Source organism: Spermophilus citellus (assembly GCF_964194105.1).
Source record: "Spermophilus citellus genome assembly, chromosome: 15".
Classification (NCBI taxonomy): domain Eukaryota; kingdom Metazoa; phylum Chordata; class Mammalia; order Rodentia; family Sciuridae; genus Spermophilus; species Spermophilus citellus.
Window position 1 is genome coordinate 51,133,390 of NC_138195.1, and position 70,867 is coordinate 51,204,256.

The 70,867-nt window shown below is 44.2% G+C and overlaps 2 protein-coding genes across 6 annotated transcripts; one reads left to right on the forward strand and one right to left on the reverse strand.

Moving 5' to 3' along the window:
* Nucleotides 1-483: 483 nt before the first annotated feature.
* On the reverse strand, nt 484-42,376 carry POLR3A (RNA polymerase III subunit A). 3 transcript variants are annotated; one of them, XM_081267172.1, is made up of 33 exons: nt 42,201-42,376; nt 39,824-39,959; nt 39,421-39,558; nt 38,787-38,958; nt 38,366-38,520; nt 35,494-35,733; nt 35,214-35,376; nt 34,899-35,035; nt 33,508-33,611; nt 32,717-32,858; nt 31,670-31,810; nt 29,300-29,369; nt 28,552-28,679; nt 28,023-28,161; nt 26,391-26,555; nt 24,473-24,645; nt 22,953-23,064; nt 21,597-21,715; nt 20,795-20,932; nt 18,451-18,621; nt 17,412-17,525; nt 16,444-16,479; nt 15,555-15,623; nt 13,084-13,170; nt 12,923-13,005; nt 11,736-11,906; nt 10,174-10,267; nt 9,921-10,013; nt 8,121-8,285; nt 7,381-7,545; nt 6,995-7,126; nt 5,507-5,639; nt 484-2,536 (listed from the first exon to the last, which is right to left on the reverse strand). In XM_081267172.1, exons 1-33 carry the CDS (start codon nt 42,242-42,244, stop codon nt 2,388-2,390), a joined length of 4,278 nt encoding a protein of 1,425 aa, XP_081123298.1. In that variant the 5' UTR covers nt 42,245-42,376; the 3' UTR covers nt 484-2,387. The 3 variants fall into 3 exon arrangements, with proteins under 3 accessions (XP_081123298.1, XP_081123299.1, XP_081123300.1); XM_081267173.1 differs by lacking the exon at nt 15,555-15,623; XM_081267174.1 differs by lacking the exons at nt 15,555-15,623; nt 16,444-16,479.
* Nucleotides 42,377-45,204: 2,828 nt separating this feature from the next.
* On the forward strand, nt 45,205-51,454 carry RPS24 (ribosomal protein S24). Of its 3 annotated transcripts, XM_081267525.1 has the most exons (7): nt 45,205-45,300; nt 46,786-46,851; nt 46,938-47,147; nt 48,189-48,299; nt 48,917-48,934; nt 50,995-51,016; nt 51,371-51,454. In XM_081267525.1, exons 1-5 carry the CDS (start codon nt 45,298-45,300, stop codon nt 48,920-48,922), a joined length of 396 nt encoding a protein of 131 aa, XP_081123651.1. In that variant the 5' UTR covers nt 45,205-45,297; the 3' UTR covers nt 48,923-48,934; nt 50,995-51,016; nt 51,371-51,454. The 3 variants fall into 3 exon arrangements, with proteins under 3 accessions (XP_081123651.1, XP_081123652.1, XP_081123653.1); XM_081267526.1 differs by lacking the exon at nt 50,995-51,016 and having other exon boundaries at nt 48,917-48,956; XM_081267527.1 differs by lacking the exon at nt 48,917-48,934.
* The last annotated feature ends 19,413 nt before the right edge of the window (nt 51,455-70,867 follow it).

Genomic DNA, 70,867 nt, shown 5'->3' on the forward strand with positions numbered 1-70,867 from the left:
AAGGATGATCACAAGGGCAAATTTTAACACTGTCACAGAACAGTGGGGAGCAGAGAATGCTGCCCATGTTGATGCTGTGGTGGTACCAGGAGGGGGCAGTGTCCTCTGGGCATGTGGCTTCTCACTGGGTGACTGCCCCACACCTGGCTGGATCCCAGGGTGATGTGGGTCGATCTGCACCCATAGGTCACTTATGTCTCCCACCAACCTGTCAGCGTACACTGGAGTGCTCCCCCAGTCAGGCCCCGTAGTAATACGTTATGCTGCAGGACAGCAGGCCTGGCTTTCCCTCCCTGGCCATGCGGTGTCCTCCAGGGCTCTTGGACTAGATCAGGCCTGTGGCTTACTTCCAAGGCAAGTTTTCAAGAAGGCACTTGCATGTACACGTGGGGTCCCTGTGGCCCTCCCTGGGTTACGTGAGGAGCAGTGCCTCAGTGAGGTGCTGAGTGGAAACCCTGAGTCAGCAACTGTTCACAGCCTTAATTGTTGTGAAGGGAGGGATGGGGGCGAATATTAAGAAAAAAGGCATTTCCCCCATCATTTGATACCTTGATGCAGACAAAACATAAGGCCAAGCTACAAATTTTAATGGAATTCTAAAAACAACTCGGGTCAAGAATTGCTAACTTAGGAACCTCATCAGTATGGGAAAGAAATCATGGATTCTACCTTCGATCCAAAAACTAACAGCAACACTGAATCCCTTAGCAGCATTAACTCAGAACTTGGGAAATCAACAAAGGGACATCCAAAGCATTAAGCACAGTTCTAGAAAATACTGCTTCAATTCTTTTGGTGTCCTCTTTTACCACATCCATCTCTTTAATCACTCAAGCAATAACCTCCTGTCCCTTCAGTTTGGGCTGTTGTCTATTGGAGAGCGGAGACAGTTGAACCTGCTGTCACTGCAGCAGCAGACCTTTAGGAGTGACTGGAGCAAGAAAATAGTGTCAAATCCCTGCTTTCTGGTCATCTCACTCCCTGGGCAGAGAAGAGCCAGAACAATGTGACTCATGTGGGCAGGGAAGTGGGGGGACAAGCCCCACAAAACGCTCTTCAGGGGTAGGGGAACTGCAGCCATTGCCACTTATCCCTGGCTCTGAGCCAGTCGGACTGAGCAAATTCAGCACAAAGAACACATTGTCCCCAGGAGCAAACCCCCTCTTAGAAGATGAGCTACTTGCATTTCTTTCCTATGTTGCGTGAAACCTCTTCCAAATCCCTGACAGACCTCCAGCAATGGTGCTGGCACCAGGCAGCAGCCTGAGTAAGCCCAGGACACCAGGCTGGTTTTCTTCTGACAGCCTCAGTGTCTGCTTTCTATTGTCCCAGGAGATTTATACTCTTCAAGGGAACTATGTTGCCAGCTGGGGCACATCCCCAGCTCCAGCTGCTCACCCCCTACAAGGGCCGCCTCCTATCCTGTCTTGGCTGGTGCCTGCCTATGACCAAGAGCACTCCTCTCCCACCACTGCCCCTGGGATACTTTATAGGCCATTGGTTCTGCACCAGCCCTGCACCCTTCAGTTCTGGGAGGTGGGACAGACAGGGAGACATCTCAGGAGGGGTGTGGATGTCAGCAGAAGGCAGCGCTGGCAGCCTAGCCAGCTGTGTATCATCTCTGTGGGTACTGCCAGGTTCTAAGATACCTTGTCCCCACCTCAAGAGGCTCTTAGCTTTATGGAGGCTTCTATAGGACATGGAGAATAGCTTTGGCTTTTGAAACAAGGTAGGGCCCCACTATGGGTCAGAGGTAGAGGAAAACAACAGGATAGACACAGCATTTTAAAGACAATAATTCAGAGGTGCTTGGGCCTCTCAACAGTCTCCGCTCAGTTACCAATTCTAGATGGTCCTATTTGCTTAACCAGCTTTTCCAGTTTCACTTTAATGCTTCCTTGGTTTCTATAGCTTCTTGGTTTCAAAAAGAAAACAAAACAAAAACAAAAATTCCAAATCCCTCAAATGGAGCAAATAAATAATAGTAAGTAATAATATTTACACGTGTATGCCACATTGAGAGGTTCCAGAATGACCAAGTAGAAGAAACAGGAACGTGCCCTGGCCTGCATGGGACCTCAGACCTGGCTCACAGTCAGGCGTGAAGACACCTGGGAGCTGGTAGAGGCTATGCAGTGAGGAGGATGGGCAGTGACTCCTGGCTGTGCCTCTTCTTAAGTCCAGGGAGGGAGGGTGGTAGGAGGTGCTGATAACCAACAATCCAGCTCTCAGTGCCCCAGAGCAGTCAGGTATGGGCTGTCCTGTATTAGAGGGTGAGCTGCTCCTGGAGATGTCAGGGCCCCCTCTGACCACTGGCACAGGTCTCTTTAGGCCACCTGCAGACGGCACAAGGAGCTGAGATGTGAGAAGCTCCCCTCTTTCCCAGACTATGTGACAAGAGGGATATGGAATTCATTTGTGTCGAAGATCAGAGGCCTCCTAGGAGGGTTTGGGTCCCTGTTGGCTTTGTGGAGCAGCTTGAAGAGCCCAGTTCCAATGTTCATTGGGATTCCCATGATGATGCACTCGGACACCCCTGGAACCAAGCAGAATTGAGATCAGAAAACTCTCAACACATAGGTGGGTTTTCAGGAGGAACAGTCTATTGAATTAGGCACTAGAAAACTAGAATCTGAGTTCTAGCTCCATAGCACATCAATTGGTTGAACTTGGAAAATCACTTTCCTTCTCATCTATAAAGGAGGATGGCTCTGAAGCAGTGGCCTGGTACTGTGCGCCTGGGAAGGTGGAGGGACTTTTGTACCCTCAGGGAGGGACACTGTCTGCTCAGGGCCCAGCAGACTGTTTGGAAACTAAAATATATTCAGCTAGTTCTCTTCCAGATGAGCCAAGGCATTCTGTAGCCTCTGCCATTGAGAACATAACCTAGACAGCTAGGGTACTGAGTTTGCCACCCACAGCATCTGTAGCTTAGGTCCTGGAAAGAAGCAAACAACTGGGATGGCAGTGAGCAGATGTCAATGCCCTTGGAAACCGTAGCAGGCAGCTGTCAGTTATGCTCAGAGGAAGGGGCTGGGCGAAGCTTACCAGCTGCCCAAGCCTGGAAGAGAGACCCTCAGAAGGAAGGCTCCTGCAGAATTCCACAAGTGAGGGGTGGTGCAGAGTCTCTGTATAAGCTCTAGTTTGGCTTTTAGAAGTCTCTGTATAAGCTCTAGTTTGGCTTTTTAGAAAGCAAATTCTGGCTTTGCATCAGGCTTCTAAAGCATGAGAGTGGCTACTCTGCTCCGTGCTTCATGCAACAAGGAACCAGACAAGCAAATAACCAAACAAAAACACGTACTGAAGGCTAACCTGGCTTTCAGTGTGCTAAAGGACCAGGAGGAGAGAAAATTTTTCAAAGTGGGGTGGGGTGGCTGTGCTGGATTACAAAGGGTTGGGCGGTGGTGGAGAGGCAGCAGAAGGAGGTAGGGCAGTCAAGCCCAGCTTCCTGGGGTCAGGGGTGGGTTGCTGGGTTGCAGTCCATGTCAGCAGACTTGCTCTCCTTTTGCTTACAGCCTTGGCCTCCTGTTCTCCTCTGCCTTCCTCTCACCCCACATCAATCAGTGCTTCTTTTTTCTTTCCTCTCACCCTTCTTTAACTTGAAGAACTGTGTAATTTCTTTTCCTCTTCCTCTCCAATTTGTGCCTCCCCCCACCTTTATTTGTGATGGGGATCAAACCCAGGGCTTCTTGAACATTAGGCAAATGCTTTACCTCTGAGATATACCCCAGACCCCATGTAGCTTTTAAAAGGAGAAAAGGGTAAAAAATAAGTGACTGTTCTGAATGAAGCCCCACCTAGCCATTCTCTATTTAACAAATCCACACAAGAGTAGGAATTGTGACAGGAAATGGCTACCAGGAAGCAGAGCTCTGGCTTGGGCATGGCAATCAGGCTTGCAACCTGCTTGGATCTAACTGGGGGGGAACTTGGGGCAGGTTGCTGAACATTCCAAGCCTAGCCCTGCACCAATGCCCCCCTTGGGCCCACAGAGTCTTCCTGTGGACTAAGGAAGGGTACAGAAAGGCCCAGGACTCAGTGCTGACTCAGGGACAGAGGTGGTCTTAAAAACACTGTTGAGCACTCCCTTGTTCCTAGGCCAGGACACCTGCAGGGACACTTTGTGGTGTGGGGAGCACAAAGCTTAGTGTAGTGCAGGGCGAGCTGGCAAGCAAGTTTGGTTGCCCTCGGTCTCATTGTTAAAGGTGACCTCCCAGGTGGGCTGAGAGCCTCAGCACACTTGGTGCCTGGTACAAGGGCTTCACAATGGAAATGGAACACCAGCTGCTTCCCAAGGAGACAGGACAGTGGGACCACCCCGCTGGCGCTGAGGGGGCCGTGCTATTGCCTTGTTGACACACTGGGTGCAGGATCAACACAGCAGACTACTTCAATAGCTAAAAGAAATTCCATTCCAAAACACTTAGGGTTGATCTTTTCTTCCTGGTCATAAAACTACCTGTATCTATAGAGGATAGCCTTCTTAGAGAGGGCGTGGGAGAGAACAGGGTGCTATAGTCAGGCTTTGGAGACAAGAGATTGACTATTTCTAATTCTGTAATCTCTGCCTTTATTCTTGAAAATAAAAGCTCTAGGGATAGAATTGTAGCTCAGTGATAGAGCACTTGTCTAGCATGTATAAGGAGCTGGGTTTAATTCTCAGAACTGTATATAAATAAAAAAAAATAAAGGTCCATCGACAACTACAAACAAAACAAAACAAAACAAAAAAAAAAACATAAAAAATAAAGGCACTGCCTGCTTAGTGTGTTCAATTCAACCCTTAAGAAGCCCTAACCATGGGCTAACCTGTAAATAATAAATGCCCCCACCTTCTTTTTGTTTTGATAGTACTGGGGTTGGAACCCAGGGTCTTGTGCATGCTAGGCAAGCACGCTTCCCCTGCCCTTTTAATTTTACTTGGGGACAAGGTCTTGCTAAGTTGCCCAAGCTAGCATCAAAGATGTGATCCTCACTGGGCATAGTGGTGTATACCTACAATCTCAGTGACTCAGGAGGCTAAAGCAGAAAATTGCAAGTTTGAGGCCAGCCTCAGAAACTTAGTGAGACCCCAAGCAACTTAATGAGAACCTGTCTCAAAATAAAAAAGCAAAGGGGCTGGGGATGTGGCTCAAGCGGTAGGGCGCTCGCCTGGCATGCGTGTGGCCCGGGTTTGATTCTTAGCACCACATAAAAATAAAATAAAGATGTTGTGTCTGCCGAAAACTAAAAAATAAATATTAAAATTCTCTCTCTCTTTAAAAAAGAAAAATTAAAAATCATCCTGTTTAAAAAAAAATAAAAATAAAAAAGCAAAAAGGACTGGGGATGCAGCTCAGTGGTAAAGTGTCCCAGAGTTAAATCTCCAGCTCCCCCTACCTCCAAAAATAGGGTTCTCTAGCCTCAACCTCCCTTGGCCTCTTGAGTTGCTGGGATCACAGGCTTGAGCTCCTGAGCCTGCCTCAATAAAACCCTTTGATTCTGCTTCTAGAAACACCAAACCTACCGCACACAGAATCCTTCTGTCCAAAGTAGGCAGCGTCAAAGAGATGGTCAGCTGTCTTCTCAAAAGAGGCCAGCATCAGCACACTCTCCTTCATCTTGGCCAGGCCAAACCTGGTGATACCCAGAACTTCACCCTGTATTGTGGATACATTCAGAGGGCTCTCAAGCTACTCACAAAAGCACCAAACCAAAGCACTGTGCATCCCCTCAATAGTTTTGACAAAAATCAGCCCAACAGCTGTTCATGTCATAACTGCAGGCCTGAGGTTGTCAGTCTAGCCTTACTATCACAGGAGGCAACTGGTCACTGGTGACATGGAGCCTTACACTCCACCTAGATAATGAATTGAGACTCTAACTTAAAAAAAAAAAGGGGGGGGGGAGTCTTGCTTCTTTATTATGGCCCAAAGAACTAAAAACAGAATGAATTTAAAAGCTTAAGTAGGAAAAATGTTAATTCCATTTAGTTAGTTCCATCAAAGAAATGGTGTGCCATCATTAAAAAAGAATATTTAGAAATATTATTTAACAATACAGAAAACGTTTCAGTTAAAAGTCAGAATAAAAGCGGTGCACATTGTCTACTTGAACTTATACAGTAAAATCAAATAAAGTAAGACTAGAAAAGAAGACTTAAAACTGATGGTTGCTGGGCCTGGTGGTGGCACACGCCTATAATCCCAGCGGCTAGGGAGACTGAGGCAGGAGCACCGCAAGTTCAAAGCCAGCCTCAGCAACAGTGAGGCAGTTAGAAACTCAGTGAAACCCTGTCTCTAAAAAAACAAAACAAAACAAAATAGGGCTGGGGATGTGGCTTAGTGGTCAAGTGCTCTTGAGTTCAATCCCTGGTACCCCGCCCACCCCCCAAGAACAAAACAAAACTGATGATCTTTCCTTCGTGGTGGCCCTGTTTCTCACTGGGTTTCAGAGGGTCTGCAATACAGACAGGAGTGTTTGGGGAGGTCACAAACTTAATTCCATTTACTGCTGCCCTATAGCATTGCTAGTGGAATACATTTTGTGGGGGAAAAGAAAAAACAAAAAAAACCCAACCAACCAACCTTAGCATGCCACTCCCAGTGTTCCACTTCAGATCACCTACACTTATCCTCTGCCTGGAAGTGGCTGTAGAAGTGTGGTGAACAGGCATAATAGAGTGCAAATACCCCAGCTTACATGGGAATCTCAGGGCTTTGGGCAATAGATAGTTTTGCTTTAAGATAAAACTTAAGACAAAAACTATGCTCTGGCTCTTTTCTACTAACTGGGAGTGTTTGCCATGAGACTGCAATTCTCATGTTGGGACTTTACCAGTACACCTGGTCCTATCACCAAGCCTTGGTTTTTGAGTGACAGCTGCATCTTACTTTCTTTCTAGCATGGTCCTCATAGTAGTATATCTACATGCCTCGCAAGCACCGAAGCTCTGTTCTCCTATGAGTGGGTTTCCAGACGCCCTGGCAGCCCTGCAGCTTCCCCTCCCACAAACCTTGTAGGTCATAAGGTCGCTGAGCAGCATCACGTGCCTCCTGTCGATGCTCATGCCATGGTTAACCATCGTGTACTGGATTTCGTTGATGATGGTTGTGCGGGCAGCCTCAATGCCTAGAGTTTTCTCCACCTAGGGATGGCAAGGGGTGAGTGGAGAAGGCCCCTTCTGGACGCTACTGAATCTTCTGTCTACTTCCTCCTCTGCCCAGAAAATTCAAAGCAAACCCTGCTGTTACCCAAAAATGGATTGCTGGGTAATTCTTAGTGGTAGGCCCAGAGTAAATTTCGAGGGCCTGGGGAAGTGTGCTGGGAATTGGCTGAGGGCCTATAGGAAGCACAGGGAGATAGCTTGACCCTGAGGAGATGGGGTGGGCTGAGTGGTACCTCATAGGTGTTATTGGAGGTGGTCCGGGTGCCTTTCACACCATGGGTGGCCATGACTGCCCGCAGGTTGTCACCTTCCACCAGAAGCTTGTACTTCTCCTTTCCGCTCTGCTCGTCAATGTGGATGACAGCTCTGGATACCTCTGGGATGCCCTGAACTACCACCTGGATTCAGAGACACAGAGGCTCTAGATCCCACAGCTCCCATGGTCTGGCCAACCTGAGAGCCTCAGAATCCAGGAGGCTGTAAGGGTAAGCTCGTCATGCCCTGGTTTCCTAGATTGTCCCCAGTTCTCAGCAGCTATCATCAGTAACTCTAAACCCAAGAGTGTCTATGGGCTGTCTGGGGTCAGGCAGAAAAACACAAATTCAGGTGGACTGGGGTTGTGGCTCAGTGGTAGAGCATTTGCATAGCATATGTGAGGCACTGGGTTCAATCCTCAGCTCTGCATGTGAATAAATAAATAAAGGTGCATCAACAACTAATAAATAAATGTGTATATATATAAAATATATATAAAAATATATATAAAAAACATATTTATATATATACCCCAACAAATTCAGAGAACTATGTCCCTTTCCATAATCAGTTTTATGACAGAACAAAAGGAATCTGATGGGCAGCATTGGTGTGGCAATGTTAAGGAGAAAACGGAGCACTGTCCTGTCTGGGGTTCCACCCCTGGGCATTTACACTGGAGCCAACTGTCTCCCCATAAGCAGCGACCTAGCCTCACCTTGGGGAGGTCCTCCTTAAGGAACTGCAGCACATAGTACATGGAGCTCTTGCTGTTCTCTCTAGGGGTGACACACACCACAGCCTCACCGTGAACAGCCACGTCGCCAGGCTTCACACGGAGCTTGGAAGTGCAAATGGAATACCGCACCGTCTCAGCGTTCACCTGCAAGGCCCAGGTGTGGGCATTACTAATGGAACTTAAGACCTTCCGTTCCAGTAATTCCACCCCTAGTTCACTACTGCCTCTCAAGAAGCTTTTAGTCATTTTCCCCCATTAACATTTTTTTTTTGGTACCAGGGATTGAACTTGGGGGCACTCTACCACTGAGCCACATCCCCAGTCCTATTTTGTTTTATTTAGAGACAGGGTCTCACTGAGTTGCTTAGTGCCTTGCTTTTGCTGAGGCTGGCTCTGAACTCATGATCCTCCTGCCTCAGCCTCCTGAGCTACTGAGATTACAAGCCTGCGCCACCATGTATGGCTCCCTTATTACTTTTTAATACCACAGATATACTGCATATCTGATATGTACATGTGTCTATCTGCTCTACTCAGTTTTTCTTTTTTCTTTTGCAGTGCTGGGGATCGAATCCAGGGCCCTGTGCATGCAAGGCAAGCAGTCTACCAACTGAGCTATATCCCTAGCCCCGCTTTACTCATAAAAAACAAATCTTTTTCACATCGAGAACCAATATTTGGGCTGGGGATGTGGCTCAAGCAGTAGCACGCTCGCCTGCCATGCATGTGGCCCGGGTTCGATCCTCAGCACCACATACAAAGATGTTGTGTCCGCCGAAAAACTAAAATAAATAAATAAATATTAAAAACAAAGAAAGGAAAAAAAAAAAGAACCAATATTGGTTCAGTTCATGGCAATACACGCAGCCCCTGTGGGATGCTCTGGGGAGGTTGCAGGTCAGCAGAGGCCAGGAGACTTCAAAGCTTCAGCGGAACCTCCCATGTATCTCCTATCATCACAGTTGTTCCTGTGCTACACTCCTAGAAGTAACTTGGCTTTTCTGGTTCAAGAGACACAAGGCAGGCAACAATAGATGAGCAAGAGAAGTCTCTAAATTGGAGACTGAGTGCTAAATTTCATACCTAACTGTCATATGGGCAACACATGAATCTGACACTTGACACTGGACTGAAAGAATGTTTTAAACGCTTTACCACTTGAGGGAAAGAGGAAGGTGCCAGGGAGTTACTAAGTTTGCTGTAGGCTCCCTGTCTTCATATATCCCTGAAGAAGGCTGATAATCGTTGTATTATTTACATGCAAATGCCAGTATGAGACCTCAGGTTAAACCAGCCATTTAAAGACATCTACCAAAGCAGCCAGGTGCTGTGCTGGGTAATGGAGATAACAGATGAGCAAGGCACACCGGCCCAAGAGTCCTTCTAGACACTGGGAAGACACAGAGACCAGTTATCATAATGCCACATGCTATCCAAAACCAGGAGCCAAAATACACCTTTTCTCCTTATGAGTTGATTAGCTCAAGTATTTGTTACAGTAACAGAAGGCTGACTAACACAGTATGTCATGGTGAACTGGCACTGGGGCCTACACAAAGCCTCAACTAGTTTTCTTTTCATCTTCAAATGGCCATGTCTGTGTCAGGGTCAGCTTAGAAAGACTGAAAATGGGATGGTACAACGGGGTCTCCAACAATAGAAGCCAAACTGAAGCCCCTGCACTGCCTCCTGTCTTGCGTGGCCCTTGCCCTGGTTTGTCAGCACCTGTGTTGGGGCTGACAGCATGACTTCCTCCACGCATTTAATTAGGTGACTCACTTCCAGTCTCAGAAGTCTAATCCGTTCCAGGGAGAGCTTGACAAGGATAAAGCAGTCATCAGGAAGAAACACTTCTTCGATATACTCGGAAATCTGTGGTGTTGAGACAGCAGAACTTTCATCAATCACTCCCCTCCTCCCAGAGCACACACGCCCAGCTTTTTAGGCAGAGCTAGAACAGCTTGGCCTGCAGCTGGCGTTCCCTCTCAGTGCTGCCTGGCTCCTTTTCTTGTTATCCAGAGGCATCTCTTACCTCCCCCAAGAGGGTTTTCTCAATCCTGCCCTTCACTAGGCGGGCGTAATCCGCGTCATCATCCTGGTCCAGCTGTGCTGTGATGATGGGAGTGCTGTGAGAAGGAAAAACGATCACTGCACGAGGACTGGGCCCGCCTGAGGAGCACTGCTCTGCTCTATCTGAGTGCTATTCACAGTCTCCTGTGACCGTACTTGCCATTTATTGAGCATTTTCTGGGTGTCAGACATGCTACAAAAGCTGAATGAACTCTCATTTGGGTTTACTATTTTTGGAGTGCCTCAGGCAACCCACTCCATCAGTGAATGACAACACTGAAAAATTTTCCAGACAGAGAGAGCCCTGCCCCTTCCTCTTTGGTCCTGAGAAGTGGTCATTTCAGTTCTTCCGTGAGTACATTGACCCTTCAGGTACTTCATTTTCCTCCATCCCTCTCCAGGACCACCTCTTGCTTCTCTGACTGCTGACTATCATTTCCTGTCCTCACTGTTTTCTTTCTTTTTTTTTAATTGATTATTTAAAGCATTACATAGCTCATGATATATCATCTTTCATACATTTGACTCAAATTGTGTTTTGAACTCCCATTTTCACCCCAAATACAGATTGCAGAATCATATCTATTACATATTCACATTTTTACATAATGCCATATTAGTGACTGTTGTATTCTGCTACCTTTCCTATCCCCTACTATCCCCCCTGTCCTCACTGTTTTCCATGGTGTTCTCCTGAACACACAATCCTAGGACTAATCTGACCAGCCACAAGGGGCAGGTAGAGCTCTTACCACCCTGGACATCCACGATCACTGTTCTAGAACCAGGAACAGCTATTTTTCACTTACTGCTATTGCTGTTTTGTTAGATTTAGATTATAGATGAAATTGTGATTTTGGTCATCGAATGCAATGTAATGTATTTCAATTTCTTCTAGTTTCAGACTACCTATGATTCCATCGTAAAATCATGAGGGGCATCTCAGAATATGGCATCAGCTTTATTTAGGCAGTGAATGGCATCAAAGGGATGAAATCTCCAATTTGTCTGGTCATTTTTATCATTTTCTCTTTCTTGTGACTTATGGCTATTTAAAAAAAAATACAAAACTGCTTCCACTTGACTGCATCCAGGATTTTTTTTTTTTTAATTACTGGGGATTGAAACCAGGGGCATTCTAGTACTGAACTAAATTCCCAGCCCTTTTTAATTTTTTGATAGCTTTGCTAAAGTTGCCCAGGCAGGTCTTGAATTAGCAATCCACCTGCCTCAGCCCCCCAAGCAGCCGGGAATACAGTTGTGTGCTATTGCATCTGGAGTGATTTTTTAAAACACCAGAATAGGGGGCTGGCGACATAGCTCAGTTGGCGGCATGCTTGCCTTGCATGCACAAGGCCCTAGGTTCAATCCCCACCACCACACACAAAAAAAAATCACACCAAAATACGATCAACACAGTAAACATGCTACAGAGTGTGAGACACTGTCTCATTAGAGCATCATAGGTATGCGTGGGACACAAGGATCACTGTTCCTCAAGACACAGGGCAGGGAGCCGGGTACCTGATGGCCTTGGAAGCGTTGATGATCTCTTTGATGCGGGGCACGCCCAGAGTGATGTTCATGGAGGCCACACCTGCAAAGTGGAAAGTCTTCAGAGTCATCTGGGTGCCTGGCTCACCAATGCTCTGGGCACAGAGTGCACCCACTGCAGAGCCTGGCTCCATCTGTGCCCTAGAAGGAAAAGGCATGAATGAAAACATAATGTAATAAAGAGAAGTCCAGCAAAAGTACTAGGTAAAGGCTTCTAGTTATTGCTTTTTGTGTGTGTGTGTGTTTGTGGGGTGGGGGGGGGGGAGTATTGGGGTTTGAACCCAGGCCCCTTAACCACTGAGCCACATCCCCAGCCTTTTTAAAAGATATTTTAGAGACAAGGTCTTGCTGAGTTGTTTAGGACCTCGCCAAGATGCTGAGGCTGGCTTTGATCTCACGATTCTCCTGCCCCAGCCTCCAGAGTTGATGGAATTACAGGCCTGAGCCACCATGCCCATAGTTATTGCTTTTCAAGAAAACAAAGATGCCACTGAGGTGAGCGAGGAACTGGTAAAGGGCCAGGCTGTTTGTGACAGAGGAGAAACCCAGCATAGACCAGAAACAGCAATGAAATTCTTTTGGTGCTCAGCATGGGATGAACGGGTCCAACATCCACTGCTTAGAGAAGATCTCAGTGGTCTCCTCTGTAAAGAGTGCACACCCCTGTAATCCCAGCGGCTTGGGAGGCTGAGACAGGAGGATCATGAGTTCAAAGCCATTTGAAGCCAGTTTCAGCAAAAGAGAGGCGCTAAGCAACTCACTGAGACCCTGTCTCTAAATAAAATATAAAATGGAGCTGGGGATGTGGCTTAGTAAGTGGTGGAGTGCCCCTGAGTTCAATCCCCAGAGCCACCCCCTCCCAAAAAAAAAGGCTAACTGAGGGCACTGACAGTGGACAGAGCAGCTAGCACATGCCATATCTCTTGGAGTTTATCCATGGGGAGAAGACACTTGGGAAATTTCTTTGTAATTACTTCCAGGTCAGAGAGTTTCCAGCCTAGTGACTCACTGGAATTCCTAGATCATAGGTGACAAATCTGCTCTAACCCTGGTAGGAAGGAAGTGGTGTTGGTACAGGATTTTGTGCCCAAGGGGAACATAAGGGACAAAAGAGATGTCAGTGGATGCCTGCGGCCTAAGACAATTAGTCTCCCTACCTCATATACTTGTCCCTACAGGTCTCCAGAAACTTTTCTATCTGGGTGGGGGTGATCCGGTCCAACTGGTATAGTACACGGGGCTGGAAGAATAAAAACCACAGTTAGGGTCAGCGCACCTGCAAAAACCTGTGCCGTAACTCGTCAGGGAAGGCCATTACCTCTGTTGTTCCGTTATCATTGATGCCATATTTATCTCTGGTTTTCTTGATCCTCTCAGAAACCCCTTTAATGAATTTTTTTATTTCCTGAAAAATTACACAGCAAACATCAGTTGTATGTTTCTCAATAATCTGGAGATTACTCATTTCATAAATTTCACATATGAATTACCCTGTTTTAGCAGTAGCTAGATATATGGTATAAAGGCTACAGTATGGATACTGGTTGGTTCTACTGCAAAGTGTTTTCCCAAGGATCACCCCATGCCATCGACACCCTGGACACGCTCCACCTTAACTTAGGTCTCTTTACTTCAACTGCCATCTGTGGCCTTTGGCTCACTCACACGGCATGTGGGAGCTCACACTTGCACTCTTCCAGAATCCCACAGGGTCTACATCCACACCCTCAGAACAGGCATAACTGTACTGTTTATAGCTTTCTTTTCTACACTCTTGGTTCTTGAGAGTTTCTTCTGAAGCTCCGATGATCAATTTAAATACCACCAGCTAAAGCACAGTTTTATAGTCAGCACGTGCATTTCAAACACACACCAACAGGCTCACCTTCATTTCACACAAAACTGTTGCCAATCCCCACTTCTCTCTCCCTCTGACCCTCACTTCCGCATCACAACCGTGCTGCCTGCCCCCAGTCCCATGCTCCTTTCCCACTCACAATCAGAACTCCACAAGAACCCCTGGGAGCGGCTCTTGGCCAGACATGACACCCAAGTGCTGTCTGCGCTGCTCTGCACCAGCACTCAAGGCCTCAGGATGACAACACAGGGCAAGGAGGAAGATGAAGAGTTCCTCATGGCGGGTGGCTAACAGAGCAGGGCTGGAGACCACAGACCTCACTCTCTGTTTTTTTTAGCAATTACTCAAAGGGGAAAACCTATCTGTTTTGTTTGTTTATCTGTCTGTCTGTCTATCTATCTATCTATCTATCTATTTATTTATTTATTTTTGCGGTACTGGGGATGGAACCCAGGGCCTCATGTATGCGAGGCAATCCCTGTAGCACTGAGCAATATCTCCAGCTCACCTATCTGTTTAATGATTCCCAGTCCATTATTTCTCCTAAAAACCAAGGTGGCCAGCATTTCTCTTGGATCACCAGAGGAGCAGTTAGCATCCTGTTCACTGTGGGCCACCAAGTTTAGGGGACCAGCTCTTAGAGCATTTCCAGGCTGAGCAGAAGGCACACATCATGCATTAGCAATAATCCTTTAGGTCATTAAGTCTCAGCCCTGACAGCTGGCAATGGCTATCCTGTTTTGATTGAGGGATGTTCATCCATAACTACAAAAAAATTAAAAAAAAAAAAAAAAGAACAGAAAAAAGCTTCATGAGGTCTTATTTCTTGACCTTGGGGAGAAGGCCAGCCCTCCCTGCCCAAAGTCTATTCAGTCTACCTGATAAGTTAAGACTAAAACAAATGTTCTCAAGCACACTGAATCAGAAGCCTGCTTTTGCAAAAATAAAGTCTTATAAAACACCTATAGAGAATTTTCTATTTCTTAGCCCCACTCTATCTTAACACTGTAATGATAAACTTCTTTAGATTTCCATGGACTACCTACAAATCTGTAGGTACTTTTCTGAAAGTAGAACACTAGAATCTACTCTATGTTCTTTTTCCTTTTGAGACAGGGTCTTTCTATATTGCCTAACCCAGTTTGGATTGTCCGAGCTCCTCAAGTGATCCTCCTGCCTCAGTCTCCTAGAAGCTGGAATTACAGGCACACTCCATTGTGCCTGGCTGTGTTCTTACATTTAAACAAATTTGCATCTGTGTCCATTGGTCCATGGTTTACATGCCTTTCCTAACCAGCTAACCAGCTGCTGCCAGGCCTGCAAGACCTGCCTGTGAGGCAGCATGGCCTTAGCCCATCCCCCAGAGCAGGGGGCACTCGGGGCAGAATGAGGTGAGATGCTTTCTCCAAGGTCTGCTATCTGGGTGGAGGTTTCTGTGATGTTGCTTTTGCTCACTGTAACAAAATCAGTCTGTCTTCTGGGAATCCAGGTGGCCAAGGGAGTGCACGAGGGCTGTCCCTTTCCTATGGTCACAGCTTTTTTGTGACTGCCTGAACTGACCAACTCCCGTTCTTCCCATTGGGAAAGTGGGGAGATGTGGAGGGTGACCTGGCAGCTCTGCCATCCTTCTATGCAGACAAAACCTTTACTGAAGAAAGGACTCTTACTAACTAGCAAGAGTTTGGAAATCCAAGAGGCTGTTTTAAAAGTGAAATGCTTTAGACTCACTCATTAATCAGGAGCCTGAGACCACACTGTCAGATAGTTTCAGTTACTATCTGGGAGGAGGGGGGCAGAACAGCTTTTCCTGGTGGGGCACTGCCGACCATGGCAATATTCAAGATATTTTACGGCTAAACTGAATTTTCCCTTGATACAATTCAGTGGACAGAGCCTCCTTTATATTAGTAATCTTTACCCCTGCCACTTGCCTGGCAGTTACTGAGCCCTACTGCTCCAAATGTGGCCACTCCATCACTGAGAGTGAAAGGCTGCTTCACCTGTTGTAGGGAAACAGGAGCCAGAACCAAGGCCACACAGACTCAGGGGTTTTCAGTAGTGAGGAGCTTTGTACACATAAGGAGTGAAAGAGCACATGCAAGAAACCACCACCCAGCAGGCACCAGAATGACATCTTTCAGCCACCATCCACGGGGATGTGCTCCAGTGGCTCTGCTGAACCAAAGGATTTCCCATACACAGGGGTTAGGGCAGGTAATCGGGAAGTTAGTTTTTTTTTTTTTTTTTTTTAAGGACAAATGCTTGGTGGGAATGAAAACCGAAAGAAGCTACCAAGAACCCAGCTGAATCAACCTGAGCATGCTAGAGGGAGTCACAACATGGCAACTGGCAGGCAATTAATCACAGACTAAACAGTTGTTAGCTCTTACACTCCCTACACAGAGTGCGGTGAACGCAGGGCCGATGCCACTGGAGCAGCTCTGCCGCCTCAGCTCTGGCATGGGCTGGACTGGAGAATATTTCACGACTCAGGCAAATCTGTTCCGGTCAAAGGATTTTAGACCCTCAGCAAATCTCAGTTCATCAGACTGAGAGCTACTGGCAGGCAAGGACATGTTTAGTCATGTTTGCACCCCCAGATCTGCAGTGTATCTGATATTCGGTGCAGACTAAACCAGTGCTCTCTAAATAGACAAATACTGCTGGTCAGAAGGTCACCTGGTCAAAGGCAAGAAAGAAACAGGTCCAGGAGAAGCCCATGTTTGCCAGAACTGGGACTCAAATATGTTCTCTCTGATGCTGGCAAAGAGCCAGATTTAACCTGTTATGCTCAGCATTCACAACGTGCTAGCAAGTTACCTCCTTATATGTCTCATAGCCTGTCTCAGTAAAGGTCTTCAAGGGTAAAAAGAAAAATAAACAGGTAAACATAAGCATGAAGAAAAATCAAGTTACAATTCTAATTTAAAAAAAAAAGGAAAAGAAAGAAAGAAAGAAGCAAATATCTGGAGGAAAAAAACCAAAACAAAGACGCCCAGTAATGCATTAGATGTTAAATACAAGAAAACCTGGAAGAGGCACTTTTTAGCCTGGAGTCCACTGGAGGAGGGAAGAAGTGCAGCACTCCCTTTACAAAGCATTCTTCTTTGAGCTTTGCTTTCCATTTGACTTTTGATATACTGAAAGAGATACACTCTTCCTTAGCCTGCTGATCCTGTGCTGTTGGAACTAGAATCAGCACACAAAGACTGATTTTACTGATTTCTCTATCCTTTGCTTTTGATTCTAACCATGATTATAAATATGAAGGAACTGCTGGAGCAGGTCAGTGTAACTGAAAACCAACCGACTCACACAGAAGACCCTAGGAGGGTGTCCAGGTACCAGCTCTGGGAAGAATGAGGAAGGCCAGCTCACTGGATTTCTAATCCGTATTAGTATGAGAAAGAACAATTTAAAGGACATGACAGGAAGAGAACTCTGCTATCACTAAGGATGACTGGGATTCAGAAGTCTGGGGAAAGGAATGGTCCATAGGAGAAGAAGGTGGGCAGTACGGTAGGCTGGTAGCAGAGACAGGGCTCAGAATCAGTTCTCTAATGTATTTTTCTTCTAATGGTAAACTGTTTTTGTGAAAGATAAGAGATAAATTCTTCATGCTGGCTAGTGAGACATTTTCCTAGGCCATTTTTGAGCATCTTAGTAAAGGAACAATCACCTTAGAAAACAAATAAAAACACTAGCTTATGCAATTCACTGGCCAGCACGTGGCAAGACTTCTTGATGCCAGCAAGCTGGATATGATGGCAGCACAGGGCATAGCGTACCTGCAGGAAGCTCTCCTGGCAGCAGAGGAACTCGCTCTTCTTCATGATGGACTCCGTGGTCAGGGTCAGTTCGTTTTTGCTGAGCGCAGGCTCACTCTGACATGGGAAGACTGCCTGAATATCAGAATGAGATGGCATTACGTTGCAGGAGTGAGGAGCAGGGCAATATTATGTAAAGGAATTTAGAAGATAAAGTAATTTTATCCAAAGTGAGCTTTTTGCATTTCTCATTTTTCTTCTGAAACAAATAGTGGACTCTACCTTTCATAAGAAGGTGAGAACCAGATAAATACGTACTCTATCTTACACAAAGACTTTCACACTATTTGGGAGATGTTGTTCTATTACTTCCCAACCTTCAACACAGCCCATATTTGCATTAAAATGGATATTGGTCTTAAAAACAAAAAACAAACACCAAACATTTCAAGAGTAAAAATACTCTAACATTGCCAAGCCCATGGGATTTTCCCAAGTTTTAAATGGCTGCATATTATTCTACTGTGTGGGTAGCTAGAGCACTGTGTACTTGTCTTATCCTCTACTGATGGCTCGCCTGTCCTGTAACCACCTAGAAAAGATATTCTTGGCACATTTAGGCTGTTTCTTTAAGGGCAAATTTCTGTAAGTGGGTCAAAAAGCACAAGTATTTAAATTCAGATCAATATTGTCTCGCTATCTTCCCAAGAAGCTGGTTTGGAATTCTACCTCAGCTATGTATGTGAAATGAGCCTGCTTTCCCATGGCCTTGACTTATAAAACTGGTTTCTATATGCTCTCCTAGACACAGAGAAACCAAAGCCTCTTCTGTTGGCACTTGAGTACTACCAATAGTAGATATTTAAATGAAAACATGTTTTTTTTTTTTTCCTTTTAAAACTGAAAAATTAGGTAGCGTAACTCAAAGAGAAAAGACTAATATAATGCTTAGGGAGACATGACTAAAGCATGAATTATGGTATTCTAAATGGTACCTATATTCTTAGAAAAAAAAATCCTCAGAAACATTCTAGCCTCCCCAAATAATGCTAAGTCTTACTTTGATGTTGTCCAGGACCCTTTTAAACTCCAAAGGTTCATCTTTCCCCTCCATAGCTGCAGGATCTAAGCCGTCTCCCCCATAAATGAACTGGATGATATCACCGGTGGAGCTTCGGACTGTCAAATCATACTGGGAGCAAAGATCTTCAAGGGATTTGACAAGCCTTCTCTGAAGGAAAAAGAAGGGAGTGCTCAGCTGCTCGAAGACCAGTCACTTGTGCAGAGGATGAGAGCTGCAACTCCAAGTTTCAAGGGCATAAGCCCTTATTTTTTTTTACTTTTAGTTTTTTTTTTTTTTTTTTTTTTTTTTTTTTAGTGCAGGAAACTGAACCCAGGGCCTTGTACATGCTGGCAAGACACTGCCACTGAACCCCATGCCCAGTTCATGACCATGAGTACTTTAGTCCCATAAAAACACCAATATTAGAAATCCCCTGAAGCTTCCTTTTACTCCAAGAACAAGACCAAGAGAGTCTCACTGGCCTATGTGGTGATTCAGAACACTCCAACCTCCAGCCACTCTGTATTTTAGAAAACCTGAGATTTAAACTGCATTACCCCCAAAGAACTCTGAGAAAGCTGTTTTCTTAGGCTGTTTTGCCTTTCCCCTCCTTCTCCCTAAGGTATAAATCAGTGCAATGGTTTTTCATTTTTAAACAACCTTAAGCCAGGACCCCTGCAGACTTCAATATGAATTACAGAGGACCAGGCTCAGGCCCTCTTCTGGGACAGAGGGGAAAGAGAAGAGAACAGGGACAGCATTGTGTCTGACCCAGCAGGCAGCAACCATTTCTCAAATCTGCTTAGAGAGAACCTTCCACCAGCAGAATACTCTAGATAGCAGTGTAATGGTGGCTCTGTGAATTAGAAAAAGAAATTCTCCTCCGGACAACTTAAAAAACAAAATTTCATTGTGCCAGAACTAATTTCTTCTAGGTTAACACACTGCTCTGGGAAAGTCACACTACTTTAAAAAGGTAAAGACAAAAAACAGTCAAAACATGCCATGGGAAGAGTGGAAAAGCATTTCACAGCCTGCTGGGTTTTTGACAGGAGCACACTCCCCAACTGAAGGACAGCTTCCCAGCAGAAGATGAACAAGAGTACCAGATAATGACAAACAGGTACAGAGAGGCTGTGGAAATCTCTAGTTTATTGGTCATGGTCTCCCAGCTTGTGAGAGCCACATCTCCAGACCTTTTTTAATGTTTTATTTTGAGACAGGGTCCAGCTAAGTTACTTAGGGCCTTGCTAAATTATTGAGGTTGGTTTTGAACTTGTGATCCTTCTGCCTAAGCCTCCCAAATTGCTGAGATTACAGGTGTGTGCCAGCACTCCAAGCTTGGAGTGTTGCCTTTTGCTGGTATTGTGTTCTAAGTAGTTAAATATATTCAAAATTCTGGGGGTGCTGAGGCTGTAGCTCAGCAGTAGAGTGCTTGCCAAGTATATCCAGGCTCTGAATTTGATCCCCAGCACTGCAAAAAACATTTTTTTTTCCCCCAACAAATATAGTTAAGTTATGGAGTAGAGAACAAAAATGATCACAAGACACTGAAAATAAATCCACTGCTGTGGTCTTCTGGAAGAATACAGAAGAGATGAATCTTCACTCTTTAGCCATTTTAAAGTATGTTTGTGGCAAAGTTTGAGAAGCCAAGCACAGATAATTTCTTAGTTTTACCCTGTAGCCCACAGCTGTACATCACTGAATAAGCAGTTAAGTATCTAAGACCTGTGGTGGGTTCTGGAATAGGTATTGGGGCCAATTAACCTGATATTAATAATGACATGCCTGTAATCCCATCAGCTTGGGAAGCTGAGGTAGGAGGATCATAACCTGGAGGTCAGTTTGGCAACTTGGTGAAAAAAAAAACAAAACAATTTGGTGGGGGAAAAAAAAAAGTCTGGGGGGCTGGAGGTGTAGCTTAGTGGTAGAGCACCCCTGGGTTCAATCCCTAGCACTGCTACAAAACAAAACAAAAAGATGAAATGACATAAATAATTGCAAAGTGGAAAATCCTCTGTGTGGGAGGCATGTATTCCCACCTTCACATGCTAGGAAACAGTCTTGGAAGGTTGAATGAGTGTCCTGGAAAACACTCTTAGCAGGTCCTCCTCTAGTGGAGCTTTGGAACATGCCTGGTCTTGATTCCCCAAGGTATACATGATAATTTGGAATGTATCACCTTTTCTTTGTTCTTTATTTCCAGAGCACCTACATTTCTAAAATTTTTCCTTTAATACTAAAACTGGATACATTATAGCTCATGTGCAAAGCATATCCACACTCAGCAGGGCCTTGTCCTGTTCTGTTGCTAATGGCCTACCTTTCTTCAAGTTACCTGCATGTATCCTGTTTCAGCTGTCTTTACAGCTGTGTCGACTAGACCTTCCCGACCAGCCATTGTGTGGAAGAAAAACTCGGTTGGTGTTAAACCAGAATAAAAGCTATTAGCCACAAAGCCTTTGGCAGCTGGGAGCTAAAGAGAGGCAGAAAAAAAGAAAAATCAAACAAAATAAAGTTCAAGGGTCACAATTCTAAAATCCATTCAAATCAGAAAATGCTCCACCTTTAGACTAAAACTACCTGGCCAATGCACTTCATGAACTGGCAGGCTTTATATGCCCTTGACTAAAAGAGAAATAATTTGGGCAGACCATCCTTACTAGACACGAGGAGGGTGAGGTCCCAGATGGGGCTGGCACAGGTGCTAGTAGCAGGCAAGAAGTTCAGGAAAAGGAGGCCTTGGCTTGGGCTGTTATCTGCCTGCTTTCAAGTAGCAGCCCAAGCAGTTGAGAACCTTGAGACATCCTTCCTGTGGGCCAGACCTGCCCACCTCCAAAACATAACCACATGTTGCTCGTGTTTATGAAGTTTCATTTTGGGACACTGAAAATATTCCAAAAGTACACTATGACTATAGATATGACCTGTGAATATACTAACAGTTGGTGAACTGCACAATTTAAAGTGACAAATTTTATAATACATGAAGTATGTGTGAACACAATGGCAAAAATATATATACCTATACAAAACACTGCACAGAATGGCTAACAGACTTTTATATGAATAGGTCTGTGTTCCTCAGACAATCTAGATGAACAGGACTTGAAAGTTCTACTCGATCCACTAAGGCTTACCTTTGAGTGTTTTTCAAAGTGAGGCAAGGACCTGTTTTCAAAGCCATCTGGCACTCGGGAGCCACTGATAGCTTGCTGTCCCACACAGGCAATCATCTGTGATATGTTAATGAAGGAACCTGGGGAACCAGGTCAGAAATATCCATCACTTACTGAAATATGGCTAACTGAAGAGTGGGGAGCTTAGTGGGGTAAGACAGGAACATGACTCAGCATGCAGGCCATTATCCTCAATAAGCCAGAGCCCCCGGGGTAGCAAAGGACAGAACTACATTAAGACAAGTTGGGGCTCTCAGTCAGAAGATTGGAGGGTGAGAGGACTCAAGTGCATGCCTGGGTTGGAGAGAAGGCTGGGGAGACGAGTCTTTAAGAAGGAAGCAGCCATGGAGTTGGACTTTTGAGGACATATGGTTTGGACACAAAAGAGAATGGGGAAGAAGAATTCCAAAGTGAATGGAAGAGTGAGAGGCAAAGATGGAGGAATGGGAAAGCATCGGGTATATACAAGAAGCATAAAGAAAGAGAACAATGGGATTACAGGAAGCAAAGTAAAAGAGAAATAAAATTAGATTTTAGTTGGGTTAAAAAGCAAACAAACAATAACAACAACAAAAAAACCAGAAACAGCAGCCTGGAGGCTCCGAGTTTGAATGCAGTGCCATGAAACCTAATGTTTTAAGGGCCTGGGTAACTATGAAATTAAAGAGTTTTGTTACATCATTAAATGCATCATTAAAAAATTCCTAGCTGGTGGGGGTGGGGGGCTGGGGTTATGGCTCAGTCAGTGGTATAGTGCTTGCCTAACACGTGTGAGGCCCTGGGTTCGATCCTCAGCAACATTGTGTCCAACTACAAAAAAAAAAAAAAAAAAAAAAAAAAAAAAAAAAAAATCCTAGCTCTCTAGTGAGGATTTAGCAGCTTAGTGGGGTGAGACAGGAACATGACTCAGTATGCAGGCCCTTTAAAGATCAAGTTTCCTCAAAGTTTTTCTTCATACCCAGAAATCTACCCACATTACCATCCAGTTCCTCCAAAAGAGTTAAACTTCCTAAAATTCATAGAATTAAGGAGCTATCTGTGATCTAAAATGTAGGCCCTTAAAGAAATGAAGAACCCGGGCTGGGGTTGTGGCTCAGTGGCAGAGCACTTGCCTCGCACATGTGAGGCACTGGGTTCGATCCTCAGCACCACATAAAAATAAACAAACAAAATAAAGAGATATATACATTTAAAGAAAGAAATGAAGAATCCATTTGAAGCTACAAATACTGATGTTATATTTTCCAGAACCAAGTCAGCCACCTGCATGGAGAACACACTGGTAGTAGGTTAGGCCCTGGGGAGGGACCTGCGCACCTTTGGAGCCACACAGTGCCATGGTGAGGGGACTGTTGCTCTTGTCCAGCTCCCGGAGGCAGGCACTTCCAGCATGATCACGGATCACAGACAGCTCCTTCAGGATCAGTGCCTGGTGGGAGAAAAGGAGATCTATGGGGGGTTGTGTCTATTGGCTTTGTGGATTATACATATTCTTTGTGATATTTAAAGAAATTTGGGAATACTTAGGCAAGATGTCAGATGGCCAATTAATAAAGGTTTCAGTGCCTCAGAGGACCAAGATACCCTAGCTATATAAATACCTCATCTTCCATGGGGTTCTGGAATCAGTGTATATGGCAAAAAAAAAAAAAAAAAAAAAAAAAAAAAAAAAAAAAAAAGTAACAAACTTGAAAAATCCTTTAAATGGCCTATAAAATATAGAATACACAGGGCTTTGGATATAGTTCCCATACAACAAAATACCTGTGTGTATATATACAGCCATGTGGAAACACATATCCCCACATAAGAGCGAAATAGGAAGTCTGTTAAAGAGGACTGCTTGTACAATTTATACAATTTGTCGACCTTTTCATGCCATGTACCATGAATTTGCATGAGCTAAGCCTAGGATGAGGTGACTCTAACAAATGTTCTTGCCCATGAACACATCCAGGTTGCCACTCTTCAATTCACAACATAGGATGCTGAGTCATCTAGGAGACAGGATTCTGTTAAAATTGGTCCGACAGAGGCCTCAAGTCATTTTCTAGGTAGGTGCCAGTGAGAAACATAAACTTATTGGTCTTTATAAGACTTGGTGAGACTAAGAATGATTTGTGTGAATACCTCACACAATTATGGTTTCGTTACTTTAGAAAATACATTTCAGTAAAAAGCTTCTTTATGTTTCAAGAGGCTTTCTTCCTCACTGAGGTGAATTAAAGCTCAGAACCATAGGCCATGGCCGAGGGTAGAAGGGGTCAGGCAAAACCTTGGTGTCCTCTGCCTGCTGACCTGGTTGCTTCAGAGAGTTTCAAGTTCCCAGGGAGTGAGCCTCATTGACTGAGCCCCCCAGCTAAGCTGTCTTTAAATGTGAGGGGGCAGCAGGTTGGCTGTGTGACTATCAGATGTGAACTTTCCATCCTGTATCCAAGTCTCTTTAAAGACCTTCCATTCACAGAGCTGTGGTGCCAGTTTCTACAGAAGGTTGCTGAAAACAGAGAGGGCAGAAGCACTAATGGGCAGTCACAGGGGGTGTGAGTCTGAGCTTGAGACAAGAGTAGCCCCATGTGGCAGAATGAACAGATGGCTGTGTTCTCACCACCTGGAACACGGGAGCTGGAAGGGATGTGAAGGACTTGGTCAAAGGTCCTGCCCTTGGTAAACAAATGGGCATACACGTGGCCAGCATAGGACCAAGACGCAGAAGGCTGTATCCTTACTTTCAGCTCCTTAATACCTTCTCTGCATGGCTGCCTGCCCATGCCCTGCAGACATCCCTTCAGCTGTGGTGAGCATGCTGTGGCTGATCCGAATCATAGGGTTGCTCTTACCTCCAGAGTCTCCTCGGCAGTGCAGCCAGGCTGCTGCTGCAGCTTGCCTGTGTTCAGGGCTTCGATGTACTCATCACATTTCTTATAGCCAGCATTCAGCAACTCATACTTGGCCTTCAGTAGTCCTTGGCCAGGTGTGACATCACCGATCCCAATTGAGAATCCACGGTTAGCTGCAGAAGTTGGTGGGCAGATCCAGAATAGAGCTATAAATGTTGCTCAAGAAAGCTCTTAGGTATAATTTATAACTTTGTACTATGAAGTAGTCCCTCTCTTATCTGTAGGGGAATTTTCCAAGAGCCCTGCTGGGTGCCTGAAGCTGCAGAGTACTAAACCCTATATGTAATATTATATGTAATACTGTATTTTTTCCTATACATTCATACCTATGATAAAGTTTGATTTATTGTTTAATTTTAAACTGAGGATTAAATCCAGGGGTATTTAATCACTGAGCTACATTCCCAGCCCCTTTTAAATATTTTATTTAGAGACAAGGTCTCACTGAGTTGCTAAGTGCCTCACTAAATTGCTGAGGTTAGCTTTAAACTTGTGATCCTCTTGCCTCAGCCTCCCCAGTCTCTGGGATTACAGGGATGCGCCACCTTGTCTGGCTAAGTTTGATCATATGTTAGGCACTGTAAGTGATTAACAATAATGAATAGAATAATTCACTATAAGATACTATAATAAAAGTTATATAAAAGTGGTCTCTTTCTCTCAAAATATCTTATTGTTCTGTACTTACTTTTTCAGATTCTCATTGACTATATATAGGTAACTAAACCACAGAAGGGAGGACATGGTATATAGACTACCATACATAATTTGAAGTATAAAAAATGTTTTTATACTCAGGAGACTGAGGCAGGAGGATCCCAAGATGAGGCCAGTCTTGGGCAACTCAGTGTGAACCTGTATTAAAATCAGAAAAGACCGATGATGTGGCTAAGTGGTAGCGTGCCTGGGTTTGATCCCCAGTACCATAAACAAACCAAAAAAAAAAAAAAAAAAAAAAATCACAAAAATTTGTCACAATTCAAAGAACAGCTTCCTATCTCAGCTCCTAGAGAGTTAAATAAAATAACAAAGACTCACTTACTCTTCTCTCAGACCTTATGATCCCTTGGGGAATGCAATGTTCTCCACTATAACATAAAGTAGAGTGAGTGATATTTAATACTAAAGAGCAGGCTCTAAGATAGCATGGCTGAAACCTGTCTGCCCTTGTATTTTCAGAAATCACTCCCAAACAGAGAACAACAAGTGAACTCAGTTGTGGTGGCACACACCTATAATCCCAATAACATAGGAGGCTGAGGCAGGAGGATTGCAAGTTCAAAGCCACTACAACTTACTGAGACCCTGTCTCAAAAAAAAAAAAAAAAAAAAAAGACGGAGCAATACCTTCAAAACTAAGGGAAACTGATTTTCATTCTGTAATTTGATATCCAGACAAAGAATCAATTAGATCAGCAGCATAGGGATTTTTGGGGGGGCATGAAAACAATCATTCGACACATGCCATGCTCAAAGCATGTGCAAACAAAGGCAACTAATGAGTGTAAGAGCAATACTCAATCATGGGCTTAGGCTGAATCCTGGGAGGCCTGGAAAACAGTGCTTCCAAGGTACTTTGAGGCAGCCCATGAAGGCCTTTTATATAATACAAACCTGTCTGTAGGCAAGAGGGAGTGACTGCAGATTTTGCAGAGAGAAAAGCAGATTTAAATCTACAAACTAGTCAATTTCATTAATAAATGCACTCATACTCTGGTATGGAACAAGCATCATTTTCTCTGTGTGTGTGTGTGTGTGTGTGTGTATGTGTGATGAACCAACTATAAAGGATAAACTATCATAAACCCTAAAACTCTTAATCACTGTAGCAATAACAAGAGAATGCTGAGACACTCACACAGGTACACAGGGGCCAGCCTGGCAAGCCGGGACATAGCATCAGCAGCTTCATTCTGCCCCCAGTCTCGCAGCAAAATGTAGAAAATATTATTCTTGGATCCTGATCCCAGTGTTCCTTTGTCCATGCTGCCACTCATCAACTCACTGTTCTGGATTGTGACATCTGGAACAATAATACTGATTATGCATTTAGACAAATGATTATTTATCACATTCCATAATGAATTTGAGGCAGTTGCTACTGAAAACTAACAGCAGTATCACTGTAAACAGCCCACACTCCAAAAAGGAAAAAGAAAAGAAGTTTAAATCTAGAAAGCAACAAAATACAATCTAAAATATAAAGCTAGCCTGAGGGTGTAGCTCAGTGGTAGAGCAGGTGCTTAGCATGCATGATGCACTGTTTGATCACTAGCATGCAAAAAATTAAAAAAACAGAACAAGAAGCCAAAGTATCTTAAAAAGCTCTGTGTGTGTATATGTGTATATTTTTCTTTTTGGCACCTGGGATTGAACCCAAGGCTGCCCACATGTGCATGCTAAGTACCCACTTTACCACGGAGCCACACTCCCACAAAGTACTTTTTCAAGGGACTAAACCAGAGGAAGATCAATGTCCTTCAAAATACAGTATAAATCTTGACCTTCAGAGAACCTTTACAATCCACTTCTTCAGTTCAGAATCCTGGACAATCATTTTTAGACATGAGGCCTTGTTAGCAAAGTCCATTCTAAATCAGTGTAACTGTAAGTAGTCTACTGGGGAGCTGTTTTTGAGTGGCCTGGGGTGAGCAAAGCAGCTTGCACCAGAAACCAAGCCATGGATGCTAGTTTTATGACACTGGTCCTTCCATCATGCTTTGGAATGTAGCAGTTTTAGGAAGACTCAGGTGACTTGCAACTAAATCCTGCTATATCTGATCTTCATGTTATCAAAACACTTTGCTGAGAAGATGAGACAGGAAAAAAAAAATTAGTCTTGGGATATAGCTCAGTGGTAAAGAAGTATTTGCCTAGCATCATATGTGAGGCCTTGGGTTAGATCTCCAGCACCAAATAAATAAATAAAGAAAACTTATATTTCTTAGTTTTACTTTTGGACACAAAATAATAAATTATATGCCTTAAGTAATGAGACCCTACATGTAATCCTAGCTATCAGGAGGCTGAGACAGGAGGATTGCAAGTTTAAGGCCAACATTTGCAACTCAGCAATACCCTGCCTCAAAATGAAAAAATAAAAAAGGCAAGGGATGTAGCTCAGAAGTAGAGCAGGTTCAATCCCTAGTACCATAAAACCACCATGATAATGGACCCTTGTTGATGTTCCCCCAGTTCAAAAGAAGGCAAAATAGAAGACAAATTGCATTAACTGACAAAAACTATTCATTTAGAGAAGAATACTAACCACTCGATTACACATCTACATGATCTCTAGAGAAATGGGGAATTACATATGAGAGAAGAAGGACCTGCTTCTTCCTGAAGCGTCAACTTCCTGCTAGAGGCCTTTGGAGAAACATTGGAATTGCTGGCTAAGGGAAAGTACCTGGTAAAGTTAATTTCTGACCACCTGCTTTTCTGCCATATGTCTGCTCCCCCCTGGCCACCCCCAGTTCTTTCAACTCACAGGAATCATTGACACAGAGATCTTCCCCCTTGCCACAGTACTGCTTGCCCTTGGTTCGGAGGTTGGCCCTCACTGGATTGTCATCACTAGGTCTGAGGATGACACTGAAGATCTGTTTTCCGGTCCACAGGGTGACAGGCTAGGGATGGAAAGGAAGCCAGAGATGAGGGGCTGAGCCTGGTCTTACCACCTTTCACATAAGGCAAGATGGTTCAATGATTCCACACCAAGCCTGGCACCAACACAGTTACACTTACTCTATCAGATGTTCTGCACGGACACACATGTACTTGTGTATGGACACGTAACTTCTGTAAGCACCTTTACTTATTTTTAATTTTCTGGTGGTATTGGGGATTGAATCTAGAGGTCTTCTACCATAGAGCCACAACTCCACCCTTTTTATTTTATTTTGAGATAGGATCTCACTAAGTTGCCTAGGCTGGCACCAAACTTAAGATTCTCCTGCCTCAATCCTCCAAGATGCTGGGAGAACAGGTATGTGACACTGTGCCCAGCCTGCACGTACCTTCAGTATTGTAGGATGTGGAAGACGAACTTTAATTTTCTCATCCTTGCCAACCAATATTGAAGCAATGATTTGGCAAGCCTTGGCTCTGTCGAAGAAAGTGTCCTTGAGAGTGAGGAGATAGGCACCTAAGAGTGTTAGAACCAGCACAAAACAAAGAACAGGATTGAAATTAGAGAAATCCATATGCTTTCAATTTTAAAATACAATCATACTACTTACCAACACAATGAATTAAGTATGTAGTGCTTATTGGCTCCCTCCTCCAACTAGAATCTAAGCTCAGTAAAGTGTCTTTGTTTTGCACACTGCTGAGTCCCTGATACGGGGACAGATTCTAGGCCATCAGGCATTAGGCCTAGAAAATGCCCCACGGTGGGAGCTGGGAGCATTTGTTGAATCAATGAATAACCCAACAATTAAAAATACCTTAAACAGGCTCATGAGCAAACTTAGTAAACAAATATAATTTTTTTAATAAATCTGTTTTTTAAAGAATTTTTTAATATTTATTTTTTAGTTTTCGGCGGACACAACATCTTTGTTTGTATGTGGTGCTGAGGATCGAACCCGGGCCGCACGCATGCCAGGCGAGCGCGCCACCACTTGAGCCACATCCCCAGCCCAACAAATATAATTAAACACAGGCAATTAAATAGCTTTTCAAGTCATCACATGAATCACTGTGAATGAGAATTCCCATGTTCCAGAGTCAGAAATTTATTTCTCATGAATTTCACACTCGCACCTGTTAAAAAATCCTGAATAGCAGCAATGAGTGGCTCCCCATTCCTTGGAGTTACCAGGTTTGCTTTAGTCTGAAGGAGAAATAAGCACAATAAGTTAGGCATTTTTGGCTGCATGATGTAGTCCAAAGACCTGCAGCACAAAGCTTTCCAACTGTTGTGAATGAAGAAAGAATATCAGAAAGGGGAGGTTAAGAAATGGGGGGGGGGGCGGGGGGGGGGTCTTAAGCCTTGTTTTCTCAGTCACTCCCAGTTCCTTCCCCTGTTAAGGAAAAGGAAAAAAGTACCAGAAAGATTGGCCTTGGAGGTTCATATTGACACTAAAATGAAATCTGGGGAAGTTAATTTAGAATTCTACAGAGTTCTACACACACAAGACTTTACCTATTATTAAGTGTACTTCTCCAGAGCAAATTCACTTCTATGAATGCTCAGCAGCACTGTGACCTCTGAAGCCAACCAAGTCCATATAGCTCCACATGACTGTAGAACTGCTCAACTTCTCTTTTTTGAGACATTACATCTCAACAACAAAATTGAATTCTGAGGGATGGGGGATGTAGCTCAGTGGTAGAGCACATTTTAGCAATGCGAGGCCCTGGTTTTAATCCATAGCCCCCCACCCCCCCCAAAAAAAGGACAGGTTACTTGTATTCGAGTGCAAGTGTGACTGCTCCTTGCTTTTTTTTTTTGAGGGTCCAGGGCCAACTGCTTTGCTCTTGATGTAGAGGTGCTCGTATGCTCGTGGGTATTCTGGGTCTCTTCACCCAGAGTCCTTTGTGGCAAGGCCTTGTTATTGCCTACTTCTGAATCACTGCTCCTTCAATTGGAGTGGGAGATAGGATACACTTGCCGGTTCCCTCACCTGTTTTAGAGCATCTCTCTGAGGTAGAATAGCAGGTGGTCTGGATATAGGAGCAGAGGATGCGGGGTGGAATTATTATTTTTTTTTCTGAAAACTCTTCTGGGTAATTTGGGTCAATATCCAAGCTAAACCCTATCACATTTAACTGAGAACTGCTGAGTAAGAATGGGAGATGACAACTTTCTTTCATGAAACTGAGTGGATTTATTTATTCAGCTGGTAACCAAGGATTCCTCCATCCCAACACCCTATAAGCCTGTGTCTTACTGTTATCATATTTTTCTTGGGGGGAATGGGGGTACCAGGGATTGAACTCAGGGGCACTTGACAACTGAGCCACATGCCAAGCCCTATTTTGTATTTTATTTAGAGACAGGGTCTCATTGAGTTGCTTTAGTGCCTTGCTATTGTTGAGGCTGGCTTTGAACTCACGATCCTCCTGTCTCAGCCTCCTGAGCCACTGGGATTACAGGCGTGTACCACCATGCCAGGCTTATTGTTATCATTTTTAACTATATTGTAAAAAAAATGGCTATAGTGTAGATTCTGAAAAGCAAAATCAGAGATAAAATCTAACTGGCTGGCTTCTATTACTATTAATGGCTATTATTCCCAGTAACTTTCTAAACATTACCTTTTGTTAGAAAAGCAATGTTTGTTGTAGAAAAAAATGTACAAAAATAATTGTTAAAACCCCAAAACTATGCAGGAAATGCTAATCCTAAACCAAAAATAGGTTAGAAGTATCACATCAAAAATGGTAAAAAAGGATATGGGGATATAGCTCAGTTGGTAGAGTGCTTGCCTCACAGGTACAAGGCCCTAGGTTCAAACCCCAGCACCACTCCCCTCCCCCCAAAAAAGGTAAAAAAGATGGGTGTTATGGCGCACACCTATAATTCCAGAGGCTTGGGAATCTGAGAGAGGAGGATTTTGAGTTGAAAAACCAGCCTCAGCAATTTAGTGAGGCCCTAAGCAACTCAGTGAGACCCTGTCTCTAAATAAAATATAAAATGAGCTGGGGATATGGCTCAGTGCTCCTCGGTTCAATCCCTGGTACCAAGAAGAAGAATTAAAAAAAAAAAAAAAAAAAAAAAAAAAGGTAACAGGTAGCTAGGCACACTGTGCACACCTGTAATCCCAGAGACTCAGGAGGCTGAGGCAGGAATATTACAAAGTCGAGGACAGCCTCAGCAACTTGGCGAGGTCCTAAACAATTTATAAATAAATAATAAAAAATAAGAAGAAAGGGCTGGGGATGTGTCTTTGTGGTTAATCACCCCTGGGTTCAATCCCCAGTACAAAAAAACAAACAACAAGACATTATTACAGACACTAGCTCTCTATTTCCAAAGAAGACTGCCAAAGGCTCAAGAGAAATCAATGAAACGCCAGATAAACACAGGCACTGGTGCCATTGCTAGTTGTGGTGGTATTTTTCACAGGCCTCCTTACTCCCATTCCCCTCCTTAGCAGAAGCAAAGCTGGGCCACACCACTTTACCTACCCCCATCAGAACAAGAGCTTCAGCTTTAGCTTCTTCTGTCTGAGGAAGATGAAGATTCATTTCATCCCCATCGAAGTCTGCATTGTAAGGAGTACAGACACACTCGTTAAATCTGAAGGTCCGGTGGGGCTTGACTCTGGCCTGGGAAATACAAAACAAAATGGGAAAAGGACTTTGGCATGCATTCAAAAATTCGTTTCAAAACATTGAAAAATGGCTTCCTGGAAAACTGGACACTTTAAGGAAGTAAATTTTTGGTATTTATCTATTTTTTGTTCTCTGTTGCTTTGCCAGGCGCTAAGCAACTTAGCAAGACCCTGTTGCAAAATAAATTATAAAAACTGCTGAGGATATGGCTCAATGGTTTAGTGCCCCTGGGTTCAATCCCCAATACAAAAAGGAAAAATCTTTTCAGCATTTTAGCTCTTAGTTAATATGCAAAGTTAAATCAAAAGTCAATTTTCTGGCTGGGCACAGTGGTGCACACCTGATTACCAGCAGCTTGGGAAGTAGAGGCAGGAGGATTGTGAGTTCAAAGCCAGCCTCGGCAAAAGCAAGGTGCTAAGCAACTCAATGAGATCCCGTCTCTAAATAAAACATACAAAATAAAGCTAGGAATGTGGCTCAGTGGTCAAATGGCCTTGAGTTCAATCCCTGGTAACCCTTCCCACACACAAAGCAAATTTCCTGCCATATATGTGGTGCTGAGAATTGAGCTCAGTGCCTCACATGTGCTAGGCAAGTGCTTTACCACTGAGCCACAACCCCAGCCTCACATTTTTATTTCCAAGTAAAACTAGTTACTTTCATACTGACTTTCAATTAGATCTCTGTTGCTTTGCTGCATATACATTTTACATTATACATATTAAAAGTAGCTAAAGTAAGCTTAAAATTAAATAAGCTTCACTCAGCTAAACACTGAGAGGGAGGTCACATTACAAAAATTTGAGATGATGTGCAATTTTAGGAGTCTGTAATTAAGCAGTGAATACACTCAGCAAATTTTTACTTGAAAGAAAATAAAAACAATAATCCTGTACTCACCAGATGAGCCATTATACTCAATTTGTGCAGTGAGGGCTGCCGATTAAATAGCACCACGTCTCCATCTATGAGGTGTCTCTCTACAATGTCACCATACTTGAGTTCCTGAGCCATCTTTTCCCGATTTCCGTATTTCAAAAACCTGAATGTGCAGTGATAAAGGTGACCTGTGACATCAAAGTTCTCCTTTGACACCAGATTTTTGCCACTAAGGATTCAATCTCTAAAACATTTCATTAAATCAATCAAAGACACCTCCATTTTAAACTCAAAACATTAATTTTTGTGCTAGCAAAAGCTATTAAATTATGACTGTTGGTTTAATATATTTCCTAATTTTAGAAATGTTAGAATATGAAAAAAATGTGTCTGAGAATCACAGAAATATAATAAATCAGCTTCTCCCGCAGGCCCTGCACTAGCGGTCAGTTCATCATGCTGCATAAGCCACACTTGGCCCTGTGAGTGCCACGGAGTTAGGAGTGCACTGAAGGAAGCCTAGAGAGCCCAGTGACACAGGAGATGATCCACTTTCATAATCTAAGGTATTCTGTCACCTAGGCCTGCTAATGTTACATGCCAGGGAACACATGAACACTTCACATATATCAAAGATCAAACTGAGCAAGTGACACACACATAGGCCCATTGAAATTTAAAGACATTTTTCCCATATGTGGAAGTGTCAAAGTCATCGTACTCTGGACTGCATACTGTGGTTGAGCAGGTGACAGTGAACTTGGTCATGAGAACACAGTTAAATCTAACTAGACTGGGAGAGCATTCATTACCTTTTCATTTGTGTATGTCTCTGCTGGATAAAATTAGCTCCTGGGTGAACTTCAGGGCCATTTCGAACCAGTTTCCTCAAAAAATTGATGTTTGCTTTGTTTACCTGAAAGACAATTAAAAACACAGTAAGATATTCTCAGGTTTCTATAAGCCTGTAAACTACTGATTGTGTCCTAATCATTCCTTGAGTAGATTCTAGAAGAAAAAGAAGCTCCCCTGGGCAGCCTGCTGTCTGCGGTCTTAAGTTTAACAGTCTCTACTCAAATCACTCTCTTGCTGAGTCCTGGCCAAGTCCTTTCTGGCCTTTGGTTTCCCCATCAGTAGAATGAACAGGCTGGACTGTCAGAACATTCTGTAATCCAAGAAACAGGTGGCAATTTCATCTGTAATTGTTATTATTGTTTAAAAATTTTTTTTTGTAGTTGCAGGTGGAGAGAATGCCTTTATTTATTTATTTTTATGTGGTGCTAAGGATCGAATCCAGTGCCTCATATATGCTAGGCCAGTACTCTGCCACTGAGTTATAACCCCAGCCACTCATTTGTAATTATTTACAAGAGGTGCACTGTCTGCCTTAGTCACACTCTGCAGCCTCTTGGGTAGCTGTCTGTAGAAGGGAATGTCAGAAAAAGAAACTCTTGCATCATTTATAACTCAACTGAGGACACTCAGCACAAACCTCACCAGAAGCATCTATCATCTGGGCTAACTGAATCATAAGGGCACAGCCCATCTATATGCTCTTTTTATCAGGCCCTGTAGCCACGTAAACTTTCATAAAAGGAGAGGACTGTAAATACCATGATATACTCAATGTGAGTGCGAACTGAGTATAAATGGTGGCTGCCTTTCTAGGTATACATCAATAGCCTTAAAGTGTTCAAACTCTTTGACTCAGTTATTCCACAAGTTTAGAAATAATAATATCCCCCCAAAATTAACCAAATGTGGTGTTTATTAATTACTTTAAGATGAGACATAAACCAACATAGAGAGGTATGTACAATATTAAAACGTGAAAAAAAGGAGAACAGCATGTGTAATATATACGGGTATATGTATATAAAATCAAATACAACTGTGGTGTGTATGTCAAAGACACAATATGTGGTTTATGTGTACAAGACAAACTGGGAAGACACATATATTCATATAAATGAAACTGTGGTTGGGTGGTTGTTTGGGGACTTTCCTCTGTCTATAGTTTGGAATAGCAAAACATCATATAAAAGGCTGGATTAAAAACAAAGAATCTAGGGGCTGGGGATATAGCTCAGTTGGTAGAGTGTTTGCCTTGTATATACAAGGCCCTGGGTTCAATCCCCAGCACCACAAACAACAACAACAATAACAAAAACCACAAAGAATCTGGAAACTAATTAGTACTTACCTTCTCAGGAAAAGTCAGGATTTTGGCCACATGCACTGGCACAGCTACTTCATCAATTCGGAGGTTGGGGTCAGGTGAGATGACTGTTCTGCCAGAAAAATCCACTCTCTTTCCTGAGAGATTGCCTCTAAACCGACCTAAATACATAAAAACATGTCATAGGTTCTCACAGCATGTTGTTCACTGTTTGGAAGTAATATGAACCTTGACATTGAGGAAAGCCAGTGATCTCTAACTAGGTAAGCCAGATGTACATTCTACACAAGGATATCAAAGACAGTAGGCTATCTTCTACACATTTTGTGAGAAACCTACCCTGTTTTCCCTTTAGGCGCTGGACAAAACCTCTGGTCCATTTTTTGGGTGCCATGTTGAGGGGAATACCGGAGAGCTCACTGTTAATATAGAGGGCACACTGCAACTGTAGAAAATCCCAGTCCTCCATGATCATCTGGGTCTTGGCTCCAGAGATCCGATGCTAAAATAAGCAGTGAAATATCAGGAAAAAGCCTGATCATTTAATTTTTCTTGTGTTTTCTTGACCAGAGGTTTGGGAGAGATACGCTACAAACACAAACTAATGGGAAGCACTGACCTTTTTAATAACATCATTTAGGAAAATGATTTCTGTCAATTTCATCGTCAGATCATCTTCATTGGTGCCAGACTTCAAATCACTCACGACGGAGGGTCTAATACACAAAGGAGGCACTAAAAGTCGTGTGAGAATCAAATCAGAGGGCTTTCCAGCTTCTGGATTCATCAGAAGTAGAGGGACATCTTCAGCAGGGATTCGTTTAAATAAATTCAGAACTATTAAAGGATTCAAGTTTTCCTAAGGGAAGGAGGAACGGAAGGAATGGAGAGAGTAAGTTAGTTTCCAATCGGTAGGGCATGCTCTTCCTTCTCCATGCTCTCTAACCTGTTCACCACTTAAATTAGGGCAAGTGGCCAGCATGTTGGTGCAGGCCAGTAATCCCAGCAGCTCCGGAGGTGGAAGCAGGAACTTGTGATCCTCTTACCTCAGTCTCCCAAAGTAGCTGGCATTATAGATATGCACCACTATGCCTAGCTAAAATCTGTTCTTAATTGTGAAAAGGTGCAAAGAGCCTGACAGGTTACTGACTAGATAAGATCTCAGTATATCCATGTATGGAAAACTATGAGAAAAATTATATGCAACAGTTCATAACTGTAATTCCAGTGATTCTGGGGGCTAAAACAGGAGGATGACAAGTTTGAGGCCAGCCTCAGCAACTTAATGAAATCTTTCCCCCAAATCAAACGGGCTGGGGATATATCTCAGTGGTAGAATGCCCCTGGGTTCAATCCCCAATACCATAAAAATAAGAAAACAAAATAAAAACACCACAGAAATACAGTTACTGACATAAAAAGTTCATAAAATACTGGTAAATGAAATAAGCACGTGTATGTGTGGTCCCATTTTAAAGAAAAATATACGTCTTTGCAGAGATGAGGAAATGGAAGCATTTAATGAGGTGTTGAGTTGTTAACAGGTGTCTCTGAGTGGAATTATAATCTTTTTACTTGTGTTTTGATACTTTAAAGTTTTAAAATGAGATTAAATTGCCTTTGAATTAACTTCATTAATAAAAACACTACACTGTTAAAAACTCACTTATAGGAACTATGTAGATTATCAGAGATCCTATGTCTTGTTGTCTACTCATTGAATTTTCTGGAGGGATGGGGTTTGGTTGTGCATGTCTTTATTCCCAGCAACTAGGGAGGCTGAAGCAAGCAGAAGGATCACAAGATTGAGGCCAGCCTGAGCAACTTAGTGAGACCCTCAGCACTCACAGAGACCCTATCTGGAAAAAAAAAAGGGGGGGGGGGCGGCTGGGGATAATACTTCAGTGGATAAAGCACTCCTGGGTTCAATGTTTAATTCCCATTAACAAAAAAAAACCAAAAAACAACAAAACCAAAAAAAAATCTTCTAAAAATTTCTATATTAAAATAAATTAATTTGATTAATTTGGTAGAGGGATTTAAAATTGAGTGGCTGAGAGTGTATGTTACAAGTAGAATTGCTATACTTAGTGAGAAGAGAACAAAGAAAGAAATATTTGAGTAGCTATTGACATTAGGACCGCAGCAAGAGAAAGGTAGGGTAGTCCTGCTCTGGAGGACAGCAGAGTGTAGCTGGGAAGAAGGGACGAACCCCAACAGAAAGATCTTTGCCCAGGCCCCTGCCCAATGTGGATTCCCTTCCTTAGCCTCCCTGTTCCCCAGCTACAGGCATTTCATTACCACCTGGGGCAGTCAGGTAGGAAATTAACAGAACCCTAAAAATGGGACAAAGGCCAGACTTCACCAAGAGTACCAGACAGTACCAGAAAAGAGATTACAAACATCCAGAACTGAAGGGCATGAGAACTAGCAAGTCTGGAAACCCCTTCTTACCAAGAGCAGTCACTCAAGAGTGATGTGACAGGATAGAGTTGGAAAATACCATGGTAGGTGAAGTAAACCAATCCCAAAGGCTGAATGTTTTCCTCTGATAAGTGGATGGTGATCATTAATGGGTGTGGGGTGGGGGCAAATGGGAAGAATGGAGGAACTTTGGATAAGGCAAAGGGGAGAAGGTAAAGGGAAGGGGCACAGGGGTAGGAAAGATGGTGGAATGAGATGGACATTATTACCCTAGGTATACGTATGAAGACATGAATGGTGTGACTTTTTTGTGTTCAACCAGAGAAATGAAAAATTGTGATTCATTTGTGTACTAAGAATTGGAATGCATTCTGCTACCATGTACAACAAATTAGGAAAAAAAAAAGTGATGTGACAGCTGGGAACAGTGGCATGTACCTGTAATCCCACTGATTTAAGAGGCTGAAGTAATAGGATCACATGCCAGCCTAAGCAACTGAGTGAGACTCTGTCTCAAAATAAAAAATAAAAAGGGCTGAGGTGTAGCTCAGTGGCAGAGCACCCCTAGATTCTGTCTTCAGTATTTCAAAAAAGCAAAAGAAGAGGGATGTGATAACAGCCTCCTGAGAGGCACACATCTGCTCTGCATCAGGAAAAAGAAACTAGGAGTTGCTGGCGAGAAGCACAGGAAGGCCTCATTCTTGGCCTGCTTGTGATTTTCCTATACTTCATCATCTATGTGAGGAATAGAGTCTATTTATGCCCAGTACAGCTATAATTTTTAAATATTTTACAATAAAAATTAATAAAACTTATTTACTATTTAAAAAGAACTAAAGGAAATAAGAAAAACAAGTGAGGCTACAAGGGCCAGTTAGTTCATAAAAATTTAGTGCCAGATAAATACCACAGCACAGTCACATGATAATTCCTGGGAACTTAATTGGAATTCTCATTTCTTTTGAGAGAAAGTGGGCATATGCAGGTTAGGAGGAGGTGCGAGAGGGAGGGGTGGGTGAGTGACATAGGAAGGGAAGGTGGAGGCCAGCATGCATTTTCAGGCTCACCTGTGCCCTTCCCAGCAGTGGCTCGACTTCTTTGTTATGCTCAATGGCCGTTTCGAAGGACTGAAGGAAACTTGATACAATAGGATCCACCACTTTTTTGTTGGTCTTGTATTTCTCATGAATTATCTTCAGTAAGCCACACTTCTTTACAGTACCTATAAGAGTTCATTCATTTACCAAAGATTAAAAAATTCAATTTTTAGGCTGGCCAGAGGTTACAGCCTAGTTAATGGAATTGCTAAAATTACTATAGCAATGAAAGGTGAGAGATGCATTTCCTTATAGTACATTTGTTGCTAGGCTCCTGCGCCTAATTTAAAAGGGGAAAAAAACTGACTCCCAAATATAACATAAAGCTAATAAGATAAAGATTGAGTGAATGAAAAGGGCTGTCACTGAACCTCCTGTGTATTCCACTCACCATTAAAGGCACCACAGTGATGGCAAATACTTTTCTTCCGGCACTTGTCAGAGATTTTCTTCTTGAGGCCTCGCTTCTGAAGGTAGGTCAGGCCAGGCCTCTTTAGGTAATCCAGAAACTGCTGCTTCTCCTCCTGGGACAGCATGATATGGCAGCAGGTTTTGCAGATCATCTTTTAAAAATTAAGCAGAACAGATGATAAAAAAAGATGAATTCTTTCCTTTATAAAATGACATTCTCTTGTCCTGTAGATGGGACTGGTTGGCATCATACACAGATTTGCACATAGATCTGCACAGAGAGGCAGACTGTGTTCCCAAAATGTTAGTAGGACTAATGACAAGGTGGTAAGGTTTCTGCTAACTTCTTTTTCTTTGCGATGCTCAGTATTGTTTAGATTATTATTATTGGCATTTTTTTATAATGTATAGTTACCACCTTCCCTAGGGGAATAAAGAACCCTTAAGTGAATTTAATGTAGTACAAGATGAAAACATGATGTATTTAGTATAAAAATTTCCCCATATGCATTCCTCATTGCTCATAGTTTCAAGGTTCACTCCATTGACCCTGACAATCACTTATTTCTTGGAAATAGGACTTATTTCTTGGAAATTAGGATCTGTGTGCTTACCTGTAAGATGCCTATTACAGCTCTGAAGTAACCCACATGAAAACATGGCAACTCCAGGTCGATGTAACCATAGTGACCTAGACAGTCAGCTAAGTTTTTTCCACAGGTTTCACAAGGACGGTCCTTTTCACTGGTGCCCTTTGGAAGAAAACAGCAAATGATCAACAGAGACCACTGGATAGGATGGGAACTCAGTCCTCACACCTGGTGGATGACTCAGCATCAGAACCAAACGGAAGCTACAGTGTATTCACATCTGGCTAACGGATGGCTGGAGGCCCAAACTGTCTGAGATATGCAGGGGAGCCAGGAAGGAAAGAAGCCCCGGCTACTTCCAATCTTGTAAGTCAACAGATTAATCAGTAGGTCAAGACTTAGGCACTTAGAGGGGAAGGAGACTTACCATCCTGTGGTCAAGCACCCCATACAGTAAGGGGGCATGGTTGTTGTCCTGGCTGTACAAGTTCTTACTCACAACCTGGATGTGTGCCTGTTGGCGCATCTCCTCAGGTGACTTCATTCCAAAACAGATGTGGCTTCTGGAATAGAAAGAAATGGGAGTTACAACATCAAAACTTGTAACCAAAAATTGTGATCATGCAGCACACCAAACTGCCTTTCCAACTCTCTCTTTAAGCTCTTCCTCATCAATATTAAATATACTCAAACTTTTGCTGTTTTTCCTTCAAAACATCCTTCTGTCCTACCAGACTATCTAATGCATGGTTCTCACCAAGGTCATAGAGGTGACCTGCTTGCTGCAGAATCTAGTAAGACCTTCCTCATTTTATTGCTTTGTGGCATTAGCAGTCCATCTCCTCCCCACCTCCATCTTGAAGTCCTTCCTTCTCTGGGTTCTAGGGACACCATACTCTGAGTTTTCCTCCCCTGTCTAATTATGCCTTCTTTTAGAGGCCCACCCTACTGTGGGGAGCCATTCTGACACGTGATTAGGTGACTCCCGTTAAGGGCCTGAGGCACTCTGGCTGTGTCGGAGTTATCCCCGACCCTTTCCTGATGAGAGAGCCCATCCGTGTGGGGGTGTGCGTAACCACTGACCCTGGAGACCCAATCACTGACCCTGACCTTGGAGTACAGCCCCCCCTCAACCTTCATTGGATGGAATTCTCCCCTGAATCTCTTGTTTCCCCCAAATAAAAGGCTGATCCCCGGCATGTTCGCTCTCTCTCTCCTGCTAGCCCAGAGTAATCCTCGCTGCCCTGCTGAGCGGCTTGAGGAGGGAAACAGAGAGAGGCGAGCCGTCTTGGACCTAGCATTAAAATAAGGTACTGTCTGTGTGTTTTATTTTGATCTCTTCTAACTAACTGAATGCCAGAACCTCATTAATGAAACCACTGCGCAGGCCGCGTGGTAGACCCTACCAAGGATTACAATCCTTGTCCTCTTTGCATTCTATACATTCCTCCTAAGTGATTACATAACTTGACTATGTGTCAATGTCTGTCAAATCTCTTTCAGTCAGCCACTTCCATTCTATTGGAAACCTGTACAAGACACCTATTCTGGACATTTCCACTTGTATATCTCACAGGCATCTCAACTTGCCATATCTAAAATGGATACTTTCCCTCCCATATTTTGCTCTTCATTCATTCTTCCAATAGATTGAGTTTTTGCTATGGGCCAGACATCACTCTAGGTGCTAAAGATTCAGATTAGACAAGATAAATAAGTTCAGTTCAGAGTGGTGAAGACAAATAATAAATAGATATAGTCAGCCTTCTATAGCTGTGGGTGAGGAGACTCCTTCACACAGCTTCAAATCTCCTGCTTTGTTCTCATCACACCTTCCAGTATGTTCCTTGAAGAAGACTGCTTGGTCTGCCTTTTTCTGCCAGGACCCATTATGTGCTCTCAAAACCCTCTCTGCCTACCCTGCTGACCTTTTTACTTTCTCCAACTAGACAACAAAGGTCATATTCTTGTCCTTTTTTTTTTTTTTTTTTGGTACTGGGGATTGAACCCAAGGGTGTCTACCACTAAGCTACATCACAGTCCTTTTTATTTTGAGACACGGTCTTACTAAGTTGCTTAGGGTCTTGTTGAATTGCTGAAGTTGGTCTTGAACTTGGCATCCCCAGTTGCTGGGTTTACAGGTGTTGCACCACTGCGCTCAACTCTGATCATGCCTTATCTCTAATGCTCAACACTGCACCCAGCACACAACATCCTTCTGAGTATCTGCTGCAAAAATGATGGATTCACGTTTAAACTGAGAACTCTAATCGGGGGCCACTGCCAAAATATAAGCTCTGAAGGAGAGCTTCATTTAGCGGTTTCATTGCTGAGGCTGTCACCCACTGAACTGTGATACAAGCTTTCTAGCTGACAACCCCATCCTTCGGGTCAGCAAATACTGCCTCCTTGTCATGCGCTCTGCGGCAAAACTCACATCAGACATAGTCCCCGCCCCGGACTGCTTTCCTGGCTACAGCTAGGGAAAGAGTTCGATGGGGGGGAAAAAAAAAGGCTGGGGGTAGGGTGTCATCACATGACTCCGGGAGACCCGCGTTTCGACCCAGGTTGTTCCCTTGGCCCAGGCTCAGGCCGTCGGCCTTCTCTGCCCAAGTCCAGGGACCTCCAGGTGCCGAAATTCCCTTGGCCTGCCCAGTGCTCTTTGACCCTCCCTGGTACTTCGGACCCTTGGTCAAACCTGCTTTCCTCCTAGAGTCCCTCACCTGTGACCCTTCGAGTTAAGGGACCTCTAACCTCGGCCCCCTCTGCCTCTCATTCCTTCTCCCTTTTTTATTCCATCTTACATTTTCTTCGCTACATCCGTCTCCCGGAACTGTTCCTTCACCATGGTGCCGGCAGTCCGGGAGCCCTCCTCGGTACTCGGATCAGAGAATTGATGCTTCTTACGCCTCCCGGAGTGCTTCTGAACACACGGTTAAAACAACCGTGGCACCTCTCGGCCACCGTAGAGCTCCCCACGTGCTCACTTCCTCTTCCTCCGCGTGTCTGTCAAGAGAAGCCTGTTACAAACCACTTTATACCCGCTTCGTACACCGCCACCTTGTGGCTCCTCCTTCAAATTACACCAATATTTTGCAGTCAATTAAAAAAAACCTTATTTCAGGTTCACCTAGCCAGGCCTTCAGACATAGGAGAAGTATAACTTTTTTTTTTTTTTTTTTTTAAGATACTGAGAATGGAACCCCAGCACATACTAGGCAAACTTTCTACAACTGAGCTACATCTCCATCACTTTTTTATTTTTGAGATGGGGTCTTTCTAAATTGCTAAGGCTGACCTGAAATTTATAATCCTCCTGCCTCAGCCTCCAGAGTCGCTGGGATCACAGGCATGTGTTGCTATGCTTGGCTAAAATCTGGCAGTTCTGAGGGAAAACTGAGCCATGGTGAGCGAGGGAAATGAGGAGAAGGGAAAGGAAAGATCATTTGTATATTGAAGAAACAAATTGCTTGTCTATAGTCTGTTACAATCTGTGGAAGATGAGCCAACTGTGATATCTTAGTTCAGAAAACAGGCAAGGAAATCACACTGCCAGGGCTTGGGAGTACAGAACCTAGAACCAATTCCTTACTATTTGTGAGAAACTAAACTGAACCCCAAACCTCTGAATTTGAAGAAGGAATTTCATTATAATTTCCAGATGCCATAGAGCCTCACTAGTAAAACTCAAATGTCACAGACAAAAAGAAAATCAGAATTTTAACCTATTGTAGAAGCCAAGCTCCCAATATATCTTTGGAGTAATGTTGACAAATGTACCTTTGGGTTCCACATCTGTGGTGGACTCAACCAACTACAGATTGAAAATATTAAAAACAAATTACATACTGAACAAATATACAGAATTTTTTCTTATTATTCATTAATCAATACAAGGAAACAACCATTTAATAGAGTTCACATTGTACTAGGTATTATAGGTAACCTAGAGTTAGGTTAAAGAGTCATCTGCACAGCCAGGTGCAGTGGCACCTGCCTATAATCCCAGCAGCTCCGGAGGCTGAGGCAGGAGGATTGTGAGTTCGAAGCCAGTCCCAGCAACTTAGCAAGGTCCTAAGCAACTCAGTGAGACTCTGTCTCTAAATAAAATACACAAAAGGGCTGGGAATGTGGCTCAGTGGTTCAATCCCTGGTATTCTCTGGGTTCAATCCCTGGTATTCTCCCCCTCTCCAAAAAAAAAAAAAAAAAAAAAAAAGAATCATCTGCACATATGAAAGATGGGGGTGGTGGTTCTAGAATGCAGAAGGCCCTGGGTTCTATCTCCAGCATCACAAAAATAAATCAGTGAATAAAGCAAAGAGAAGTCAGGTGTTCTTGTACATCCCTGCAGTCCTAGCTACTCCAGAGGCCAAGGAGGGAGGATTCCCTGAGCCTGGGAGTTCCTGGCCAGCCTGGATAACACAGTGACACTTGTTTTACAACAAACAAAAACCTTTGTACATTTGGAGGATGTGCATGTGTTATATGTTAATGCAAATACTATGCCACTTTTTATATAAGGGACTTGAGTATCCATGGATTTTGGTAACCTGGGAGGAGAGAAGAAGGAGGTCATGGAATACCCCCTAAGAATACAAAAGGACACCTCTACCAACAAGATTTGTGTAAAGAATGAGTTTATCATTTAGAGATTAAAAGCAAATTGCCATCATGGACATCTAGGTACTACATTTTGGCGGGGGAGGGGTATAGGGATTGAATCCAGGGATACTTAACCACTGAGCCACATCCCCAGCCCTTTTGTCTCGCTAAGTTATTTAGAGGCTCGCTAAATTGCTGAGGATGGCTTTGAACTCACGATCCTCCAGTCTTAGACTCCGGAGCAGCTGGGATTATAGGTCTACACCATTATGTCCAGTTTAGGAACCACCTTTTAAGCGCTGTGTGATCTTAACTTCACGAATCCCAGTTTTCCCATCTATAAAAAGGGTGAGTCCCTTATTTCTTAAGAGTTGGTGAGGTCGAGTGGAAAAATAAAGGTGGAGTCATTAGAATGTAGGCACATTAGTCATCACTCAGTGAGTTCTAATTTTACTGTTCCTAAGACTTTAGAAAAGCAGCCTTCGAACTCTTGTCCAAACCAACCTTTGAGAAATTCTTCCTAATGTGTCCTTGGAACATGCACTCACACTCTTCCTCTCTACCCATCTGTCACATTGTTAGCAGAACGAATTTCTGGATCAAGCAAATACTTATTAAAAGCCCAGTCTGGGGCTGGGGATGTGGCTCAAGCGGTAGCGCGCTCGCCTGGCATGCGTGCGGCCAGGGTTCGATCCTCAGCACCACATACCAACAAAGATGTTGTGTCCGCCGAGAACTAAAATAAATATTAAAAAAAAAAAAAAAAAAAAGCCCAGTCTGTGCAAGGAATAGGTTGCAGGAAAAGGGCAAAGAGTTAAAAAAAATTTAATCAGAGAATTTCCAGAAAATTCTCAAAAAGTTAATTCTTAGTTATAATAACACGTTGCGTTGTGCACTAACAGAGATTTTGAAGTCAAGGTTTCTGTTGTTTCTCAAGCTGTAAAAGGAAGAGCTTCCCGGAGGGTCTCCTAAGATGCCTTCCAGGTTTACCTCCTCCAACTCATATGGAAACAATTTGAAACTTAATTAATTAAATTTGGAGAGACTCTTTCAACAAAACGACTGGAACGCAAACGGAACACGTGCTTGCGTGAACCTCTCGAAGCCTAGAGGTGTGGCCAAAGGTCAATAAGGCGGAGCTTTAGGCAATTTCAAACAGGCATTGACGCAGTCGGCCCCTGACCTGGCCACGCCCCCACGTCGGCGCCGCTCGGGGTCCTTCCATGCGCGTTGATATGATTGGCCGGCGGAAAAAGGTTCCCTTTTCCTCCCTGGGTGTCTGAACGTCTACCGCCATCATGGTGAGTCTCTCCAGACTTCTGCTGTCATCCACCCCAAATCTGAGCCATCCTTCGTCCCCTAGTCCTACGGTCGGAGCTACAGCAGCTCGAAGTCCCGTTCCTCTTCTCTGGTGGTGTTTTATGGAGACTGACTGCTCAGGGTTCCGGAACTGTGGCGCGGAGTCGGGGCTGGCTGGCGGGCTGCACTGCTGTCCAGGACATGCCAGGCTTAGGGCTGCGCGGCCTGGGGACTGCGGAAGCCACCGCTGCGCTTGTCGACCTCGAGCACAATGGATGGGTGGGGTGTAGACTCTAGGAGGAACGTCTTGCCGCCTTGAGTCCCTAATCGTTGTGGGCAGCTTACAGGTGGTTTCTGCCTGCATCGTGAAGAAGGTGCTGCCGGCGTCTGGGCGAGTTGAAATCGTTTCTACGTGTAAAATAGAAAACTTTGTCGGCCACATGGATCCTCCTGATTCTTAATAGGGAATCTGAGGTATTGGAAAGGAATGCCACCAAAAAAAGGTGGGCTTGCCCAAAGCCTCCACCAGTTACCTCCGTCGTTAAGAGCTCAGCACCTCATTTTAGTTCCACCTGGAAGCTCTTTTCCCTGCAAGATCAAATGCCATTGAGATGAATTGAGTATCTTTCTCAAACTGAAGTGGAAAGTCTATTATAAAGTCAGTTGCTGCCCAGAAAGAACTCTCCTTTTTTTGGTAGAATTTTACTCTTCAGTCAGCTGACTGTTTAATTTTGCTGAATGTCCACGTTTCTTGGCAATTATTTACTAAATGTAAGAGCTGTCTTTCAGAAAGGAACATGGTTTCCTAATGAGCTCGGTTGCTTCTCTAGAATGGAAGATTGCATGCAGTTAGTGCATGGACCATTTTGTATCTCACATTTGTTCAGGATGTTGTAAATGGGTTTCTGCAAAGCACTGTAGAAGTGATTTTTCATCTGAGCGTGATTTTTGCCTCTAATTGAGGCAAAGTCTGGGTACAGCATTTGTGATTGTTACAATGTGGAGGCAGGGGTAGCTCAAAGGGATTGCCAATGGTTAGAGGCTAGGGATTCTTATCCTAATACATAGGACAGTCCACAAAGACTTATCCAAACCAAAAAATTGATAGTGCTGAGGTTGAGCAACTGCTCCAGAGTGATATCCCTAACTTTGAAAATGGTATAAAATTTTCAGATTGACAGAAAACTGGAGTGCTTTTTTGTGTATGTTATATATGTCTTGTGAGTTCAGCACTCTACCTTGGGTGGAGATGGTAATTTGTTTATTTTAATTTTTTTTGTTTTAGTTGTAGCTTTCTTGCCATACCCATGTGGCTGTGGAATGCTTGCAGTACTGAAACTGAGGAATTGTCTTAAATATTATTTGACTGTAAATACTAGGCTACAGGGCTTGAATGGTACCAAATTAGTATAGTTCTAGATACTGGAAAATAATAGCAATATCAAGGAAAAGTTGTAGTTCTATTAACTTGTGTGTTATATTTTCAGAATGACACAGTAACTATCCGGACCAGGAAGTTCATGACCAACCGACTGCTTCAGCGGAAACAAATGGTAAGGAAGGGCACATTAAATTTCAGCTAATTGTTTGTTAAAGATATATTAATACGATGAATGCTAAACTCAGTATTTTCTTTTAGGTCATTGACGTTCTTCACCCTGGGAAAGCAACAGTACCTAAGACAGAAATTCGAGAAAAATTAGCCAAAATGTACAAGACCACACCAGATGTCATCTTTGTGTTTGGATTCAGAACCCATTTTGGAGGTGGCAAGACAACTGGCTTTGGCATGATTTATGATTCCTTGGATTATGCGAAGAAAAATGAACCCAAACATAGACTGGCAAGAGTAGGTGTCTTTTGTTTGACAGCTATTTTTTGACAGCTGTTTATTTATTTTGTTTGACAGTAGCATTGTATAATAGAATGAGCAAGACCAAGCATTGTGGGAAGGAACATCTGTCCTAAGATCTCTTAAAGGGTTAAGAGAAAAGGTTCCAGTTAAAGCACAGATTTGGGGTTCAGATTTGGAGTCTGGCACTTGAGAAGAAGGACAGGTAAAATAGTGCTCATGGAGATGGGCTAATGGTAATAAGTAGAGGGATGGGTTTGGAATAGTAACCTGGGACCAAATTCTGTGGGATCTTTTAATACCCTGTTGAGTTTGGACTTAATCCCTTTGGTAGCCAGTAAGCATGAAAATTTTTGATCATTTAATGAACACCAAGCACTACAATAGTGAACTGGACGAGCTACCTAGTTTACATTCTAGTAAAGAAACATTACCTCATCTTATTTTTTTTCTGTTCCTTTTTAGGCCATTTTACTCCCTGTTATAAGATAAATCCTCCCATACATCTAAGAGGGAAATTGTTGTGTGTAGTATGCAGATGCTGCACTGTATTTAATTGGGTGTTCTGGATAGGTCTTATGGAGGTGACTTGAAGCTAAAAGCTTTGTGAAGATTTGGAAACAATGTTTAGGCAGCAGAAACAGCAAGTAAAAGATGGCCAGAGTAAAGATGAGAAGGTTGGAATCTCCATGGTAGGAAGTTTTTTTTTTTTTTTTTTTTTTTTTTTTTTTTTGTGGTGCTGGGGATTGAACCCAGGACCTTGTGCATGGGAGGCAAGCACTCTTCCAACTGAGCTATATCCCCAGCCCAAGGAAGTTCTTGGTAAATGCTTTGTAGTCCTCAGAAGTAGGGATTGAAATGACTCAAGAGTCCCTGAAAGGGAAGCCAGTTGGGAGGTGTCTTGGTAGTGCAAAAAGAAGTAGGTTTGGAATAAGGTTTCATAACCCTGGATCTAGTTGGTTTCCATATAAGACTGGTAAGTAGATAATGATTAGTTAATGTTTACAGATTACCGAGATATTCTTCTTTCACCTTTAGCATGGCCTGTATGAAAAGAAGAAGACCTCAAGAAAACAGCGAAAGGAACGCAAGAACAGAATGAAGAAAGTCAGGGGGACTGCGAAGGCCAATGTTGGTGCTGGCAAAAAGGTATAGTTCAAGGAAAACAAATATCAGCTGTAGATCTTTAGTTTCTAGAAAGGAGGAGTTTTATTTATTTTTTTTTTAATAATCTTTCTTAATCTTTTTTTCCTCCTCTTCTGGATTACAGAAGGTAATATGTTTTAAGAAGCTACCTAGCATAGTAGTGTCTTAATCCTTTAGTAGCGTAGCTTGGCCCACCCCCTGTCAGCTCATAGATTAGTACAATATGAAGGCCACATTGGTCCAGTGATCCTGATGAGCGCCTTTTAAGGCCTATCAGGGTTTTTCTTTTACTGCTGATTGGTTTGAACTGTTAGAGGAAGCAGATCTCTAGAATTCAACTTAGTTTCTCAACGAGGACACTGGTTTAAGAAACAGTTGGAACAATGTGGCCCATGTTTTCTTGGCATGCTGGAAAGGGTTCCTGATCTCAGGAATGTTTTCCTCTCCAGTTAGCCAAGATCTAAGTGATTTTAATGGTAGCAGCTTTTTACCAGCTTTGCTAGCTAGTTATAAATAGTCGATTGGAATTAAGGTGTTGGGTTCCTAATAATCAAGTGTTCTGTGAACTTTTTTTTTTTTTCGCCTTTTCCCTCTACTTTCTTGGATTTCTTGTTCACCAGAAATGAAGTGTCTAGCAGGTACTGAGATTGTGAGCACGGTGTGGGGATGCATCACCTTCACTGAGTTTGCTTTGATGCTTTGCATGTTGGCTTTTGGGTGACAGTTTTATAAGTATGGTCTATAATAATGTCAATGCTATGTTTTGAGATAGGAAGGGGGAAAAGCTAATTAATGTTTATTTTAGAAATTCAAAAATGCATGTTATGTGTAAAGTGATTCACTGGTGGAAGGTAGGTGCCCTGTCCATTGAGATCCTTTTAACTTGTACTTGAGAAATGCTCTGTCCCAGAGAGTCACATACTTCAGAAACTGGCTTGGGGAAGGCCCTCATCTGGGATTTTTCCTTCTGGAGCTATGAGACCAGTGGATTCTTTGGCTGGACTGTGGAATTTGACAAACCCTGGTAGCAGTCACTTAAAGCCACCATTTACCATTTCTATTGCTTACTACTTAATCTCTGGCTTTGTATCTGGTGTTCCCTTTTAAATACAAAACTTTTTGAGATAACTATATTCACATCAAAGTCTAATAACACTTTTTCCCACAAACTGGTCAGAATGGTCCACTACTCCATTTGAGACACATTTTTAAACAGCCTAAATTTTGTAAGGTGAAGCGGGCTAAGTGTGGGGTGGCGGGTAGTATGGCTTTGAAATGGTGGTGGCTACGGCCCTCTGACTCCTTGCCAGGCAAGACTGGAAACCTTTTATTGCCTGCCAGGGACTATAGTCATTGTCTTCCCAGCACCACAGACTTAAGTAATGAACAGCACTGCTCACGAACTGTGGTACTCACTACTCACCTCTCCCTGTTGATCATATCTGGTCATAGAAGTTGCAAAAAAGGCAGTCAAAATTTGTGCTCAGCCTTTCTTTTTCCCTCTACATTCAGTCTCTTGGTCCCTCACATGTGGAGGGTTTTCTGTGGGGACTTGATCCATCACTATTCCTGCTTCAGATTGTGCTGCTGATCTTAGTGGCACTGCTCTGAAAAGCCAGCTGGAAAATGAATGTATAAATGAGCACTTACACGCTTGTTTAAAAAATAAGTCAGAATTGGTTTTTGCTCTTACCTTTTGGGTGCAATAGAGTTGTTTTCAACTGAGGCATAAGTAGTCTTATTTGAATAGCAATTGTGGCATTTTTACTTCAGTTAAACTGCCTCTTTTTCAGTGTTACTTTGTACTCCTCTTATGGCTGTGAATGGTGTCTTTCAAAGTATTGAACTGAGACAGATTTTTTTGGGGGGCGGGATACTGGTGATTGAATTCAGGGGTACTCAGCCACAGAGCTACATCCCCAGCCCTATTCTGTATTTTATTTAGAGAAGGTCTCACTGAGTTGCTTATTTGCGCCTTAGCGTTACTGAGGCTGCAGGATCCTCGTCTCAATAACCTTAGCTGATGGGATTGCAGGCGTGCCACCGCGCCTGGCCCTAAGACAACTTTAATATGACTTGCTTGGCTTCGCATGGTAGCACACATCTGTAATCCCAGCTACTTTGGAGAGATTGAGGTGGGAGGATCACCAGTGAGGCCAGCTTTGGCAACTTAGTGGGAACCCATGTAAGAAATTAAAAGGGTTTGGGATGTAGCTTAGTACCCCTGGGTTCATTCTCCAGTATCAGCAGTACCAAGACAGAAGAAAAAAACCTTGCCTGATCATTTAGACCAACTGGAGTTCGATTTTAGTCTATTGAGCCCCAGGTCTGTGGGTGATGTTAGGGTTCCCAGCATGATCTTCAGCAGAGCAGAGGGACCAAGGCTCAGGTATGTTCACTCCATGCACACACTGGAGTGGCATCCTGGACTTGGTACTGTGTTGAAATAATGATCCCTTCATTGTGAATTTATGTTAACCTTGTTAACATTAGAACTAAAATAAAATTGGGAGGAATAAAATTAGTGGTTGTATCTAAGGAGAAGTGTTCTGTATACAGTTACAAAGAACAAAATGATTATGTATAAATATCTGATTGCATGTACTTAAATGCAGATTATTTTAGAATTTAAAAAGGGACCATTAATGAATTGTTTCTTTTCCCTCTTTCCTCTCCCCCTTTCCCGCCACTGATTCAGTGAGCTGGAGATTGGATAACAGGTATAATTCAAACTCTTAATATAGTTCACTAGACTCATTAATTTATTGATGAGTAGTTTAAAGAATCACATGAAATACGTTTCTGAGTAGATTTGCAAATTCTCTGAAGAGTTGTAATCTCTTAAAACACTAACTGACATGGTTTGTTTTTAAAATGGTAATGTTTAACTCATTTTTATTTTATTCCTAACTTGAATGTTGTTTTATTTTTTGATACTTACTGTTTTGTTATGTCACAACTCTTCTAGGTTACTAATACTTGTTCTGCATGAGTGTTAATTTAAAGACTGAACTTTTAATTTTTAAGAACTTTTGGGACAGCTACTGACTAAATTTCTTTCTCTTGATTCACAGCCAAAGGAGTAAAGATTCTGCAATGACTTTATCTGCGGTGATTATGCGACTTTTTTGTGAGGATTAATAAACTATAAAACCTTTTCATATGTGTGGTTATTTGAAATATATTTGAAGCTTAATGGGGGTTGTTATAAAGGCAGGTTTTAATTTCTGCCTATGTTCATGTTTCATTAAGCATTTGGTGAAAACAGGGTGCTATGGGGCAGTGATTGTCCTTCCTAGCAGCAGGAGTGTGTGCCAAGGGCTTATGTGGGCCTATCTGCTGTGGTCATGTCAGTATTTATCTTTATTATGCTAGGTTGGTCTCTAAAACAGGTGCTTGATGCTGGTGTGGTGGAGCAGGCCTGCAATGCTGGTGACTAGGATTACAGTGGGCTGAGAGAGGAGGATCAGTAGGCCAGCTTCAATAACTTGGTGAGACCCTGTCTTAAAATTTAAAAAAAAATGCTAGAGATGTAGCTTAGTGGTTAAGTACCCCTGTGTTCAATCTCTGGTACGAAAATAAATAAGTGCTTGAAATCAATCCCTTTTTTAAGTATTCCTAGACCCCAACTTAATTCTTAATAAATATTTCCTGTCTATAGTAGAAGTTAAACTAGATCATGTCTTTGTGGTGTATGGGGTGAGTGATTTGAGTGGGGAATTTGAGGGCCAACTATAGTTAATGAATATTGGGTATGGTGTGTGCACTGCCTTGGTAGACAAGGCCTGGACCTGGGTTATAGGTCAGCTGTATGAGGTTGGGAGATGGGTGGGGTGGGGTTTCTAGGATTACCTGCTGGGGAGAGGTGCCTTTTGGGGGGATAGGAATTATGAGTCAGCTTCTATGTTTGGGCCAGGGAGACGTTCATTTGTGATTTATGGGGTTTTGGTGGCTTATTTTTCTGGGAGGTCACGTTTATTGATATACCTTAGGTGGGCCTACCTGGGAGTCGTGTGTAAACACTTCAGAAATCAATGAGCAAGACCTAGATGGTTAGGCGGGAAGAAGACCCAGGAGAAAACCATATTCATGGAAGCAGAAGGCCTTTTTAAGGATTACTAGAATGGTGGAATGTTCTGGAGAGGGCCTGGACACAAGGCAAGTTGTGGGACTGAACCTGCTATCTCCAGTGTGCTTGGAGTTGTACCATTAGTGGCTCTGAGGTTGCAGACTTGGGTTGTGGGACCTGTGGGCTCTCTTAGGGAACCCATCTCCTTGCTAGGAACAGGAAATGAGATCAGAGAGCCTGCCATTAGGACAAAGTGAGGAAGACTGGGGCATTTAGCTTTGTGAGCTAAGAGGTGTTGAGTAGGACTTGATGACTTTGCACTTTTAAGTGAACAGTGGAGGCCAAGTCATGCCTGGCAGAAGCAAAGTTTGCAGTGGGAGACAGCTAGGATGGGAGCAGGAATGGAGAAGGGAAGTGCTGGGTAGTCTGGGTGTGTGATGGGATGAGGTCCTTGGGAGTATTGCAAGGAGAGATTACCTTGGGGCTGGCTGGGGGTGACCATGGTTAATTCAGGGGCAGGGCTGGTGGAAGCAGATGAGCTGGGTATTAGGCTGTGAAAAAGGTGCAGCTAGCTGCAGGGAACCTGAAGATTGGCATCAAAGGCTTTCATTCTGTTGGGAGTGCTCAGGGAGGACCACATGTGCAGTCATGCAGGCCGGAGACTGGGGAATTGAGTTTGAAAGGGCCTATTTTTTTTTTTTCTCCCAGAGAAATTTCCTGGAACTGGATTCCAGCAATATAGAAGTCAGACTAGCTGTGAGCTTTCTTAGGCATGGATAGCAATTGAAACTTACCTAGAACAACTTACATAGAGATCCAAATTTCCAGCTTTCTGAAATACACAAGCCAGCATGTCCCAAGCCCTTTGTCATGACAGTGCAGTCAGAGGTTTGGCTGTATCTCTCAGGATGGGTATTTGTTCTTCAGGCCACTATAGACTGTACCCCTATTTACCATCTGCCCTGTGTCTCTGCACAATTCTGCTATTTTGTCCATCTGGGTATTTATTTTTCAGGAAGTCACTTGGTCCCTTGTTTGGGGTTAACTTTTTTTTTTAAACCCAGAATTAAACCAGAGCACATTACCACTGAGCTATATCCCCAGTCTTTTTTATTTTAGTATTATTTTGACTAGGGGTTGAACTCAGGGGCACTCAAACACTGAGCCACATCGCCAGCCTTTGTTTTGTATTTTATTTAGAGACAGGGTATCACTGAGTTGCTAATCGCCTTGCCATTGCTGAGGCTGGCTTTGAAATTGTGATCCTACTGACCCAGTCACCCAAGCCTCTGGAATTACAGGCACGTTTTCACTGCACCCTGCTTTTTAGTTTTTGAGACAGTGTCTCACTTAAGTTTCTGAGACTGGCTTTGATCTTGAGACTTGCCGTCTCATCCTTCTGAGTTGCTGGGATGTGTGCAGCTGTGCTAGGCTTGAGTTTGGGGGCTTCCAAAGGGATCTGCTTGTTAGCCCTGATTGCTTTGAGGCTTAAAGAATGTAGGTGAGGGCTGGGGTTGTGGCTTAGCGGTAGAGCGCTTGCCTAGTATGTGTGAGGCCCTGGGTTCGATCCTCAGCATCACATAAAAATAAATAAAATATGATATTGTGTCCAACTAAAAAATATAAAAAAAAAAAGATTCTTGGAGATTCAGCACTTTATTGTCCCTGATGTTAACCAGACTCTTGTCTGCTGTGAACAGACTTTGGAAGAGACTGTAAGAACACAAAGTTGACTTTATTAAATGGAATAAACAATGCATCATAAACAGCACATCCCTTCCATCCACTTCATGTTGGAGAGAAGCTGTGGCCTAATGAGCATTGGTAGCGTTCTACCCCAGAGCTACAGCCTCAGCCCTGGGGTCTTTGAAGAGTGGCAAGAAGAGAAGCTATAGGTGGTTCTGGAAGTTGCAGTGTCTTTGGATATTTAGGTGCTGCTTATGGGTTGCCCTAGCATTGACCCCCTTGAGATCTGTTGGTAGTTTGATGTGCACAAGTGATCATACAGTTTTCAACTGTCTTCTGCCCTCAGGATTTCCTGGCAAGTTGACTACTTACTGCTGCACTTAAAAGATAGCATCTTGTACCATATTTCATGGTGCTGAGGCGGATGTTGTAGACTATGAACTGTGGTCTCTCTAATCTGTGTAATGATCCTAGGAGTAGGTCTCACTGGACACATGTTGGAGAGACTGGACAGTTAACAAGGTCTCAGCTGCCGAGTGGTAGGGCTGGGGTTGAAATGCAGTTGTGTGACACTAAATCCTGACTCTGCATTATTCAGGTACCCAAATATTGAGCTGCTGCTTTCTATTGAGCATATTATGGTGTTATGACTTACTAAATACTATGTGCTTGTTCAATAAACAAGTATTAGATGGCCAACCAAGTTTTCCATTTACTGAGTTGTGTGCACCAGTCCTTGTTCTGGGACCTGGGGAGATAAACTGTCTTTGCCTTTAAAGCTGAGGGGTTAAACAACTCCATGATCTCATGGCTTGGCTCCTGTTTCTTACCATGGAGTAGCAGTCGGTGGAAGATCCTGACATGAGAGGAATCCAGAGCCTTCTGGGAGAAGTAATAACCAACAGTATGAGACAATCTCATTTAGACAGAAGCAGGGGTCTTATGAGGCTGTGAAAGATGGGAACAAGCAGGCAGCTGTGAGACCAGCCATTCTGCAGGGAAAGGAAAGGGGGAGACAGGGCGAGAGCAGAGTGCCGGTGGGCATTTTCTTCCTGAATGGAGATGGAAGGTCCTGTGGGACTTTGGTGGCTTCCAGCAGAGTTTTGCACAATTTCTGGTAGAGAAATTCCATTTCAAAAATAGACTTCAAGTTGACTGCAAGAGCAAAGTGTGACACTTGATTCATTTGTGCTGGCAAAGCAGAGAACTCTGCTGAGTTCCAGAGCTCTCTAGTGGGGTCTGGGAAGTGAACATACCTCTACATGTTGATTGTCTGTCCTTCCCTATCTGTTTGCTCTTGAACTTCCTGTATGCCATATGTGAGACCTCCATCCCAGTGTCCACAGGCTGGGTGGGAGTTAGGGTACATGTGAGGTTCTGGTGAGAAAAGAGACTCGAGAGAGCAGTAGGGAACAGATGAAGGAGGATCGTGTATGCCAGGCTAAGGATTTCTTTTGTTCAATATTTTGGTTGAGTTCGATGTTCAGCAATGTGTCCTGTGACATGCCGACTTTCTTCACACAGGAAATAGTTACTTACAACTAGTTGATCATTCATCATGCATGTCTGAGAGTTGTGCAGGATAGGAATTGATGAAAAGGTAGCCAGCATAGCTTGGAAAAGGGACCATACACACAGCTCCTGATCCTTACTCAGCCTCTAGCCAGAAGAGGACATGAAGAGACAGGGGACTTATCTTGGTCTTCCATTTTACTGTTTCTGCATCAGGTACAAGAGCTAGGTGAGTAGTTCCCAAGCCTGGCACCTGGGGAGCTTGTTAAAAATACAAATGCCCCGTATCTTGTCCCAGTTCGGGATTATTAAGTCTAGTAACCAAAACTTAACAACTTCCCAGGTGAGTCTGTTGAGCAGATAGGTTGGGAATTTTGGATTAAAAAATTTATTAAAATTTGGACTAAAGTTTCTCCTAGTTCCATTCTTCCTCTGAGAATTCTGTGTCTCTAGTAGATCAGTGTCCCTGTCCTCAAGAAGCTGGCAAATGAATGGTAACACAATACAAATGAGGATAACATTTACTTATACTGTGTGCTAAGCTAAATAAATCTGTTGAATGAATTAGTTTTCAATAAACTGAGGAACCTATTCCCACCTATCTCCTTTTTTTTTTTTTTTTTTTTTTTTTTTGTTACTGGGGATTTGAGCCCAGGGGCACTTTACCCCAGAGCTATATCCCAAATCCTTTTATTTTTTATTTTGAGGTAGGGTCTTGCTCAGTTGCCCAGACTGTCCTTGAACTTGTGAGTCGCTGGGATTGCAGGCATGCACACCATGCCTGGGTTATCCCCATCTAACAGGAGAAAATCAAGGTTCAGAGGTTAAGGAACCTGGTTAAAGTTACCCTGGTAAAGCTGGGGGACTGACATCTCACCAAGGAGCCAGAATTGGTGCCAAGCCTTGGTTTTCCACATATGCTCTGTGTAGGGCAGCAGCATCACCTGGGAACTTGTTGGAAATGCGCATTCTCAGGCACCACCCCAGAATGACTGGATCAGAAATGGAGAGTGGGGGCCCAGCAACCTGTGCTTGAACAGGCTCTTGCATGTGATTCTGATGCAACTAAAAGTTAGAACCACTGATCTAAGGGGAGGGGAGCACACTGCAGAGCGGGTGCAGCTGTGGAGACCAGGAAAGGCCAGCCTATTGACAGCCGCATCACTGGCCTTTCCTTTGGTAGAATAAAGAGGTTCTCCTGCAGACTACCATGAGGGGGCACTGTGGGCACAGGCTTGGAAGCTGCCTGCTTTGTTGTCAAGGCCACTACCCTTGTGCAAGCATGAAGAAAGCCTGATGCCAGATCAACTGGAGAGGTCACTCTTTCTTCTCCAAGAAGGTCTAATGGGGGTGGTAATCTTGTTTATAGGATTCGGCCCTCACAGGGAAGCTGAACCTGGAGGCTTTCTGCTGTTCTCACATGCACAACGATGTCTACCCATCCGTGTGGCAAGGTCTCTACAGATCCTGTGCAAACAGCATTCCCCTTTTATAGCTGCCTAGCCAGGTGGCTTGCATTTTCTTTGGGGGTTAGAATACTAGAACCCAGCAGCTGATTATGGTTTAGTGTTCAGCTCCCAACAGGGCTGTGCCTCTGTCTTGTTCTTCCACAGGCTTGGGTAGGGGCACAGTGCTGTCCAAGACCTGTCTTCCAGCCTTTGCCCTGCTCCACCGCACTTTGTGATCTGGGGCGAGGCTCTTTCCCATGTCCAAACTCCTGCCCTGGGGAGTGGAGGAAGAGGCAGACTGGTGCTACTCAGGCCTGGGACTGCAGGGAGCTGTAAGCCCTGCTGTATGACATCCATCTCCTGTATTCATTTAAGTAAGTGTTTCCAGGGACTTGCTGCAAGGCAGTAAGGTGGAACCTATCAAATTGGATTTTTTTAAAATTCCAGATCTTTAGACATTCAGGATTTGCCTCTATAGATCTGTGTTCTGCGTTGTTTGGAAGAAGGAAAGATTTATACCACATCCTCCTCTCAGCTGCAGTGTGTATTTCTTCTGAAAATGTGTTCCTCAGAGGGCTTCGGCACTCACCTCGTTAGTCCAGGGATTGGCACTAACCCTTACAGCGGCCGTTCACCCAGTGGAGCCACTCTGCTTGGGCAGTAGGCATTCCTTGCCTTTTCTCAGCACTGTAGATGTGTGTGTCCAGAGCCATGAGGGAATTCAAGAGAGTGCCCTGCCTTCTGCTGGCTCCCACTGCCCCTCATGATACTCAGAGTTTGGTTGGAAATTGCCTAACCCAAAGGCAATGCCACTGGGCTGCTGCTGTCCTTGTTGGAGGAAACGTGCTAAATAAGATGCCTCTTTCCATCAGGCCTCCTTGGAGAGGCAAGGGAAAGCCCTTAGGCCGTTCAGACACCTCCGTGCAGCATGCAGGTACAGCTGCATTTTTTGTTTACAGGTGAGGCCACAGAGACTGGTTAGGTGACTAGTCCAGGAGCTCATTTATGGCAGAAAGAGGACTGGGTTTCAGGCCTCTGCACCTGGAGCACACTCCCCTTCTTACAGCAGGTAAGCCATTTGCTACTCAGCTATTAACCCCCCCCCACCCCCACACACACACCTCTGCAATGGTAGGGATGGAATCTCGGGGCCTGTGCATGCTGGGCTAGTGCTCTACCCCAGAACTTCTCCCTCAGCCTATTTATGGTTTAAGGTTACAGGGCCCTGTGGTGTTGTCTGGGGGACCTCTTTCATGCCATCCAGCTCACTGTGCTGCCAATACAGAGGTGTCCCCTGGGAGGCTGAGAGTTGACATCCTGTCAGATGCTCCCTGAGCTGGCTTTGTCATCAGCTTCAGTGGTGTTGGGTAGGAGGTCTTCAACTGCAGGGAGCAGGGAACTCAGCATAAACTGCCTTGCAAGTGAAGGCCCCCCGCCCCCTAGCTCACAGAGGAAGCTCCTTGGCTGCCCAGGGGACTTCAGGGCTGGTGGATGCAGCTGTTCACTAGTGTCAGCAAACCCAAGTGTTCTGTCTCCTGGCTTTGTTGTACAGTGTGGGCGCTGTCCTGCAGGACGTGCCAATCAGAGTTGGGCCAATGGTTTGGGGACTGGGTGAGGCGAGATGTAAAATCTAAGGAAGCACACGGCAGGGCCAGCACTTTCTTGACCCCAAGAGAGCCTCAGCCTTGTCTTACAGCCTGATAGAGGCCACCCATTCTCTACAGGTCTGATCTCTGTTCCTGTGCTATTGGCCCAGACTTAGCCTCTTGGCGTACCTCACTACTTGAGGAAGGAGGGGCAGAGTAGGCTGGCTCTGGCCCAGGCAAGTGTGGAGACAACTACCAGTCTCTACCATGGCAGGAGGAAGAGAATGATGCTTCTGAGGGAGGGACCCTTTGAACAGAAGCCTCATTAGCATAAGGGGAACTTCCTGGAAATCTGGGGTGTCTAACAGAAACATAAGGCAGGCAGTGGTGGTCGCCTTGCTGGGATTGGCATGGTAAATCATTCCAGAACAAATGAGCTTTATATTCTTACCAGCAACATATGAAGATTCTGATTTCTCTATTGTCTCCAACACCTGTTAATATCTGTAATGTATGTGTACGCTGGGGATCAAACTCAGGGCTGGTGCTCTGCCTAAGCTACATTTTTTTTTTTTTTTTTTTTGGGTGCTGGGGATAGAACCCAGGGCCTGTACTTGTGGAGCACACGCTCTGCTATTGAGCTATACCCTAGTCTTCCTTATGGTTTTGATTTGCATTTCATAATAATTAATTGTTTTGAGCATATTTTCATGTGCTGTTGGGCTGGTAACATGTCTTAGAAAAATGTCTGATTCCTTTGTCCATTTTAAAACTGAATTGTTTGTCTTTTTATTGTTGAGTTGTAAGTGTTGTTTATATATCCTGATACAAATCGCTTATCAGATGCATGGTTTGCAAATATTTCCTCCCATTCTGTGGGTTGTTTACTTTCCTGATGGCATCCTTTCAAAGGCAAACGTTAAATTTTTTTTTTTTTTTTTTTTTTTTTTGGTACTGGGGGTTGAACTCAGGGGCACTTTACCATTGAGCTACATCCCCAGCTCTTCGTTTTTTATTTTGAAGCGGTTTTGCTAAGTTACTAAGATTGGCCTGGAAATCTGTGTTCCTCCTTCCTCAGCCTCCCATGTCACTAGGATTACAGGTGTACACAACTGCACCCAGCTATATTTAAAATTTTGACGGATTCCAAATTATTTTTCTTATTATATCAAAGAAACCATTGCATAACCCTTATGTTTTTCCTTAATGAGGTTTATACTTTTAGCTTTTACATTTAAGTCTCTGACCCATTTTGTGTTAATTGTGGTAGGTGGTATGAAGAAGAGGTCTAACTATTTTTTGGGGTGTGGATATCCACTTTTCCTACCACTGTTTGTTGAAGGGATTATTCTGTCTTTATACTGGCTGGCACCTTGTTGAAAAAAATCAATAGACTATTGCTACTTCCTGGGTTACTATCCTTGGAAGCCACTGCCAGGTTCCCACAAGGTTTTAAATGTAACAATAATGCCATCCTTTTATTGAGCACCTTCTATTCAGTGTGGTAGTCTCATTATATATATTTTATCTTATCTCTATAACAGTTTTGCAAGGTGGAGATAATTGTCCCCACTTCAAAGATAAGCAAACTGAACTTAGAATTTTTAGCCGTTAGCAGAAAGTTGCTAGATAATTAGCAGACCTGGGCCTTAAATATAGGTTAGTGTTGCTTGAGTTGCTGACCCTCTCCCTGTGCTGGGATTCTCTGCTCCCAGGAGGTCTGGCCCTATTTGATGATTTTTTGGGGTTGGTCCCATGACAAAGGACCAGCCAACATTATTAAGTGTGCCCTGGGCTCTAGTTGTGGAGGCTGCTAAATGTTTAAGGTAAATAATTGTTAAGGACATTGTTTAAGTTTGAGTTGGTTATCTGTTACTTGTTGCAGGATTATGGTCTAAAACTTAAATGTTGATCATGTCATTTCACAAAACTATCTGTGTGATGTGGTAGATTCAAAACTGCATTGCCCCATCTGCCTCTAGGAGATGGACACCTGGAGTGATGGGTCCCTGTCCCCTGGGACCTACTAGGAGTTATGTGACTTCTGAAAGCCATGAACAGGAGCCTGTTTAGAAAAGGGTATCTAGGTGGGGACTGCCTTCTGATGGCAGTATGTGTGACCTGCCTGCAGGGGCTGGGGATATTTGGTGGTTCTATCAAGGGCTGTCCTATGGGAAAAGTGTGAGATTTGTCCTGAAATGTGGAAGCCATTGGAGAATGGGTTTGGCTGGACAAGAGGATGCTGTTAAAACTCAGAGATAATGAAAGAAGGCAGGGGCTGCCTTGGGAACAGCGAGCTTCCTGTTGTTGCTGGTGGACAGTCTGACTGCTTCCTTGGTGGGATTGCCATTGAGCCTCTTGGGCTTTTGGTGAATTATAGGCCTGGGGTGTTGTGAAGAGTTTCCTTTAGGCCCCAAAGCCTAAACGTCGTGGCTTCTGGTTTCATAGGGGCTTCCTGTCCATGCAGCTGGGATTGCTCCCAGCCCAGATCTGTCATGTCTCACCGATCCCGAGGGCTAAATTTGGAATTTAATAACAACACTTTGGATTTATGTAGCCTGTTTCCTTGGAGGCACTTCATCTGTTATCCCATTAATTCTCATAACGTCCCTGGGCGGAAGGTGAGGGAGGGTGAGAGAGGAGAAGGAACCTCTCCGCTTCTTCACATCCTGAAGGTGAGATATGGCTGGAGTAGGGGCACCCTGGGGGCACCACAGCCCCTCTGACCCTCCCTCATGGAGAACAGGCTGCCCACTGGATAAAGGGCACATTTCCCCACAGGAGGCTCATGTCTTATGCACAGTATATCGGCAGTTTGGTTCCACAAAAAGTGTAACACACACCCATTGTGCGTCTGTCTGCAGATAGAGTCTGTGTGGGTGGATGTGAAGGTGAGGAAACACGAGTCTGGAGGTGCAGAGGCAAGACCCAGGTGTCTGCCACACCAGCTGGCAGAGGGGAGGGTCTAGAGGCAGCAGGATGGCTTCCTGGGGGGGTAGGGGGAGGAAGGATTTGAACTCAGTTTGGAAAGCATATTGGAGTGAACTCTGGACTTGCAGCAGTCTGGTGCTCAGCGTTCCAGACAAGTTTCCTATCTCCTAGTCAAGCGATGTGGGTGATGTCCTTGCAGTGCCCACTTTCTCCAGGGCAGGAGTTGTCTGACTCGCTCTTCCCAATTCTGAGCCCCTGGTTAGAAGCTGTTGGACTGATGGATGGGGAGCCTGAGCATGCGCAGGAGGGACCATGGACTCACTGAAGGAAGGGGCTGCTGGAACTGACTGGGAAGGTTGAGCAAGAATACAAAGAAAGGGGACCCACGTGAAGGACTTCACTGGGCAGAGATTATCTTTGGGGCACATGTTTATTCCAGGTCACGCTGTTGTCACTTTGACCTCTACTGACACTGTCAGATATATCTGACTTTTACATCCTTCCCAGGCTCCTTCTCTTCAAGCTTTGGCATCTGGATTTGGCATCTGGCCTTGGCGGGGAAAGGTTCTCCAGCCTACTACAGGGAACCTCTTAGCTGGGCTCTGATTGCTACTCATCTTCCCTGGCACCAGGTAAGAAAGGTGCAGAAAGCCAGGATCACAAACTGTGACATGTGGCAGCAGGAAAGTACCTTGAAACTCATCTGGTACTATATTCCCCTTCCTGCTTTTGCAGATGAGGGAATTGGGGTTTGGAGTTGCAAGCAGGGGGAATTTTTTTTTTTTTTTTTTCAGGAAGAGATGTGCAGGTGCTTAGACCTGGAGGCAAGAGAAAACTGGTGGGTTTATAGAGGAGTCGTGCCAGGACTGAGGAGTGAAGGAAATGGGACTGGAGGCATGGGCAGGGCCCACTCTGCAGGGCTGTAGCAGGTGTTTACAGGAGGGAAGGTATAAAGCAGAGGTGTGGTGCCATCAGATATATATTTTACTGAGGACAGTGGTCAGAAGCAGAGCCCCAGTGCTCCATCTTCACATGATCCCTGCCAGGCTGCAACACAGACTGTGTTATCCTTAGGTCTGCTATCCTTACCCTCTGAGAACACTCAGTCTACACAAATGCCACATGTAATTATAGACAGACAAATAGTCAAGTTGACAGGCAGGTTGAAGGTCTGTCGTGGCTACTGGGGAAACATAAAAATTGCTTTCTTGGTGGTCACCTTAGGGTTGGTGAATAGGGATCATAAGGTTGTTCCTGTCCCAGGGCACTGCAAATTATGTTGAAAGCTGAGGTGTGAGCATAGCAGTTCATGGAGAGACAGATATTGCAGGTTGTGTTTCCAGGGGTTTGTTCTGTGGCCCTACTGTTCCTCACTATTTGCATATCTTAATAGGGGCATGTCTTGATTGTCCTACAGGGGAGTGAACCCAGCCTTAAACCAACCAGGGCATAGAATTGCCCTGGGTCAAAGTGACTGATTGCGGTTGGTCCAATCCGAATTGGTGAGAAGGATTGTTTGATGGCTGTGAAGTGATCTTTCTTGCTTCAGAGGGTGTAATGTGCAGACCAGAGACTGAGAACCACCCAGACATTTGCTGTCTTGAGGGAAGGCTGCCTGAGGGCAAAGTCCACCGTGGAGCAGGACAGAGCAGAGAGGATAACAGGGAAACAGCCAGAGCCTGGATCAAATGTGCCCAGGGCTCTAGTTGTGGAGATTGCTAAAAGTTTAAGGTAAATAATTGTTAAGGACATTGTTTAAGGTAGTTTGAGTTGGTTATCTGTTACTTGTTACTGAAAAAAAAATTAATAGAATTTGCATTAAAGACTTTTGATGTGCAAATTTCTGTAACAGTGGGGAATAAGACCTACACTATCCTTACTCTCTGAGGACACATAGTTTAGAAGTTATGAAAGGAGAAACACAGATTCCACATGTAATTATAGACATACAGCCAAGCTGAGTAAAAACAAAAACAAAACAGTCTCTTGGGCGCATAGCAGATCAGATAAAGATCATTTGCTTGCCTGGACTGTGCCCAAAAGATCTGATTTCATGTGGGCTTTCTTCAGGCTACTCATGAATCCCAGGACTTCTGGAAGATTCTCAACTTTCTGTGACCAAGAGATGGTGCAGTAGAGGACAGGGATGGGACCCATCTCTTTGAAGGGGAGTAACTAGTCCCTGGGTAGCCCCTGTGTAATCTTAGCATTGCCAATGAAGAAATGCTAACTGGTATGGAGGTAGAGTTGGCCAGAGCCAGATGTGGCTGCTCTACAGCCCCACCCAAGCTCTTACTCTTCAGAGCAGCCTGGTCTCCCATCAGGCCTCCAGGGTTAGCGCCATGAAATGCTCTGAGTGGTTCATTCCTGAAAGTGGGCCAGCTTGGGCCACCAGCATGGTTCCTAGCACTGTTGGGACTGTGGGGAGGAATCTGTCTTCCTGCAGAGTCAGAGTAGTCATTATCTTACAGAAGCCTGCCTCCTAGGACAAAGTTGACATTTTGAAACAGGGCAGAGCTGATTTTTTTTTTTTTTGTGTGTGTGTGTATGTGTATGTGCTGGGAATAGAACCCAGGGCCTTTATGCACGCTAGGCAAGTACCACTGAGCTACACCCCCAGCTCCAGAGTTGAGTTTTTAAAATCATTTTCCCCCTTCTCTGGGTGAGCACATATTCTCTTGGAAGGGTGTCACTCAAAGGGGACAGCACCTGCCACATTTCTGCCAGAGGTCCCTGCACATGTCTACATGGGCACCTGTGGGTAGTGAGCACTTGCTAGAGCCATTGCTGGCTTTGTGCCATCCTGTACACAGGTTCCTTTTTGTTTTTTTTAAAGAGAGAGTGAGAGAGGGGAGTTTTTTTTTTTAATATTTATTTTTTAGTTCTTGGCGGACACAACATCTTAGTTGGTATGTGGTGCTGAGGATCGAACCCGGGCCGCACGCATACCAGGCAAGCGCGCTACCGCTTGAGCCACATCCCCAGCCCAAGGTTCCTTTATTTCTCTTTGTGCCTTGGTTGATGGTGACCTTCCTGGACTATTTATAAATGTATAAAAACATGAACTTACAAAGAAAACTAAGTCTGCTCAAGTATACTTAGCAAACTATCTAAGTGATGGAATAACACAAATGCTTCTTTATTAATGCAATAATAGCCATAGCTTGTGGCAGATCTGATCACTATTATAGCTCAGAGTCATGAGGAAGAGCATAGCCACATTTTGAGACATCTGTAATAACTGCAGTTTACGAAAATATCTGTGGTTGCTATTGGCCAGAGTCACTGAAACTGCTCAAACTAGGGGATTTGTTATCTCATTTACAACTGAAAAATTTTAGAGCGTGGTGAAAATAGAGATGGAATTCTTTTCCTGGGTTTCTTGTTCCTGGGTTTCTTGTATTTTATCCATGGATGACATGGATGGTGTCTGTGGGCCCCAAGTTAACCCCTGAGTGATAGGTAAATACTTCTACATATTATATATGTGAACTTAAGTAGATATATGTATCTCCATATCAAGATCATTCTACCCACCCCACACAGATCTACAGAGGATACTTTCACCTCCCTTGGTGACATGCTGCGTGCATATGCGCACACACATACTCCACGGGAATGCCCCAATAGACATGGCATGTGCATGTGCATACACACAAATCCAGCATCTGAGGCCATGTGAATACATCCTTCATAGAAGTGTACACATGACCAGTACTTTGCTCATGGAGCTGCAGGGTTGTGTGCTCTCACAAGAAAGTGTGTGGATACTTGCTTGGCCCTGTACCCAGAATTCCTTGTACACATGTGAGCATCATCCTAGGTCACAGGCAAGATGGACAGAACCCTTGGGCTCATCACGGTTGCTGTGATGGGCTACCATGGACAGAGGAGGTTAGATTCATGCCATTGGGACAGTGACCCCAAGCACCAAGGAGGTTCAGTCCTGGAGGATAAGAATGCCATCCAATCTGCTCTCCTGAGGCACAAAGAAGGAGCCAGCAAAGACCTCATCTGTCACCTGATTGGTTGACATTTCTATGTCACCCTGAGTGGACTTCCAGGGAATTCTCCACTTGGGTTTGTCTGACTCTTGTGGGAGAGGGCCTGTGGGCCAAGTACAGTGCTGGGGTGTCCTCAGAGGAAAGCATTCTTCATTGGTAATGAACATTATGTCTGCAGAAACTAATGGCCCAACCTCCTATTCAGTTTATGTAAAATAAAACAGGCCATATGCTGCTGCTTTCAGAGTTTGGGTGTTTAAATTAAATGTTGTTTAATGAATATTCAAACCCATTTGCTCCAAAGTTGTGCTCAATGTGGCGGCGGCTTTCATGCCCCCCTTCCTCGTAGCCCCCTCCCCGCTCCAGTACCCAGGGTATTAAGCCATTAGAACGGGGTGTGAACATCCAGGCATCTGTCTTCCAACCGAAAGTTGGATATTAAAATGCCGGAGCAGATGACAGTATAAATAAAGACATACAGTGAGAGGCTTGTCTGGTTATTTTTTGTTTGGTAATTAAGACTGAGGAGGTTTGACTTAAGTTCTATCTTATTGAGAAACAGAGGTGGGCAGCTGAGACCCATCTACCCCTTTGCTCTTTGCTTTGCCCATCAGCCCAGAGAGGGACTTCTACTGGCCTCCGTGTAACCGATTAACTGCCGAGTGTCAACTGGGTGACGTAGAGAAGTGAAATGGTTTTATTTTCCTCCAGTCACTTCTGCTGAACTTTGTCAAATTACCCTTAACACCAGCTGGAGTGGAGTCCATGATTTTATGACCATTTGAAGTTCAGTGTGGTTTAAAACTATAGGCTCATCTTGGATTGAAATTTTCCCCTTCCCCATTGGAGGACAGACCTGGAGGATGGAAGTTTGGAGAGGACAATGTATGCCATCACTCCTTTTCTGTCCAGAGCCTTGGATCTCCTCTGGGATGGAGGCAGGCCTTCCTGTGAGAGGGAGAAGTGCTTCTCTGTGGGAGGTCAAAGGTATCTTTGCTCTGGTCCCATCTCCTCAGTGGCTGACATGCTGGTCTTCATGTAGATGGTGGGCTGGTGTCCTTGAAGGCAAGGTCCAGCTCATCCCAGTGCCATCTCTTCCCTCAGGAGCTTCATGAATGGTGCCCACCCATAGTCTCCATTCTGGATGGGACATTTTTTCCTTGGGTTATGCTGGGGGCTTCTGACCCACTCTTTAGCCTCTGCAACTCCAGGTGCCTACACAGGAGGGTCCATGGGATCAGAGACATAGAGGTCCCCACACTTTCTTCCTAGGCCCTCTGTACCCCTCTGTCTATGATGGTGGAAGTTATGGTATCCCCTCTTACATAACTTCCACCATCATAGACCCCCTGGGAAAGTGGGCACTCTGCTCCACCATCAGCCTCACCCAAGCTCTCCCTCCTTGGATTTGTTCCTCTTTCTCAGCAGAATCAGTGTGGGGCTGCAGATTCTGCAGATTAGCAGGCACCCTGCCCGTCTCTTGGGCTCCCCCACTTCATTGAGTGGTTCTCCTGGAGGTACTCTCATTGAAACAATGTGTTTCTTCTAAGATTAATTTCCCTGACCTTCTTCCCCTTCTCTCTCCAGTCTTTTACATAATTCTGTGTGTGTGTGTGTGTGTGTGTGTGTGTGTGTGTGTGTGTGGTTTCATTTCTTGATGAAATCTTTGGGGAAATGTCTGTTGCTGGTAGCTCTCTTTGGATGTGTGATAGTGAGCACCTCTTTGCCCTTAGCTTGTACCCCAGTGTCCAATTCTGGGACAAAAATAAAGATCCTAACAGACATCTTGTTGTTTACATTTTGAGGGTTTATCCATGCTTGGAACAATTTTAAGAACATCTCCAGGGATGTCATTCTATTCTCTACCTTTCCTATCCCTAGTTACTTCCTAACCCAAAAAACTCCAGTGGCTCCCATGTCTCTGATTATTAGCGCCACGAGGGAGACCCCAAACCTTTTTTACAAGCCTGAGCTTACTGTGACTCTTTCTCCTCTTGAACATCTTACCAAATTTCCAGTTTCAGTATGCTCATATCCAACTCATTTCTCCTTCCTTTCCCTCTCCTACAATGCAAACTAGTGATTTTCTCTACAGGAAGAACTTTCCCCAAGCATTAGTTGAAAAACTACCCACCCAAGTCCTGTGATAGGTGCTGGGGATCTAAGAACAATCAAGAATGGTTTCTTCTTTTAAGGAGCTCTTATTCCAGGGGGAGCCAAGGACTGAAGGAGAGACTCTGAGTATTAAGTGGCAAGTACAGGGACAAACATTCAGCCTTTCCTCTGAGCTCAGTCTTGAATTGTAATAATTAGTCAGGTATGAAATGTAGGAGGTGCATCTGGGGAAATGGAGCCACTAAGAATAGAGGCATGGAGGTACAGGATGGCATGGCTGCTCAGAGCCAGGGCTGTCCATGTTCCTGGGGTCTCAAGTGCAGGGTAGGCAGTGGTCAGTGATGGGCTGCTTTTCTGTCCCTGTTCCTCCAGTGTCCTCCTGTTCCTCTGTGTGCAGATGTGGCTGACTCCTGTTCAGCAAATCTTCGTCCCTGCTGGCCATACTGCCCCGGGGCGTATCTTCCCCCTTTACCTTGTGTTATCAGTAGGTAGGTAGGAGATGTCTCCCTCATGGGAGATGGCCTGCAGGAGACATTTGAAGGTGGGAGGCTACTTGGGGTAAGGCAGCCACCCAAGGCTGGTCCCTGAACTCTGACCCATTTTCTAGGCTTAGCTCTTCCTTGGTTTGAATTCTGAATCTCTTTGATCCCTGACTTCCCATTGCTTTCTGAGTTTTCTCCAGAACCTGGCTCCCAGATTCCATCTGGTTCCTTGAATAGGCAGCCAAGCTGGCTCCCTCTTCTTTGGCATTGACATTTTTCATGTGGCAGGACACACCCTCAGGGAAGAAGGATGCTAAGGTATCCTGTTAGGTTCCTGCTTGGTTCTACTGCTCACAGCTCCTGGCTTCTACCCAACTGTCCAAGAGGATTGGCCAGCTTGGTGATGTTTTTCTTGACTTGGGTGTGTGTGCATGTGTGTGTATGTGTGTGGCAGTGTCCTAGCTGAGAATCTGTTCCTGGGCTTAGAGGAAGCAGGCATACCTCCCCACTGACCCTGGCCCCTGATCTTCTGCATGTGCATTATCCACAGTGAATGAATCGGATTCCAGCTTGATAGAAGGCCCAGTCCCAACCCTATGCTTAGGATCCTCTCAGGTAACAGATTGGGACTCACAGAATGCATTTTTTTTTTTTATAGTACCAGGGATTGAACCCAGGGGCACTTAACCACTGAGATACATGTCCAGCCCTTTTTTAGTTTTTACTTTGAAACAGAGTCTCACTAAGTTGCTTAGGGTCTTGATAAGTTGCTGAGGCTGGCTTTGAACTTGTGATCCTCCTGCTGCAGACTCCTGAGCTGCTGGGATTACAGGCATGCACCACCGCGCCCTGCTTGCAGAACACATTTCACACTAACTAGAGCCAGACAATTCTGCAGTGGAACACGATGTAAGGAAACCATTCATTTGTTTCTTCATTCTTCCAGTCTGCACTGAGTATGCACTGGGAATCGAGGGACAACAGAATGAATAAGATTTGGCTCCTGTTCTCAAGGGGCCGTGGCCTAGTGGAAGCTGGAAGCATGTTCTATGATGTGTGCCTTTAATGGCACTGGGGTAACAGCCAGCACGGGGTGAGGAGGGCTAGTGCCTGTGGAGCCCTTGCTCTGCGCCTATCTTGGGGTTGAACTTGCCTCCTGAATTATTTCACGTCATCCTTACAACTGCCTGATGAGAACAGTACTGTTCTAGGAGAGGAAGTTTGCTCAGGGAGGGCAAGCCAAGTGTTCCCTGTGGCACAGCATAGAGCAACAGGGATAGGCCTTGAATGTGGACAAACTCTGGGGATTCTCCTCAATTCCTGGGTGCCCACAGGCTCTGTGTGGGGAAGTCTGACTTATAGACACAATTAGAGTATATCAGATTTTGGGGTGTATTTCCATGTTGAGTGATGCAGACAGGTGGAGAAGTCTCTGGATTCTATCCACTAGAGAATGGTTCTGGGGTTGGTAGATGTGATCTGTTATTTCACTGGGAAGAGTCACCCAAGCCTGGTTTCCTGAGATCAACAGAGTCAGGTCCCTCTGACCCTGGACCTACCCAGGGGCTCCTCTTATTACCCCAAAGGAGGCAGTTCTGAGGCTTGAGACCTTCCTCTGGCCCTGGAGCTTTAGGGTGTGCTGGGGGCAGGGAAGACTGGCCTGAGTCCACTCCTGGTGCCTCCTGCAGAGGAGAATTGGATCATGCTGTTGAGGGGTGGGAAAGGCAACCAGGAGTCAGATGCTTGATCTATGAGCTGGGAGAGCAGTTCTGCCTCCCTCACTGCGGTTGTGGTGAACACAGGAGACGTTACTTGTGAAAGCTCTGGGAAAAGATCAATTCCTGTGATAAAGTAACACATTACTTACACTGCTACCTCAATTTCTCTTGTTTCAGTGGATTTCCCCCCAATCATTAATGAGATTCTTAAAATCACCAACCAACCAACTGGCCAAGCAGTTCCACCTACTCCTTGCCCCCGCACAGTGTGTTTTACCCACTAATGAAAAATAGGCAGGCAGATGAACTTTAGGTACGTTATTTTGCTAAATATTTTCTAATCCATACTAGTAAGGTCCTATCTCCATTTTCATAGGAGGTGTGTGTGTGTGTGTGTGGGGGGGCAATGTTTGGGATCAACTCCAGGACTTTGTGCATGCTGTGTACATGCTTTACCACTGAGCTACATCTCCAGCCTGAGATGAGAAATTTGAGCAACAGAGAGGTTAAGTATTTTTCCTGAAGCCACAGAACTTTCAGTACCAGAGCCGTAACTTAAGCCCAAGTCTTTTGACTCTAAAGAGCTTGCTGGTTAATGATGCAGGGGCCTTGAAGGGTTGTATTTTTATTTGGCGGAGGAGACTTTTAGTTCTAGGCAATTAAAACAAACAATCCTATAAGCCATGGCTGGACTGAAGCTTCCCTAATGAAGGTCAGTAAACTGCAGGAATATATTACAGATCCTTTCTCTGTTCTTCAAGATGGCTGCACCATGATTCCCTGTGCTCTGTGACAGCATAATATGTGGACTTGTCCTTGGGATTTGGGAAGACTTTGCAGGCATGTGCATGTGGCTTGGACCCTTGGAAAAGACATCTGGAGAGCATGGGGTCATCCTCCTTCCAACATGGCCAAGAGGCTTTGAAGATACATCCCTGCTCCAGGCAGATGCCCCATGGAAAGAACCAGGCCCTTTGTCATTGGCAGAGATTATGGGTTTCATGGAACACAACCCGCTGG

What these genes read in the sequence shown, in the direction of transcription:
- POLR3A (XM_081267172.1), bottom strand. Translation starts at nt 42,244, where the DNA reads ATGGTGAAGGAACAGTTCCGGGAGACGGATGTAGCGAAGAAAAT. An exon ending in AGACATACACAAATGAAAAG is followed by an intron (nt 32,859 to 33,507) that starts GTAATGAATGCT and finishes CTGCACATTCAG; the next exon opens with GTTTTTGAAATACGGAAATC. An exon ending in CTGAAACAGGATACATGCAG is followed by an intron (nt 18,622 to 20,794) that starts GTAACTTGAAGA and finishes TTTTTCCTTCAG; the next exon opens with AGAAGGCTTGTCAAATCCCT.
- RPS24 (XM_081267526.1), top strand. An exon ending in TGCTTCAGCGGAAACAAATG is followed by an intron (nt 46,852 to 46,937) that starts GTAAGGAAGGGC and finishes ATTTTCTTTTAG; the next exon opens with GTCATTGACGTTCTTCACCC. An exon ending in CCAAACATAGACTGGCAAGA is followed by an intron (nt 47,148 to 48,188) that starts GTAGGTGTCTTT and finishes TTTCACCTTTAG; the next exon opens with CATGGCCTGTATGAAAAGAA.